This window comes from Lactuca sativa, chromosome 1 (assembly GCF_002870075.4).
Source record: "Lactuca sativa cultivar Salinas chromosome 1, Lsat_Salinas_v11, whole genome shotgun sequence".
In the NCBI taxonomy this organism is placed as follows: domain Eukaryota; kingdom Viridiplantae; phylum Streptophyta; class Magnoliopsida; order Asterales; family Asteraceae; genus Lactuca; species Lactuca sativa.
The window spans coordinates 40,459,326-40,531,414 of record NC_056623.2 but is presented as its reverse complement, the minus strand read 5'-3'; the positions used below and the strand labels follow the sequence as shown (position 1 = coordinate 40,531,414).

The 72,089-nt window shown below is 36.9% G+C and overlaps 3 protein-coding genes and 1 long non-coding RNA gene across 10 annotated transcripts; 2 read left to right on the top strand and 2 right to left on the bottom strand.

Moving 5' to 3' along the window:
• The first annotated feature begins 13,196 nt into the window (after positions 1–13,196).
• LOC111909763 (uncharacterized) lies at positions 13,197–15,272 on the top strand. The gene is made up of 2 exons (XR_006189277.2): positions 13,197–14,136; positions 14,234–15,272. It is a non-coding gene; the product is annotated as an uncharacterized LOC111909763 (long non-coding RNA).
• A 14,500-nt stretch (positions 15,273–29,772) lies between these two features.
• Positions 29,773–33,222, bottom strand: LOC111909780 (protein FAR1-RELATED SEQUENCE 8). Its single transcript, XM_023905557.3, has 2 exons — positions 33,074–33,222; positions 29,773–32,136 (listed from the first exon to the last, which is right to left on the bottom strand). The coding sequence occupies exon 2, from the start codon at positions 32,117–32,119 to the stop codon at positions 29,957–29,959; it is 2,163 nt and encodes a 720-aa protein (XP_023761325.1). The 5' UTR covers positions 32,120–32,136; positions 33,074–33,222; the 3' UTR covers positions 29,773–29,956.
• Positions 33,223–35,614: 2,392 nt separating this feature from the next.
• LOC111909816 (uncharacterized) lies at positions 35,615–38,947 on the top strand. Its single transcript, XM_023905590.3, has 11 exons — positions 35,615–35,967; positions 36,412–36,487; positions 36,584–36,678; positions 36,802–36,895; positions 37,011–37,087; positions 37,197–37,324; positions 37,467–37,538; positions 37,654–37,724; positions 37,846–37,921; positions 38,032–38,175; positions 38,264–38,947. Exons 1-11 carry the CDS (start codon positions 35,689–35,691, stop codon positions 38,301–38,303), a joined length of 1,152 nt encoding a protein of 383 aa, XP_023761358.1. The 5' UTR covers positions 35,615–35,688; the 3' UTR covers positions 38,304–38,947.
• Positions 38,743–41,711, bottom strand: LOC111909793 (formamidopyrimidine-DNA glycosylase). 7 transcript variants are annotated; one of them, XM_023905586.3, is made up of 11 exons: positions 41,361–41,696; positions 40,981–41,032; positions 40,710–40,767; positions 40,530–40,598; positions 40,300–40,425; positions 40,168–40,218; positions 40,012–40,089; positions 39,843–39,942; positions 39,680–39,772; positions 39,549–39,583; positions 38,743–39,458 (listed from the first exon to the last, which is right to left on the bottom strand). In XM_023905586.3, the coding sequence occupies exons 1-11, from the start codon at positions 41,587–41,589 to the stop codon at positions 38,976–38,978; spliced, it is 1,374 nt and encodes a 457-aa protein (XP_023761354.1). In that variant the 5' UTR covers positions 41,590–41,696; the 3' UTR covers positions 38,743–38,975. The 7 variants fall into 7 exon arrangements, 5 of the variants coding, with proteins under 5 accessions (XP_023761354.1, XP_042756153.1, XP_023761340.1 ...); XM_042900219.2 differs by lacking the exon at positions 39,680–39,772 and having other exon boundaries at positions 41,361–41,695; XM_023905572.3 differs by lacking the exon at positions 39,843–39,942 and having other exon boundaries at positions 39,680–39,782; positions 41,361–41,695.
• Between the last annotated feature and the right edge of the window lie 30,378 nt (positions 41,712–72,089).

Below are 72,089 nucleotides of genomic sequence, written 5' to 3'. Positions count from 1 at the left end.
AGTTGCTTGAAGCGATCATTGGAGATGTGGAACCAGTTGGATTCATGGAGCCTGAAGCCTTGGATTGCTTCTTTGATGCACCTGATTTCGCCATTGAGAGATGAGAAATTGGAGTTCTTGAGAGCTTAAGGGAGTTTGGGAGAGTTGAGAGTATAATCGACTAAACAGAGAGCGTAAATGATTGTAGAGAAGAAGATGGGTTTATAAAGGAGGTAAAAGGATTTTAACCCTAGGTAAAAGATAGAAGGGGGTAAGAAGTTGAATGGGGTTTTTTTTGGGGGGAATCAATGATTCTGGGATTGAATCTCAGCCACACGAAGATGAAACGGGTTTTGTAAAGATTTTGAAAGATCTTAAGGGGTTTGCATTTAATGGCGGATTAGACGCATGGTAAAACGTCAGATAAACGTGGGGTGATGAGAGAGAAAGTTGTAACTAATGGGACGTGGTTGCGAGAGGAAAAGACAAGTTGAGGATGGATTTATTTAGGAATCGTTCTTTTTGTCATCATCCCTAAAATAGGTCTGATATGGGGTTTATTCAGAAAGGGAATGTGACAGTTTCTAAAGGGAATGTTTGTATTTTATTTAATGAAGGATCGTTAAATAGCACACAAATATTCGAGAGTTAATGGATCTGTTGGAATTTATTTAAGACGATTGTGGATGAAATCATCATTGCGGTTGAGAAACTTCATCACGGATGAATAAAGAAGGATTTCAGAGAGAATCTGTGAGAAAACACTTGTACAAAGGTTAGAAATAAAAGATCATTAAAACCCATGAGAGATGCGTATGACATATCGTTGCGGTACCTAGATTGCGGTACCAAAACCATCTATCATATATACTTCTCAGTTAGAACCACAATGGAGACCAATGATGGTCTGCGGTAGCTAACACTTCATAAAGAATTGCGGGTCCGGATTCATCATTCCCAACATTTGTAAGAATGCATTGAGTTTTGTAGAGTCAAGAGCTTTTGTGAAAACATCAGCAATCTCTTCATGAGTAGGAACAAAGATGAGTTCAATATTACCTTTCAGAATATGATCTTTGATGAAATGATACCGTAACTCAATATGTTTTATCTTGGAGTGCTGAATAGGATTATGACAGATCGCTATAGCACTTTCAGAGTCACAGTAAATTGGTATCCGCAGCATTCTGTATCCGTAGTCTAGTAATTGTGTCTTCATCCAAAGAACTTAGGAATAGCAGCTGGCTGCGGCTACATATTCTGCTTCTGCAGTAGATAGGGATACACACGTTTGTTTTCTTGAAGACCAGCTTACAAGTCTTCCTCCTAGGAATTGGCATCCACCTGATGTACTTTTTCTATCGAGCTTGCAACCTGCATGATCCGCATCGGTGAAGGCTTGAAGACTGAAGTCATTGCCTGCGGGATACCATAAACCCATTGATTTGCTTCCTTTAAGATACCAAAGAATTTGTTTGGCTGCGGTTATGTGGGAAACTTTTGGATCAACCTGGTATTTTGCACATACACCAGTTGCGAAGACAATGTCCGGTCTGCTTGCGGTGAGGTACATTTGTGAAACAATGATACCTCTATAAGTCTTGTGATCCATAGATTCTCCAGAGGGATCAGTAGAGATCTTATAACCGAAGGCCATAGGGACCTTAGCAGAAGAGCAATTGTCCATTGAATATTTCTTCAGAAGTTCGGTGGTGTATTTTTCTTGATGAATGAAAATTCCTTGCTGAATTTTTTTTGACTTGAAGACCTAAAAAGAAATTAATCTCTCTATTCATGCTCATTTTGAATTTGTTGGTCATGAGCTTAGCAAATTCATCTACCATGCCTTGATCAGTAGACCCGAAAATGATATCATCCACATATATTTGTACCAACATAAGGTGGTCACCATTTGCTTTTCTGAATAATGTGGGATCAATCACTCCTCTTTTGTACCTGGATGAGACAAGAAATTCAGAGAGTGTCTCATACCAAGCTCTTGGGGCTTGTTTCAGGCCATAGACTGCTTTTTCAAGCTTGTAGCAGTGGTCTGGAAATTCACTATTTTCAAATCCTGGAGGTTGCTGAAGATAAACCTCTTCTTTTAGTTCACCATTTAGAAAAGCACTCTTAATGTCCATTTGGTGTACCTTGACATTTTGTGGGCTGCGTATGTTAGAAAGATCCGGATGGCTTCCATGCGTGCTACTGGAGCATACGTTTCATCGTAGTCAATGCCTTCTAGTTGACTATAGCCCTTGGCAACAAGTCTTGCCTTGTTTCTGATGACAGAGCCATATTCGTCTAGCTTATTCTTGAAAACCCATCTTGTACCAACAATAGTATGACCTTGTGGAAGAGGAACAAGTTGCCATACTTTGTTTTTTTTCCAATTCTTCTTGCATTGCGGCAATCCAGTCTGGTTCAAGCAAAGCTTCTTTGATCGTTCTAGGTTCAACCGTAGACATAAATGCTGCGTAATGGCAGTGATCAGATAAGTCCTTGGAAGACCGAGTCTGGATACCTGCGGATAGGTTGCCAATAATTTGACCTGGTGGGTGGTCTTTTGTCCATACATGAAGACGTGGCATTAGATGATCAGCAACTGCGGTAGAAGGGGTATCTTGGACGTCAGAGGAATCTTCGGTTGGAGATGGCAGTTCCCCCTGGACTTGAGAACATCCTGCTGAATCATCTTGATCTATTGGAGTAGAATTTACTTGAGGAATCGGCAGAGGTTGAGGTTCCCCCTGGAATGTGGATGGGAGTTCTTCTGGAACCTGAGAAGGTTCCCCCTGGAATGCAGATGGGAGAGTGACAATTCTAGGATCGGATCTAGTGTCAATATTCTCTATGAATTCGTCATCTGAGTCCTCCGAATGTTCGTTTGATGGTGAAGCTTCACTTTGGGCAGGAATGTAAACAACATCAGGTACTGGAACCTCAACGGTTGCTACAAGATCCGGAGTTGAGCTTTCCCCCTCAACCGGAGAGGTGGAATTATTGAGCGATACTACTTCAGATAGAGATGGTCCAGATACATCGGCATGTTGTTGTTGAGCTGCGGGTGACACTAGAACTTCGGATAGTTTCGCCGTATAAATGGGATCAAAAAGATCATCATAGTTGATTTCAACTAGATTCAGAGGTCCGGAAGCGGCTGGAATGTCACTTTCCATGATTGCAATGGTTTCAGTGGACGGAGGTGCAATGCGGATGTGAGAGTCATCAAATTTCACATCAAAGCTTTCAATGATCAACCTTGTTCTTGTGATGAGCACTCGATATGCAACCTTGTTAGTAGAATAACCAAGGAAGATACCTTCGTCAAACTTTGGTGCAAACATGTTGAGTTGGTCTTTATTGTTGATCACGAAGCATCTACATCCAAAGATATGAAAGAAACGAACATTGAGTTTACGATTGTTGAGACCTTCATATGGTGTTTTATTGAGAAGCTTGCACACGATACTTCGGTTTTGAACAAAGCATGCGGTTGCTACTGCTTCGGCCCAGAAGTAGAGAGGAAGTTGGGCGAAGTTAAGCATGGATCTGGCTGCTTCAACGAGTGTGCAGTTCCTTCTTTCTACTACACCATTTTGTTGCGGTGTATAGGGTGCTGAAAAGTTGTGAGAGATGCCTTTGGAAACTAGGAAACTATTCAGAAGATGATTAGTGAACTCAGTTCCATTATCACTGCGGATGCGTCTGACTGGAAGCTTGATCAGAAGTTCGATTTCTTTGATGAAGTTAATGAAGATTTGTGGTGTCTCTGATTTGAGTCTGAGAAAGAAGACCCATGTGAAGCGTGTGTAGTCATCAACAATAACCAATATATACTTTTGTGGTGAAGACTGGCTACGGTTGAGGGACCGCAGAGATCAATGTGTAATAGCTCCATCGGTTCAGAGATTGAAGAACCCATTATCAGTGGATGGCTTGCTTTTGATTTTTTACCGCATTCACACGCTGGACAAAGGGTATCGTTGCTGAATTTGAGAATGGGGAGACCACAGACTAGTTTTCCAGTGACGAGGTTGTTGATGTACCGAAAGTTGAGATGAGCTAGCTTGCGATGCCATAGCCAACAGACTTCAGATACAGCTTTGGACAGAAAACACAACTACGGTTTACCAATGATGAGAGAAACATCCAGATGATACATCTTGCCTTCTGAGCGAGATTTGATTAAGCAAGTGCTTCGATCACTCGTCATTATGTAACAGAATTGATCGTCAAATTCAACACGATGTCCTGCTTTACATAGTTGGCCAACACTGATAAGATTGTGTTTAAGGCTTTCTACATAAGCAACCTTCTGAATGGAAAAGTTCCCCGTAGTGAGAACACTGTAACCTCGGATGACACCGTTTGCATTGTTGCCAAACGTGACATTTCCACCATTGCATATAGGCCTGAAATCCCGAAGGTACTCTAACCTTCCGGTCATGTGCAAGGAGCAGGCACTGTCAATTAACCATTCTTCTTCTTGTTCCTCCTTGCACAAAGCCTAAGAATTACACGGTTAGTTTAGGAATCCAAACAAGTTTGGAGCCAGGTACGATTGATATATTCTTAAATGATGCATGGTCTGAGGTTGCATGGACAGGTCTTTTGTCATTTTTTAGACCTAATCCTGGGTGTTTGTTCAGGTTTGGATTATTACGAGGTTCCTGAAAAGTACAAGATTTCTGACTTTGATTTGACTTGACGTGAGATAAAAACTTTTGACAGCTGCACTGACATTTACAAAAAGAGGGTTTGTCGTTGAATCTGACATTGTGCTTGGTTAGCAGTTTATAGGATGAATTGAACTTGGTATTGGTCCGAGATGGGTAACTTCTGAAAGATTTGACATTTGATTTCGGAAAAGTTTGTTTTGAACGAGGTTTAGCACGTTTAAATCTTTGAGTCCCTTTAGGTAGATTTGGCAAAATTCCTTACCACTTGTTTTGATGTGATTTTAAAATTGTGGGAGTGGGTAAAATTCCTTTCCAATTAGGGTCATTTTGGGAATAGACCTGAAAAACGTAGTTTCTTACAAGTTTGACACCTTTTTGGGTTGTGTCAAAAGTAGTAGGAATGACTTTTGAAACTGAACTTCCCTTTTTGTTTGTTTTCATGAATGAAGAGTTTTTTGAAATGTAATTTGTGAAAACAAATTTTTTTGGACTCCTGGATTTTGGAATTCTCACGTGTTTCTTATTTTTTGAAAAACTTTGTCTGCTTTTGTTTCGAGATCTAATTTCTTCTTTGAAAGCTCTTTTTGCCAAAGATTTTGGTGAACCGCAGTCATTGTTATTCAACTGCAGTTTCCTAAGATTTTTTGAACGATTTTGAAAATGTGGACTAGAATCATCAGAACTTGAAGATTCTGGAATTTGAGAGCATTTGCCTACTTCAAAATTTTCTATAGGTAACTCATGAAAAATTTGCTGAAGTGTTGTAGTTCCTTGAACTGACGATTTTTGCAAAGATGATTTGACTACTGCATAGTAGGTTTTAGAAGAGACTGCGGTGGGACACTTCTGGGACAATTGACTATAATGTGGAATACTGTGGTCCGAGGACAAAGATAGAAAGTCCTTTGAGACTTCAGGGTTTTCAACAACAATTTGTTCATCAACTACGATGAAGTTTGAGAATTTGAAAGAGTGGTGCCACTTATGGCAGTTTGATCACATGTGTGACTAGAATCCTCGAGCACAATTTCCTTAATGACACAATTATTGCTCAAATTGTGTAATCTACCGAAGTGAGTTTTGATATCTTCGGGAAAAGTCTTGTCATTGACAGGGAAATGAAATTCTCTATCAGGAGGGACATACATTCTGTCTTTGTTGAACCGGGGTGAGGAATCCATTGCGGTAGGATACCCATTTGACCAACCCCAATTATATGTATTATCCACGGTTCCATTGTTTACCAAATTTTCAATAGCCTCACTTTCATTAAACAATTTTTCAATTAAGAGATTTAAGCGTACAATTTCTCTCTGAGTTAAATCTCTTTGGTTCAAGGCTATCTCTAATTGGGTTTCACTTAACATTCTAGCATCTTTCTCTAACTCTAGATCCTTCTCTAACATTGCCATCTTAAGTCTCTTGTTATCCAGTCTTCCTCTCACATGGAACATCTCTTGGGACGCAATGTTCTTCTCATCTAGGGCTTTGTTATAGTCTGTAAGGACGGCAACACAAGTGTCATTAAGATCATCTATCTAGGGTTGACAGTCATGCATGCTATAATTTAAATTTTGGATCATAAGTTTTACCTGTTCAACGATGCTTAGAGTCCCATCCTTTGCCATGTAGCAGTAGTTTTTGTTCAACATTGCTGACCCATCATCATCCGCAGTGGCCAGCATGCAGATTTTCCCTTTTCCTAACACTGCTGATGGTCTCTTCTTCATCTCCTGATGACCAAACTTGATGGTCTCTTTTAACTTGAGCCACATATGCCCTTGCCTTTTCTTTTTCTTCCAACTCTTGAGCCATTCTAAGATAGAATGCTCTGTCCTTGACTACATTGGCCTTACAGTCTTTTGCGAAGTGATTTTCTTTATTGCATTTGTGAAAAATCACAACATCTGTCTTGTCTTCTGATTGAGTACCAGAGTCATTGTTCTGAGGAGACTGCGGTACCTCCTTTGGTTGATTGTTGTGAGAGCCTTTAGGATATCGAGAATGGTTGTTTTGAGGACCGAAGTTACAGTTGAATGGAGGTTTGTTGAATTGTTGATTCTTGTTAGGAGCAACACCACAAGAAATTTCATAAAAAGCAACAACATCATTTTCCATTTTATCTAGATCATCCTTGGTAGGACGGCTCATGGTTGGTTGACCTCCTCCTAGCCTGGTTTCCGCGCCATCAATTTGAACTGGTGTGAGGACTGGAACGTGTGGTCCTTCTTCCACGGATCGCCATACATCTCTACCCAGTCTTCTTAAGTACCTCTCCATTCTTTGTGACCAGTGATGATATTCATTTGCTACCAGTATTGGAGCTCGGTTAGAACCACCAACACTATTGGAGACATTCAAAGATAACGATTGTGCCATTTTGTTTTTTTGTTTTTTTTAGAAATGAGCTTTAGTGGTATAGAAGGCTTAATGAGAAAATCAGAGTTCCGATATTCAAAAAGCAACCACTTTGGCTCTGATACCAATTGTTGAGAGAAAAACTTGGAGACACACTTGAACAAACGTTAGAACAAGTATATTGTGGAATAGTTAATCTCAAAGGATCTAAAAGCTCAACAATAATATAGTTAGACTGTTAGATAGTTAGTTGCGGAAAGTAAAGAAATATAAATGACAACAATTGTTATATCAAGAATACACTTAAACTGATTCATAACAAGGAATGCATTCACTCCGAGTTAGTAAGGAAGATCAAGTTTAGTGATTAAGTCCAGAAGACTTGCTCCGAAGAGAGGTTATGTTTCAGTAGCAGTTTAGAGTGTGAGGAGTTATAAGATAGAGAAGTGAAGAAGATAACTTGGAGAAATATATTCAGAATAATTCACAAGTCATCGAGAGAAAATAGTTGAGGAAGAAATTATGTGTATTAAGAAGTTAAGAGTTGTAGTAGTTTTTTAAATACATTAGAAGGAGTCTCTATTTATAGAGTCTCAAAAATAAACTACTCTATAAGCAGTCGTGCAAGGCATGCTGGATAATAGAGTACATTACATAAAGATAAGTAAAGGAAATAACAAAGACTACGGATGCTGAAGACTTGTAGACTCCGGATGCTGAGATGATTGCTGATGGTGAACGGCTGCGGTTGATAGATGATTGCGGTACCTTAGTTCAAGAGGGTCATTTTTATGTTTCAACAGTATGTGTATTGTTGTATGGAGTATTTTGGAGGAACTCACTTTCACCAGATAACAAAAGAGCGGTCTTGTGTTTTTCATCTTCTTCTCCCCATTCCATTTTGTTCAATTTCTCTATACACGCATCAACAACCTTATCCATTTCAATTTTTTCAATTCTTTCATTTTTTTCCACTAACGACCTTGCAGTCTTGACAATCTCCTCTTCAACTTCTAATGCCCTTGCATCTCTCTTTTTTCCACCAACTCTTTTGTTTCCACCAACTTCCGTATTTTTTGAACGCCCCGAAGATTCTTCACTTGAACCTACGTGTTGTATTGATGTTTCCATTGGAACATCATCATCAAAATCATGGGCACTAAACTCTTCTACAGGACGAGGGAGTATAGAAGATGGCCCCCAACTTTGAAAGCCGATTGAGGTCGACCCTTCAAATAGTTGGGTGCAAAGATCAGGGAACAGCAGGGGTTTAGATTTCAATGACAACACGAACTTGTTCAACTGTTTACAATTTTTATAAATATTAGTATTTTTTATAAAAATAATTGTAATAATATTTGTTATAAAAATATTACCTACCCCTCTTCCTTCCATTGTTCATCTGTCAGGTTAAATTTATTTTTTATAGTGTCATATATATTGCCGGTTTTGTTTTTCAGTTTCACCCAAGCAACATACTTTGATTTGTAGTAGTCAAAGTGGTTTCTCATTTGTTTCTGATCAACCTCTTTATCGTGTTCGTTCATCAATTTTTCGCGTACTATCTTCCATGAACTAGCCTTAAGCCCAGAACTCTCACGACCATTAGTGGTTAGTTAATGGATACATGCATCAAGAAAAGTTTTGTCCTCACTTTCGTTCCAAACCAACATCCTAAAACATTAATATTTAAAGTAATTTATCATAAGTTTTATTAAGATCAAGAACAATCTTAACATTAAAATAATTTTCTACCAATGAATCAACATCATCTTAAATAATAATAAAACAATTAAGGTCAACATAACTTATAAACAAAAAAAATTTCAGCTTTCATAGCTTATAAACAAAAAAAAAATCACAGCATTACCAACATAGCTTGAACACAAAAAAGCTTTCAAATTTTGTTCCAAACCAATATTGTCATCATAGCTTTCGTATTCCATAGCTTATAAACAAAAAAAATCTGATTTTTGATTTTATAGCTTACACACAACCAAGTTTCAGATTTCATAAATTTGAGCAAAGAATGATTCTAATTTCATAACATTTAAACAAATAGTTTCAGATTTCATAACATTACATAACATTACAACATGTGAAAGAGTCAATATTTGACCTTTTAGAATCAAATGAATTGCTTTTGAAGTCAAAGTTGAGGGAAATTTGTCATTGTAACATTAAACCATTGTAAAAGAAATGTAGAAATGAATTTATGTAGGGATTGTAAAACAATTGTTTGGGATGAAATTTGATTCTAAAATTAATTAGTTAGAACTTTGACAATTTATTGAAGAGTTTAATGTTAAACAAACACAAAGAACAAATAAATTAATGTTGAACAACAAGCAGAACCTTCCAGCGTATTCTATTCAGCAAAGAAGCAACATTCTCGTTTTAAAGATTGATTGATTCGACATAAAAAGGTAAAAACATCCAGAAATTAAACACATTTAACACAACAAACACAAAAATCCCCTAAAAACACCATGTGGATAATCCCTTCAATCACATTCTATGCATACCAACAAGAATAATCACATTCTACGCATATCACAGGAAAAAACCGAGAATCGAACCTGTTTTGATGTGTTTCTTGTCGGAGCTGGAACGAAGGGAAGTCTTTTGGCCGATAGTCGGACTGGGAGGGACGGCGACGATCTCCTAATTTGTGCGATGGCAGCCAATTTGTGCGATGGAAGCCAATTTCTTTGCTGTCTCTCTGTTAGGTCACGATGGGAATAAAGAAACGAGAGGGCATGGAGGTAATTTTTTGAGTCAGCAACGCCTCAAGGTCTCACCGAGAATCATTTGAGCCAACTGTTTCTGAATGAGAAAGCTACCTTATCAAACGCATATTGTCTGACCGAGTCAGCCCAAATCGCTGACTCGGTCCCGGTCAGACATAAACAAACGGGCCCTAAGTTAAAATTATTCATCCTAAGTAATCTTTTATCTTCGAAGAGTATTTTAATTTAATTTAATTTATTATTAAATACTCTTATAATTTACACATACTATCCTATAAAACATGTAAACATATAAATATATGAAGAATCCTTTTTATTCATTCATATAAAGATTACAATGGTTGACCAAAGTGATTACAGAATATGGCTTAATCTAGTAGGAAACATGGACGTTACACATATGATGTTTGGTCGGCAAAAAATGGAATTGAAATTAATTTAAGATTCTATTTGGTTCGTAAGAAATTGAATTGGAATTCATGTAAAATGACAGAATTATCATTCTTGTCTGTTTTGCTTAATTTTACTTTGTTCATTAATTCTTTCATTGTGAGGAGCATCGAGCGTAATAAACGATCTAATGTGAGTTAAACAATATGAAAAAGATGATATACTTCTTTTACATCAAATAAAGTAATAAAAAACCGTACAACGTATATTCAAGCTTCTATGGTAAATGGGTATTGAATTAACCGACGTTCAATACAAAATCACAGATTTTCTACTTTCAGTGATCATAAAAACTCAAAACAAAAATGAATGAAAATGAAAGTTGGGTATCAGCGAACAAGCATCATTGATTTGGGTTTCACAACAAATAAAAATTATACTTTCCATGTCCAAGGTCTCCATGTTCATTACAATAACATCGATATTACAATAGGTATATGGGCTTCTGATTTACAAGTTCGATTCACACCGCAAACACACACACATACAAAGACAAACACACACACACACATATAGAGAGAGAGAGAGAGACTAACCTCGGTGTTGGAGGAACCTGGCTGCCAACGATGTGAAGAAATGTAGAAGACAATCATGGTGTGTGTCGGCTTATAAATGAGGAACATATGTGTTGGAAGAGATGAGGGGCAGAGATGCACTCTGCACCAACGATGATGCGATTCTTAAGTGTGTAATCGAACCATCAAAGTTGTTCCTCCACCTTCTTCTTCAACATCCCAACCCATCATCTTCCATCTCCTTCTTCAATTAAAATAGTTGATGAATAATTTCGATGAAGGCTCCGTCCACATCAACCCATCGTGGAATTCTAGGGTTCAACCCACCGATAATGAATTTGGTGATAGCACATGGATATTCTGATTAAGCTTTGTAAAATCATATAAACAATCATGAAGCATCCACTAGGCCGCCAACCAATAAATCAGGTATTTAATCCTATCTATTTGATCTAATTGAATTTTGTTTTGATTTCTTCCTCATGCAAGTACTGATTTCTTCCTCGTGCAAGAACAGCTTTTTATTGTTGTCGCCATTTTTTTATTTTTATTACTCTACTCATTAGATCTTGAAACTTCATTGAAAACTAAAATCACTCGGCAAATCCTAAATTTCTTATTGCCTTTTGGTTTGTGTTATGGAAAATATGGTTCATTTTGACATTTAAAATCATGATTAGACCATAATTTTAAAACAGAGGCATATTCTTATTCAATTTAAAAATTAATTTCGTTGGATTTAAAGCAATTTGAAAATTGCTTTGTTGTTGCTTATTTTGTGATAATGAATTTAATGCTATTAGATTTTGATATATTTTTTTCTTTTTAGTTTTTAAAGAAGCCGACATTAATGTGGAACAGAAAGAAAAACATGCATACTGAGAGTGTATTCAAACCTACAAATTCTTTCAGAATGAGAAGCACAATATTCTTTTAGAATGAGCTTAGTAACACTCATCGATTTGATGCCTATTATTCGCAAAAGAACGTTATTTAAGTGCATTATGTAATGTATTTTGTCAGAATTTAATTATATAAATGCATTATCTTAAAATGTCTTTGAGATTGTTTGTTAACAACAAGTATATTTGTTTAACAGGTAATACTGCAATGTATTCTGTCATAATTTATTTATATAAATACATTCTGTCAGAATGTCTTTGAGAATGTTTGTTAACAATAAATATATTTGCTTAATGGGTAATACTAACGAGTAGTGTATCTTATTTTTTCAGAATTGCATGGAAAATGAATTTAATATTGATCATACAAGAGAAATATTTGGAATCGAGTTCAACAACAAGTATATATGCAAAGATCAAGTGGATTATATGGACCACTAAAGAAGATCAAGTGTACTTGTTCAATAATTGTATATTCAATAATGCTATTTTTTAAGAATTTTATTCATTTTTGATGACATTCTGTTAGAATATGTATAATTATATTAAAATGTATAAGGATATTAGACTGCAAGAATATATATGAATTTATATTTTATTTCAGATACGTATTAAGAATAAAATCGTAGACCCAACTTGGATGTATATGAATAATATCTACAATTCTTAAATCAGGTTAATTATCAAAAATATCTGCATTGGAAATATATTCTGCAATAATACATTCGAAAATATATTTACTAGTTTATGGTTGACATTCTGTCATTCTGACAAAATTAAATCAGATTTTTAAATTTGAATTAATTTAAAATATTCATATTTTTGAAAATAAATGAATTAATTATCCCTAAAAATCCAAAAAATTCATTTTTAATATAGGTTAATTGACTAAAATGTATTTATGTTAAAATTTATATGATTATATGGTAAATGTTACCGTATTGTAATATACTTCATATCATAACTAATGATTCAATTCAATCCGGTGGTCAATATCTATGCATTCTGACACACTATATATATATATATATATATATATATATATATATATATATATATATATATATATATATATATATATATATATATATATATATATATATATATATATATATATGGAAATGATCAAATGAGAACAACTAAAAGGTTGGGAATGCGAGAACAGTTATTCATTTATGATTCCATATATTCATTTGTGGAGAAATGATAAATCTTTACGCACAATCAACATGAATACACTTTTTTTCTTCAATTGAAATTAAATGCGTAAAATTTTATCATTTCACTATAAATGAATACATGGAATCACAAATGAATATACTTTGTTCTTGGGTTTTCAATTTTTTTTCCTGTTCTCATTTGATCATATATATATATATATATATATATATATATATATATATATATATATATATATATATATATATATATATATATATATATATATATATATATATATATATATATATATATATATATATATATATATATATATATATATATATATATATATATATATATATATATATATATATATTCTTTTGATGCACCTGATGAAGATAGTAGATAATATGCAGAGTATACAAGTCCTTGCCATGTTTTTCCACAGCTTTCTTGAACTTTTCAATCTACGTACATATGTACTCGAGCACTTCCGATCTATTTCTTGTGCGATGCTATTAGAAAGCTCAAGAAAGCTGTGGGAGGACATGTCGATTTCTGGACTTAATGCTTCAAATTTCATGCTAATCAGTGGATTTGTAGCTAGATACATGATGGAATTTCACTAACCACGTCACAACTCTTCAAATTAGCTCTTCAGTTCCTATAATATTTCCAGAAATGGCGGAAGAAGTGTTGCTCCCGAGATGCTGTATGCTTGTCTGAATGACTATATTTCTGTAAGTTTTTTTTTTACTAGAGCACACTCAATAACGCTGAGTATGCTTATTTTTCCGAATCTGTTACGTGTTTTATCATGTCGTTGGGAGTTTGAAGACTAATTAGGAGCAATGGAGCATCGAATGAGTGGAAGACGGTTGAGGCAGCGGAGTGGAACCACTGGCCGAACAAACGGAGCTGACTAAGCGAATTACTAGGGTTTCGAATGAGAATAGTGCTTAGAAGTATAATTCGATCAGATCTAGCTCGTCGTTAGATCTGTAAGTTTTAATTGTCTCGGCCATTTTTAATGATAAATTCGATTCATCTCACTAGTGGCGGAGCACCGGAGGACGGTCTAGTAGAAGACGGTTGTAACGGCAGAGCGTAACCACCAGACGAGGCGGAGCAGACTATGGAAATTACTAGGGTTTTGACTTTGGAAGTTGGACTGCGTTTAACATTCTGTAATTAGATCTCTCGTAGCTTGATTTGTTGAATTTGATATTACTTTGAATCATCTCGCTGATTTTTAATGGTATATCTTCATCCGATTCATTTTAGTATGAGCGGACTACGGCGGCTCCGGCAATTCTGCTCGCCACCTGAACGACTAGATGTATTGATTTTGATATTATACTTTCATTATTAATCATTAAAATTCTTTAATAATCACTAATTAATTAACTCGTTTCTCTGAATGCCATTTCTGTAAGCCGAAGTGTTGAAGACTGTGGACCACCATTGATTGATACACTATCAGCCATTTAGCATCATCCTGGTTTTAAGCTTATCTTTTAAAATGGTAAACGTGACACTCATTATACCCTTGAATTCCTCTTACTTTTTTTTTTACAAAAGAAAAAAAAAAGCAGTTTTATGGGGTGTTTGAGATTACTAGTTTATTGTGGTTTAATAATGTTAATAAGTAGTAAAAAGTGTTTAAAAATGGTAAATTGTATCATCTAATTAATTAAAGATTTAGGATTTGAACCCTAGACCTTAACTACTAGGTTCCTATTGCCAGAAACAGTAAAAAGTGTTTACATGTGAAAACAAATTCATCTTTTTACTACTATTTTAATGAAAAAAAAAACATATAGATTGTAGCCTCATCTTTGTTTATTCAGTCTACCGATTTTCCTTTTTACCCGTATCTTCTTAGGTGATTTAAACAACTTCTTGTATTTTTTACCACATAACTTGATACAAACATTTTTTTTCTAGGCTCATATAAACTAATATTTTTTTTTTTCTTGACTCATATAAACTAAACACACTTTGAAGGAAAAAGCATAAACATGAGGTATGTATGTTTGAGAAATTACTATAGAGTATGTGTGATTGTAATGTGTATTGTGTAATTGTGTATAGATATTAGATACTAATAGATAGGGCCGGGGGAGCCCATATAAGCCAGAAAGCAGGCAGAAGTGGAAGAAGGGAATCACGAGGCGTCAATAAAGATGGGAAGTTTGTAAGTTAAGGGACAGACAGAAGCATAACATGTTATGGAGGGTACTAAGGTACAACCTTAGAATGCACACAAACTTTTACCACAATATACGTCTGCATGCATGTACTTCCACTCAATCCATGTTCTTTCCCACACCACTTTTTAAGGTTGTAAAATATTATATACTTTTTCATTTTATTTTTTATATTTTCATTTATAAATTATTTACAGAGTGAGTTTAACTGTGAATGAAATTTAACTATGAAGTTTAACATATATATTATATATAATTCAATGTATGTTAGCAATGCACTGTTTTTTCTTTAAGACATTATTGTTTAAACTTATTTGTCATCAATCAATACAAAATATGTTGTCGTTTTACAAGAGATGGAGACATAGCAATATATGTACTGATACATGCATCCCATAGGAAAAAAAACATGTGTGGTGATGTAAATTTGAAGTTGAATAAAGGGTGTGACTTTTATTCATAATTTTTTGAATTTAAATTTAATTTAAAACCTGACATAATGTAAATAAGAAACACATGCTTAATCCACTTGTAACAAATAAAACAACAATAATTTCGGTTAAATATTGACTAAGGAGATTAAAAAGTATAAAGAAAATGTTACATAAATCAATAATGTTTGATGAGTTTATATCAATTTTGTATTATTCATTTTATGACTCTAATTTGACACATGAAATGAAATAGAAAAAATATAAAGCAATATAATTAGAAAGTTGATTTGTAAATAAGAGTTATTTGACATACATAAAATTTTATGTTTTAAAAAGGTTGTGCAACATAATTAAAAAGAAAAAAAAAAGGCATGTCATTTGTTTATGTCAAAAAATTATTTTATTATGTATGAATAAACTCTTATATAATTATGTGTAATTCCTCAATAGTTATACCATGTATTTATGTAAACATATTTTTATTTATATATTATGGTGATTATGAGATATCAAATATGATTATTGATTAGACATAAAACATATAATAACCTTTAGAGAGTGGTTTTAATAGATATTAGTTTATAACCCGTGGGAACCAAGTCACAAAATTAATTAAACTTTTATAGTAAAAATTTAAAATTATTAATCAATTATTTTAAATAAATTATTAATTAAGAGATATTTTTTTAGTTATATAAAATTATAATCGTTGATTTTAATAAATACGTGAAGTTATATCACCTTATAATCTGTATTAATAGTATTTTAATTTTTATTCTAATGATATTAATTTAATATACTTATAGTAGAAAATTTAAAATTTAAAATGGAGAATCAATAGTTGACAACTGACATGACATTAATTAGAAGACCTGATATGGTGATAACAAAAAGAGAATAAACATATATTTACTTTTTAATACTTATAATTTCTATTTAATTTTTCCGTTTTGATTTAATATTTTTAATTTACTTAATTCATATAAAAAAACCATATATTTACTTTTTGTTTATCCATTTATTAATATTTTATTTTCTTTTCATACATTTCATTCTTAAACATCAAAATATCATATTTATTCAACTTATTTCTTAATATCATATTTAACCTTTATAAACCTTTAAAATAACCTATTTGTCAAAATATAGTGTCTTTAATAGTTTATAATCATTTTCTATATCTAAGAACTATTATAATAATTAAAAATGTATGTATATATGTCCAAATCTTTTTTACAGTGTTTTTAATAGTTTATAATCCTCTCCATGAAATGTATGCATTAATTGCTTAATTTTTGTTGTTGTTGAATATTGTCATATATATATATATATATATATATATATATATATATATATATATATATAGTGAGAGAGAGAGAGAGAGAGCTAGGTTCAAATGTGGATTGACATCTATTGTGTGGATGTGTAGACATTGTTATTCTGTGAGAATGACAAAGAAAATATGTTGTTTGATAATATGAATACGTTCAATCTTACATAACTATTGTCATTATCACACATTTTTACTAATTAAATCGTTTATAAGGTTATTATAGATGTTTTATAATTATTCTCATTCTGTCAGAATATTTATTGATTCGTATTATGTAAGAATTAAAATGAGTGAAAGACGATATGTGAAAACAAAAATAAATAAAAATTAACGATAATGCATGAAAGTGACGATATTTATGTGAGGTTGAACGTATTCGCTTACTAAACGACTTATTCTCTTAGTCATTCTCATAGATTAGCACTGTCCACACAATAGTTGTCCATCCAGATTATAACCTAGCCACATATATTGTAACGTCCCGGTTATTTAAATAAAATAACAAATGAAAGTCCCGGACTAAATTGTGAAGAATTTTAAAAGTCAGGGGTCTAAAGTGAAACTTCGAGACTTAAATTGAAAATAAGTGAAGGCTTAAGGGTTTATTGATAAATTAAAGATTCAAATTGAGAATAAATTATGGAGGAGGGGCTGTTTAGTAATTTTGGGCCTTATTATGAAAAGAATTTTAGAAGTCGGTGTAAAAAGGGTAATTATTGGATTAAATTTGAAAAGATTCTAAGGGGAGGGACTAGAAATGTAAATATGGGAAAGATGTATGTGAAGCCGGGTATAAAGCGTGACATCCGGCCAAACCCTAACCCTACGGACCATCTATGAAGCCGCCGTCTCTCTACCTTACGCCTCCCTCTTCGTTTTCTGGCACCGCACCACCACCTTTGTTATGGTCGTCAGCAACCGGACTTCCTCTCGTCCTCCGACAAGTCGAGGCGCTGATCAACTGTCGTCTTCAGTCGAAGTCCTAGCCGACACGTGAGCCTCTCAGCCGCTACCTCTCCATCTCCTCTCCTTCAATGTTCTTGGTGAATCAACGTGGTGTACGTCAGGTGCTGCCGCCAGCAACCCTATGGTCGCCGGTTTGGGCTGCCGTCGTTGTTGGTCGCCATCTCCAGGGTTCCGGTTGTTGCCTGCCACCCGTAGTGGCTGAGTTGGAGATGTCTCGACCTTCAGACCATGTTTTCGAGTGTGCACATGGGTTTGCTTGATTGGGAATCAAGATAAACCGCCGATTGTTGATGCAGACCACCGCCTGCCGCCGTTTCTACTTCCTTCTACCGTGTTATGTCACCACCAGCCGCTGTGGTGGTGGCTATGAGATTGTATGAGTGTGTGTTTTCGTTTTATTATGTGTTATCTCATGTGGTGTGTGTGCTAGATTATGTATGGGGCGTTTTGTCTAGCTGGAAAGTCGAGAATAGCACCGCCACCAACGTGAGGTGGTGGCTGCCGCCAAGCACCGCCGTTGGCCACCATGGTGTGGTTATGTATGTATTAGTTAGTTAGTATGTGTTTATCCTTGAGTAAAGCATTGTAATTGTAATTTTCAAAAGATTAATGAAAAGAAACTCAGACCACCACCGTAAGGTTGCCACCGCCGCCGTGAGCCGCCATTGACCACCACTACCCGAGGTGGTAGTGGGTGGTGCCCCGCTAGCAGACCCTAATGGGCTTAGAGATTAGTTTTGGGCTTATTGGGCCATGTTTGGGTGGAAAACCCTAATTATGAGTATTTAGGCCTTGAACTTATTTGGACTTACTTTTGGGCCATTGGGATTGGATTGTGAATTAAGCCCAAACTATTTCATGTCATTTATCTTGTAGAATAAAGGACTTAATGGACTAAGTCCTTAATGGGCTAATTGAGAAAATACTAATATTTGAGAAATTATCAGGACACACACGAGAATTATTTAACAAGTGAAATATTAAATAATAATAATTGGCAGAAATTAATCTAAGCAATAATGGACTTAATGAATTAAGTCCTTAGTGGGTTAAGCCCTTAATGGGTTAAGTGAGAGACACTTAACCCTAATTGTCATTTTATGTCAAACCCTAATGTCACATGGGCCTTGAGTTGGGCTTTTCAATTGGGTAATTGGTAATTGGGCCAATAATGGGCCATCCAAGAATGATTATGGACTAGAATATTTAGTTGCGCTTTAGGGTAAGGCCCTAATGAAGGATTGGGCCCAATTTTCCATAGATGAGACATAGTTTGGGCCTAGAGAGTTGTATGATATTGGGCCCTTAGAATGGGACATGTTGGATTGGACTGGACAATTGGGTCTTAAGGGAAGCCCATGTAGAGGTTTGGGCCCAATTTAGAAAAGTGGGCCACATGTTGGGCTTTGATCCCTAGTTGACTTTGGGCTTATGGTTTGGACCTTGGGCTTGGGTAAGCCAAGCTTGGGGTAATGTAGTAATTATCCAAAGTATGTAATTATAGTTATGTAGTGGAACCCAATTATTAATTGGGTGTTATTTTGATGTTGACAGATCGGGAATCTGTCATCTAGCAGTTGGGGTCGAGTCTGCGGGACTTCAGCAGTGTGGGACTGATTCTGCGGGACTTCAATAGTGTGAGGTGAGTTTCCTTCCAGTAGGAACGGGTCTACAGCCACAATGACGGCCCGTTTAGTTAGCAGTAGTTCCGGACTACAGTCCGATGCAGTAGTTCATTATGTTTGGTGTCTTTGTGATACAGATGAATTATGTGTTCCGGACTATGGTCCGATACAGTATGAAGTATATGTGTTTATATTATATGCTATGATTATGTTATGCTATGTTCAGTTAGTTCCGAACCTTGGTCTGATGTAGTGGTTAGAGTGCTTGATGTCTTTGTGATTCAAGCATGTTTTGTGTTATGTGTTTCGGACTCTGTTCCGATGCAGTATACAGTATATGTCTTCATGCTAGTTGATATGTTACGATATGCTATGTTCAGTCAGTTTCCGGACTTCGGTTCGATGCAGGGGACGGGGTCCCAGTCAGTTCCGGACTTCGGTCCGATGAAGTTAGTTCCGGACTTTGGTCCGATGCAGGGGACGGGGTCCCAATTAGTTTCGGACTTCGGTCCGATGCAGTTTTCGGACTTCGGCCTGATGCAGTGAGCTAGGCCCAATATGTGGTTATATGTTATTGTATGGTATGTGGTAGTTTGGGGGAGCTCACTAAGCTTCGTGCTTACGGTTTTCAGTTTTGGTTTCAGGTACTCAGTTTTCAAAAGAGGAGCTCGGGAAGATTGCAGTGCACACACCATTTGTTCAGCCTGGGATGTTTATACTTAGATATATTTGACAGTTGTTAAGATATTTTGAGATAAATTGTTTATGATTCTTATATGATGTTTGATGAATATGGTTTTATTACTAATTTAAAACGAAAATTTCAGATTGTATTTTTGGGATGTTACAAGTTGGTATCAGAGCCTTGGTTTGAGGGATTCGGGCACACTTTCGGGTGTGTCTGAACTCAAACTAAGGGATTGGTATAGAAATTTTCAAAAGGAAAATCAGTTTTTGTAAAAAGGGAGTTTTGAGAAAAGAAAAGAGTTTTAGAGAAAGCGAAAAGAATTTTTAGAAAGAAAAGAAATTTGAAAATAGAAAAGGGCATGCAATCAGCCGAGCTCAAGTAAGTACTCCCAAATTACCCATACAAGATTTATGATATGTATATCAGTTCCAGTTTCAGTAGAACAGTATGCTAGAATAAGACTAAGGATCTAGGAGGATGCCTTATGTGCCTACTATATGTGTTTCAGCTTTATGGGAATTGCATGCTAGCATTGAGTAGATAACAGTAGGATAGCCTGTTTAGGTTATGCCTGATAGTATGAGCTTAGCATTGTATGCTAGTACAGTTTCTTATTATGAGGATAGAGTTGCTTGAGTAGTCTCTTGTGTCTGAATGCTGCTTGTTTTGTGCTTTGTGGGACTAGGAGTGATGGGAGTTAGCAATTAGGTGAATACGTCACGTCACATGTGATCAGGGTTGAATAATCTCAGAGTGCTAGATTTGGCCCTATTGCGCAGCTCTTGTTTGAGTCTAACCGTTGTAGGGACGAGTCTTTTACTCGAAGGATTATCTGAGCATCACCACATGTGATGGTATTCAGGTGGTGGCGAATTGGCATTACAAGGAGGCCTTCAGCAACTGAGGACTGGAGTGGGTAGAGTCAGAGATTTCCCTAGGGCAAGCCTAGGATGAGAGTAGTAGAGATCAGTAGTAGTAGAAGTGACGTGGTGGAGTTGAGGCAGTTCTTGAGGAAAGTACGGATAGATGTGGAAGGTAGTATGGGCCCGTACTACTGAAAGCAGAGGATCCGTACTTGAATCAAGGAAGGCTGAGATAAGACCAAGGAACTTGTAGTGTGTGAGATCCCTCGAGTTTTGATGAGTATTTTGATGTTAGTGGGCGTATGTTGTCGAGTATAGTGGCGTTACGTGGTAGACAAGATGGTAGTTTTGGTGTCGACGAGGGATCAGGCTCGGACTCTGAAGCCGGGCAGATTGATGATCAGATGAGGGAGTTCATCCCATCCGATAATTACATGCAGTATCATTGACCAGACTTCTATGATCCTCAGTGTGATCAAGGAGGGCATTATAGAGATTTGTGATGAGAGGCCGAGTGCATTCTGCACTGAGATAACAATCATGATAAAGACCCATACGTTGATGTTTCGGGAATTCAGAGTTTGTGAGGCTTCAGATTGACATGGGGGTTAGGGACCCCATTGTTAGCAGTAGATGGTTGGCAGATGTTGCCAACACTTTTAGTACCAGACGTTGTCTCGAAAGGAGGCAAGATCTGACCTACTTCATGTCTTTTGAGGGATAGAGCACAAGATTGATAGGAAGAGGTTGATAGTGAGTTGAGTGATGATGCGGTTGATGCTATGTCATGGGATGACTTTTAGACCAGATTCTGGGCAGAGTGTGCCTAGGCGATTGAGGCGCAGCAGTTGGCGCAAGAGTTGTTAGATCTCCACCAAACGACTGTGTCTGTGGCAAAGATCACTGCCAAGCCTCAGGAAAGAGCTTATAAGGTACCACAATATGCAGTAGATGAGGAAATGAAGAAGGTAAGTTATCAAAACATACTGTAGAGTGATAGCAGGGAGATCGTGATTATCTCGGGGTGCAAGACCCTGAATGATATGACTTCTAGAGCTTGAGAACGAGATATGACTTGGAACACATTGGTAAGAGAGAATCAGATCAGTTGCTTATGTTGAGGGGTCTCGGGAGGGGACTCTAGATTTTGGATCAGCTTTTGAGAGACCAGCAGGGTTAGATACAGTACAACATGTGCGGGAAACTGCACGATAGAGTCTTTCATTCCATGGGTTGAGTAAGTGTGACTCTGGGTTATCCTCCGTCTGTGTTTTAAATATACTTCCAAGAAATGGCATATGTCAATTGCATACTGAGAATTATTAGCGGATAGCAAAAGATCATTTCCCAGATTGCAGGATTGGGATAGTACATCGTTATCTTGGTTTATTCCAAGACTGAGGAGCAGCACGAGAAGCACCGGAGGGAGGTGCTAGAGACTTTGATGAGGGAGGGACCTTTTTGCAAGGTACTCCAAATGTGAGCTCTGGTTGCACGAGGTGCATATTCTTGGGCACCTTGTCAATCAGAAGGGTATTCTAGTCGTTCTGGCCGAGATAGAGGCTGTGATGCAGTGGGAGATTCCGAGGTCTCCAATTGAGATTCGGAGCTTCCTGGGTCTAGCTGGTTATTACCGGAAATTTATTCGGGTTCTTGGAGGTAGTTTGATCTTTTGGATTGGCTAGTATTGAATCACTAGCAACGGTAAGCGTGGTTTTCAGCAGATTGGGCATAGAAGGGTAAGAAGGATTGAGAATTCTTTTAGCTTTGTGTGTTGTAAGGCATTAGCTGAATCAAAGTGGGGGAGAATCGCCCAAGGATTCAGAAGCAGGAGCAGTTTTGATACTAAGATAAGTTTCGCATCCTTGTCAGGAAGGAAGACAGCCCAGGCAGTTGTATGGTATGAGGATAGTGTGAGATGGAAGTTCAGAAAAACTTACCAATAAGGAGATCACGTCCCCGTAATGTTTGCTAGCAAGCCTTGGGAAATCAGGTTGGGGATTCCAGTCAGGACATGAATACAGTTGAGTGCGGGTCAAGCGCGTGTTCGATCCAGTGTTAGAGTGTTGTAAGTCTGCGGGTGTAGCCGTAGCATCCACTAGTAGCCATATAGTGTTAGAGTGTTGTAAGTCTGTGGGGGTAGCCGTAGCATTCACTAGGTTGGTAGATAGCGTGAGTGCGTAATTAGGACGCGAAAGGAACAATAATACCCACCAGTTCGGGTGTAGCAGTAAGGATATGGAAATCTACGGATTGGATTTCGGAATTATCTGGATGGATTATATCTGGTTGAGCCAGTGATAAGGCTGTAGGAATGCCACTGCAGTTCTGAGATCGAGGAAGCAATGGATTGCTTCAGGTTGTTTGTTATATAAGGCTATTGTTGGTCATGTAACAATCACTTTTATCATTGGATTTGGTGATGTCAGGATTTGGGTGCATAGGCCCATTCAGTTAGATCAGAAGGTTATTAGAACTACAGTGGCAGGATAGCTAGTGGCAACAAGTGCCAGAAGAGGATTTCGTTCAGAAGTCGTGTAGAGCAACTGTGTGTGAGCCTTTGGCTCCGTAGTCGGGTTGGAACCCGATATTTCAGATGATGGGTGAACGAATTGAGACCAGGAAGGTCTTGATAGATTTTGGGAAGCAGCAATGTAGCAGCATGCTGCTTCAGGCAGTTCAGTGTTTCAGAAATTTCAATGCTTCAGACAGTCAGTGTCTTAAGCAGTAATGGTATTTGGGGATTTCATGTATGGTTAGAGTCACAAATAACTTGGGTTATGCTAAGTCACTTACAACATGATTATATGAGTTTTGGCTATATATAAGTGAATCGCAGGGATAAGGGGGTCTGTGATTCTGTTTTCTAGTGGGAGCCTTGAGTTTTTAGGAGATGAGCAGGCAGCTGAGAGTCGAGTGGATTGGATTCAATAATAGTGATTCGGTAAACGTGGTCTATCGAGGATTCAGACCATCCCGAGACAGTAGTATTCAGATGAAGGAGGTGTGAGCTTGTCGTGAGGAATTAGTTTGCCTGCAAATATTAGGGCTTTGCGATGGCTAGTCACAGCTACCCTGAGAAGGCTAGGGTGTAACCAGGATCGTGACCATATTACTTGAAAAGTGAGCGGGCAGGGAATAGTAAGGAATGATTTCGAGGACGAAATCTAATTTAAGTGGGGGAGAGTTGTAACGCCCCGGTTATTTAAATAAAATAACAAATGAAAGTCCCAGACTAAATTGTGAAGAATTTTAAAAGTCAGGGGTCTAAAGTGAAACTTCAGGACTTAAATTGAAAAGAAGTGAAGGCTTAAGGGTTTATTGATAAATTAAAGATTCAAACTGAGAATAAATTATGGAGGAGGGGCTGTTTAGTAATTTTGGGCCTTATTATGAAAAGAATTTCAGAAGCCGGGGTAAAAAGGGTAATTATTGGATTAGATTTAAAAAGATTCTAAGGGGAGGGACTAGAACTGTAAATATGGGAAAGATGCATGTGAAACCAGGTATAAAGCCTGACATCCGGCCAAACCCTAACCCTACGGACCATCTATGCAGCCGCCATCTCTCTACCTTACGCTTCCCACTTCGTTTTCTGGCGCCGCACCACCACCTTTGTTATGGTCGTCAGCAACCGGACTTCCTCTCGTCCTTTGACGAGTCGAGGTGTTGATCAACTGCCGTCTTCAGTCGAAGTCCTAGCCGTCATGTGAGCCTCTCAGCCGCTACCTCTCCCTCTCCTCTCCTTCAATGTTCTTGGTGAATCGATGTGGTGTACGTTAGGTGCTGCCGCCAGCAACCCTATGGTCGCCGTTTGGGCTGCCGTTGCTGTTTGTCGCTATCTCCAGGGTTCCGATTGTTGCCTGCCACCCGTAGTGGCTGAGTTAGAGATGTCTTGACCTTCATACCATGTTCTCGAGTGTGCACATGGGTTTGCTTGATTGGGAATCAAGATAAACCGCCGACTGTTGATGCAAACCACCGCCTGCCGCCGCTTCTACTTCCTCCTACCGTGTTATGTCACCACCAGCCGCTGTGGTGGTGGCTGTGAGATTGTGTGAGTGTGTGTTTCCATTTTATTGTGTGTTATCTCATGTGGGGTATGTGTGCTAGATTATGTATGGGGCGTTTTGTCAAGCCGGAAAGTCGAGAGTAGCCACCGCCACCACCGTGAGGTGGTGGCTGCCGCCAAGCACCGCCGCCGGCCACCATGGTGTGGTTGTGTGTGTATTAGTTAGTTAGTGTGTGTTTATCCTTGAGTAAAGCATTGTAATTGTAATTTTCAAAAGATTAATGAAAAGAAACTCAAACCACCACCGTAAGGTTGCCGCCGCCGCCGTGAGCCGCCATTGACCACCACTACCCGAGGTGGTAGTGGGTGGTGCCCCGTTAGCAGACCATAATGGGCTTAGAGATTATTTTTGGGCCTATTGGGCCATGTTTGGGTGGAAAACCCTAATTATGAGTATTTGGGCCTTGAACTTATTTGGACTTACTTTTGGGCCATTGGGATTGGATTGTGAATTAAGCCCAAACTATTTCATGTCATTTATCTTGTAGAATAAAGGACTTAATGGACTAAGTCCTTAATGGGCTAATTGAGAAAATACTAATATTTGAGAAATTATCAGGACACACACGAGAATTATTTAACAAGTGAAATATTAAATAATAATCATTGGCAGAAATTAACCTAAGCAATAATGGACTTAATGAATTAAGTCCTTAGTGGGTTAAGCCCTTAATGGGTTAAGTGAGAGACACTTAACCCTAATTGTAATTTTATGTGAAACCCTAATGTCACATGGGCCTTGAGTTGGGCTTTTCAATTGGGTAATTGGTAATTGGGCCAATAATGGGCCATCCAAGAATGATTATAGATTAGAATATTTGGTTGCGCTTTAGGGTAAGGCCCTAATGAAGGATTGGGCCCAATTTGGAAAATTGGGCCATAGTTTGGGCCTAGAGAGTTGTATGATATTGGGCCCTTATAATGGGACATGTTAGACTGGACTGGATAATTGGGTCTTAAGGGAAGCCCATGTAGAGGTTTGGGCCCAATTTAGAAAATTGGGCCATATGTTGGGCTTTGATCCCTAGTTGACTTTGGGCTTATGGTTTGGACCTTAGGCTTGAGTAAGCCAAGCTTGGGGTAATGTAGTAATTATCCAAAGTATGTAATTATAGTTATGTAGTGGAACCCAATTATTAATTGGGTGTTATTTTGATGTTAACAGATTGGGAATCTGTCATCTAGCAGTTGGGGTCGAGTCTGCGGGACTTCAGCAGTGTGGGACTGAGTCTACGGGACTTCAGCAGTGTGAGGTGAGTTTCCTTCCAGTAGGAACGGGTCTATGGCCACAATGCCGGCCCGTTTAGTTAGCAGTAGTTCCGGACTACAGTCTGATGCAGTAGTTCATTATGCTTGGTGTCTGTGTGATACAGATGAATTATGTGTTCCGGACTATGGTCCGATACGGTATGCATTATATGTGTTTATATTATATGCTATGATTATGTTATGTTATGTTTAGTTAGTTCCGGACCTCGGTCCGATGCAGTAGTTAGAGTGCTTGATGTCTTTGTGATTCAAGCATGTTTTGTGTTATGTGTTCCGGACTCTGTTCCGATGCAGTATGCAATATATGTATTCATGCTAGTTGATATGTTATGATATGCTATGTTCAGTCAGTTTCCGGACTTCGGTTCGATGCAGGGGACGGGGTCCCAGTCAGTTATGGACTTTGGTCCGATGCAGTCAGTTCCAGACTTCGGTCCGATGAAGTTAGTTCCGGACTTTGGTCTGATGCAAGGGACGGGGTCCCAGTTAGTTTCGGACTTCGGTCCGATGCAGTTTTCGGACTTCGGTCCGATGCAGTGGGCAAGGCCCAATATGTGTTTATATGTTATTGTATGGTAAGTGGTAGTTTAGGGGAGCTCACTAAGCTTCGTGCTTACGGTTTTCAGTTTTGGTTTCTGGTACTCAGTTTTCGAAAGAGGAGCTCGGGAAGATTACAATGCACACACCATTTGTTCAGCCTGGGATGTTTATACTCTGATATATTTGACAGTTATTAAGATATTTTGAGATACATTGTTTATGATTCTTATACGACGTTTGATGAATATGGTTTTATTACTAATTTAAAACGAAAATTTCAGACTGTATTTTTGGGATGTTATATATATATATATATATATATATATATATATATATATATATATATATATATATATATATATATATATATGGCTTAGGGAATATGTGGTTGTCATATACCTAAGCTTATATATAGAACCCTACAAACAATGTAGTTTTGATCCATTTATATCCAAACTAATCATGATATCTCTTTTACTATTCTTCATTAATAATGTGACTTACTAAATCGATCAAATTTATGTTATTTTTCTTCATTGTGTCTAAGAACTTAAATCATTAAAAGTCGTGACCATTTAATCGAACCTACTAAATTCTAAATAAAAACTAATAAAATAAAAGATAAAAGAAGAACATGTCATAACTCAAGCTTTTCAAAAAATCATTAAGTATAGTTTTTCAATTGAAAGACAAAACGTTTGAATTATATTCGTTAAAAAATATTGGTTTTTTATTTTCTTTATAAACTTCAATAATTATTTGCAATAAGAATATATATAATTGATCTTTTTCATTCCGTAATTGAACTTAATTCAATGGTATTTTATTAAAACAAAACTAAGAGAAAATGAAATGGGATTTGTTTTGTTTAAAACTACCTCATTTAATAGGTTTTATACCTAAGCTTAGGTACATAACAGTCACATATTCACTTTATATATATATATATATATATATATATATATATATATATATATATATATATATATATATATATATATATATATATATATATAGGTTTTGGTTATTTTGTTTTACTAACTGTTGTGTAGCATAATGCACAGATCTGGATCACAGATGGAATAGAATCAATGATCATGATTTAAGAGACCATGATAATACAATATGGTAATATAATAATCACATAAATTTCAGCATAAGGGTATTTTGGACAATTAACTATATTTAAAAATGAAATTTTCGGATTGTTAGGGATAATTAATACTTCTAGTTTTAAAATTTTAATTTTTCAGATTAATTCAATTTATTCTAAACATAATTTGTAAACATAACCGATTTTATTCCGTCAGAATGTTTTTTTTTGTTAAAATGATGTTCTTTCAAAGTTTTATTCTATTAGAATATTAATGAAGAATAACATAATTCTTGAACCCCCGGTTGAAGAATAACAACATTTTAATATTTTCATATAAATATTCTTACATACTAATAGCCTTATACATTTTAATATATTTATACATATTCTAAAAGAATATCATAAAAAATTAGCATTCTTGATTATACAATTAATGAATAAATACAAGTGCAATTCTTAAAAAGTAAGAACATTCTTAAACTGTGAGTGTGATCAATCTTTGATTCATTCTTCAAGTCATTCTTATAAGGTCTTCAAGTCATTCTTCCGACCATTCCTATCACAAATGAAACAAAAACTAATAATGGTTAAAAGCATGTTACTTGCAATTCCTATAAATTTATACATTCTGGCATAATACATTTTGGCAGAATACATACAATACATTCTGGTAGAATAGATAGAACACAATCTTGCATAATAGATAGAAGACATTCTCGCAGAATACATAAAATAAACTCTGCTAGTTATAACTTTACATGCCCCTATAAAGAATTAAAAGCATGTGTTTTGCCATTTGCAATATATATATATATATATATATATATATATATATATATATATATATATATATATATATATATATATATATATATATATATATATATATATATATATATATATATATATAAACATTCTAACACATAGAATGTATAAATGCATTATGTCAGAATTACTAGAATGTTACTTGTCCGTAAACTTTGGTTTATGTCTTTTTGGAAAAAAGTTCAGACATTTTGAGGTTTGTAATTTTATAAAATAAAACAAAATGTCAGTAAGAAAATGCTTACTAATGTCCTCCCAGCCACAAATATAAATAGTCCCTACAAAGTTACATAAATGGCCTAAATTTAATTATTTTTTTTGATAAATGAATTAGTCAATCAGTTTAACTTTTAGTTAGACAAAATAATCCTTAAACTACATAAAAATATTTAACATTGACTCATTTTTTTTTTCAAAAATAGTCGTTATATAAATCATAGTTACTGTAACAGTTGCTACGTAAGAGAAAATTATACTAATCGTCCTTTTTTTAACTGGAAAATATAATATATAATTCACTTCTAAACTAACATTTATGTCCACTTACGTCCATGCCGAAACTTGAACCCTCGACCTCAATAAAGAAGAGCAACACCAGCTACCGCTAAGCTAAAAGCTCTTTGGTTATGCAAGAGAATTTCAATTTAAGAAGACGGCCTCTAAACTAAATATGTATTCCAAAAATGATTCCTCTTTAATAGTAAATTTACAGAAATGACCCACTTATTTACTGGATTAATAAACCATCGCAACGCATACAGAAATCCCCACTAGTTATAAGCATAAAACGATTTCTCATCCTTTCCATCCTTTCCATCTCTAGAGGGATCTCTTGTTTGTCGCATCATTCCTGTCATTTCTCTAAATATATGTCTAGCATAGTGTTGTTGATTTTACTTTCATCTTGATTCTGGGGTTTGAAAGCATTGACAAAATCATCCTTATACAATAAATACATCTTCTTTGGTCGTGGTTTACATGGTTTTTTCTTCAACTCTAGTGTCTTCTTGAAGCATTCCCTATCCACCAGTTCTAAATGGCATAAAAACAAACATACAAAGAAACAGGCGTTACTCTTCCATTATAAATGGCATCATGGCCAAGCCTCAATTGTACAACCATCGCAAAAACATCCCTAAAAGGAAGCCTTGCACTCTAAAAAAACACATGAAATTAAGACTAGATATATACACACACATATATATGACATATGCATAGAATTATAAATGCACCTCTCGTTAACTTTGACCACTTTGACCATTCTTATCAGCCACTAACCTAACCTTATTCAATGATTCCTTAAACGATTGCCAAGCAGCCATATAATGTTCTTGTGACGTCATCCCTTCCTCAACCACTTGTAAAGCCCGTTTATGCAACTGCACAAACCACTGAACCAGGTTACCCGTATCCACACTATCCGACCCAAGATCCGGCACATAAACCCGTTTAAAATCTTTCCTCCATCTTGACAAAACATATTGACCCGGTATTTCCTCTATCCCATTATGATTTAAAACCAATAACGCGTGTCGACATAAATAACCCTTAAAATTAAAACAGCTACATATGCATCGAACCTCCACTCCTATCTTATCATACATCACCTCCATATTCCTTACCGTGTTCCCCTCCGCACCAGATTCTTGCTCCGTGATCATATACGTCACGATTGACCCGTTCGTGTTGACTTGCGCTACGCTAAAACAATTCGACATCATTTCAACTTCAAATTGAAATCGCGAAAATAGTTCCTTCGTGTATATTTTTGCGAGCTGTGACTCGTATCTACATATTGTTTTTAATTTTGGGGTGGACTGAGTCGACTCGCGATCATCAAACGCTTCCTTTTGGATCTTGTTTTGGATGACTAAATCATGCATCTCGAAAAATTCTTTCAAAGAAGTTTCTTGGTGGACGTACCCATGAAAAAATGGGACGGTTGACTCGGTTGACTCGACCGGTTGAAAAGTCAACATGCCTGCGAGGAACGTGTCTTTTAAGTAAACTGGGACCCACCGTTCTCGATCATCAAACAACTTTCGTAGCATGTCGTTGTCACGGACCGCAAAGCGGTCGATCATATCCTCCCATGCTAATTCAAACTCATCCACTTTTATTGAATTGTAGATTATGTTACTCAACACCGTTTGAAACAACTCTAAGTTTCCAAAATTTTCGAGAATGGATTCGATGACAAGTGGCAAAAAAAGGCGATGGTGGGCCCTGGGGAAAATTTCGGTGATCACCGTTTGTAACGTTGTACTTTGGTCGGTGATTATGGTTTGTGGAGGGCGTCCCGCCATACAAGTCAACCAGGTGCGTAACAACCAAGTGTAAGTTTGTTGACTTTCGTCTGCGAGTAAAGCAAAACCAAGAGGAATTGTTTGACCATGGTGGTTTGACCCGACAAACACCACAAGAGGGACATTATATTTGTTCTTCAAGCATGTTGTATCAAGGGCAATTACGTCTCCAAAGTAGTTGTAAGAAGCTCTTGCTCTTGAATCAATCCAAAACACGTTTTTTAAAAACCCATCATCACTAAAATCCATAATGTAAAAGAAATTAGGGTTTATTAACTGAACCCTACAAAAATAATCTTGGATTATTTTCGTGTCCCCTTTATTTAAATTTAACCTTTTGGCTTTCCCAAATTCGTTATCAAAGTCTCTTTCGTTTGAGCTCCCGTAACATACTGTATCCATGGTTGGTGTTCGATAGAGCTTGATTGTTCGGACTTCCACCTCAGCTATTGGCTCTGATTTTCGTTTTACCGATTCTGCCCTTTTGTGGGACTTTGAGTTTTGGGCTCTTTCGGGGTCGAATAAGTGATTGTGTTCGAGTTTGACTTCATCTACCCTCCATCTATTTGATTCGATTAATCTCAATCTTATCATTGCCATACAACCTGTTCTTGTTTCTTTTCTTCTTGTACTTGCTTCTTTCAAAGTCTTGAACCCTTCACAATTGCAACATAAAACAGCGCCTCGTTTCTCTTTGCTGTTACGTTTTGTCCATGACGATTTTACCCTTATTCCGAATCCGAGTTCCTTAGCGTAGCAGTTGTAGTACTTGTAAGCATCTTCATATGACTCGAATTCCATTCCCACGATTGGAGGAATGGAATTGTGCTCGGGTACGTTTTCCTGATCATGGTTGCCATTTTCAAGATCATTTCTTTCAAACTCGAGGATTTGTTCATTTCCGTTTTCGTGTTCATTGGTTTCGATGTCGAGAACTAACTCATTGTCGTTTTCCATGTCATCACCTTCGATTCCAAATAAGGATTCCGTTTCCACATCGTTGTTTCCGATTCCAAATACTTGATTACTGTCAATGTCAAGATCACCACCATCATCCTCGATAAGTTCTTCACTTTTATCAGAATTGTTTTCCATTTCAAATGATAATTAACCTACACAAGAAAAAGTTAGTTGTTTCTTTGTATAAACTAAAAACTTTTATATAGCATACAAAAATGGGTTGTTTATGTCTTCGCTGTTCAGTAAGTGTGAGTGAATATAATGTAGATCTTTGGAACTAACTTTTAATCTCCCAATTCACTCAGGGTTTTATTGTCAGTGAAAGGTATAGCGACTAGCGTATAAGAAGGGTTTTGTGTTATATGAATTATATAGGATCATTTTAAGTAGAAACAACAGTAAAGAATGAATTAGAAGGTTAAATTTTAAGTTAAGAAGCAAAGCCACCTGGATGGATGGATCACTTCATTGTCCTATGAAAATCATAGAACTATCATGTATTAAGTATCTATTTATAGTTCTTTAATTGGGATCTGTTCTTACTGATGAATAGTTTCATGTCATCTGCAAGAGCTGAATTTACAAAGCTTACTAAGAGCATATCCCTAAAAGTTGACTCATTAACGCTCTCTTAGTCTCTTACATAATCAAATTCACATTCTAGTAACAGCTGGCCAAAAACAATAGATACTTTCACGTTATAAACACAAAAAAACAAACCAGTGGATGCAAACATAATGTAAAATGCGTATAGTATGCTCTCAGTTATACACTTATACTTCCCAAATTTTATCAACAATATACTTAAAGTCGGGTAATATGGGCGTTTTCGATTGGTAGGTCGCAATCATCAATTTTTGAACTTCATACCGGAGAAATCAACAAACACAAATTCTGCATCAACAACTAATTAATCAGACAAATTAAGCAGAAATACGAGGGGACTCGCCACCAGAGGTTTAACATCAGTGAGAATGCGAAATTACCAGAGCTAATTGTACATAAGCACTGACGAACTCAACTAACTCAAAACATAAAGCATAATTTAGAGCAGGAAGGCAATAAAAGATGTGAATTGGAGAAACATACTTTTATTACGGAGATCTTGGCTCAGCGAAAGGATGTCGCCGATCGTAGGAGGAAGGGTACACCGGCGGAATCGGGGGAGAGGCGAGAGAAGTCGCGAGGGTGGTTTGTGTCAAAATCAGATTCGTTACTTTTACCCTAACAAACACTCTTCTGCCTGATTTTTCCAAGGTTGTCGAGATCGGGATCCTACCTAGGATTGATTTTGTGTTTGCAAGATTGGAATCGTAAGATCAGGATCGAAATCTTAAAATCCCACAAAATAGAATATAATTTTAATTTATAATATTTAATCATGAAAACTATTTCAAACATTTAGTTTTTCATTCAAAAGTTATAAAAACTTCAAAATATTAGTCATAAATCACAATAAAAAATCAAAAGCCAATATAATAAAAAGTGGGCAGTTTATATAAACCTGGCAATGGACAGGTTAAGGATAACGTTTTTAAATAAACAAACTCATATCCCATCCAAGGAATCAACAGATACCCAACCTATTAATTATTCTTATTTATAATATTATAAATTACATAATTGTTATATATGTCATAAAGTCTAATCCATTAATTCATAAAATATTACCACATAAAACTTAAATACATTCTCAAAAGCCAATATAATAAAAAGTAACAAGAGAATAATGAAGCTTATTTTGTACTTGAATCAAATACAACAACAAATCGATCAATCTTTACAAATCGATCAATCTTTACAAAGCTTTCAGTACCATCAATTTGCACATATTTGGCATCCATCTTGTGATTTACGATATTGTTAATATAATTAGAAAAGAAAAGTAGATTTAACATGTGCTCGTCTGCTCGAAAAGAGAGTAAGATCCATCTATTTCACTTAAGAATGATACAAGTCTTTTACCAAATTCATAAAAAAGATTTACATATACTTTGCGGGTAAACGAACAACAAGCTGTGCCGCAACCTCTTTTTGGATGGCAAAACTAATTCTTTTAAAAACATCTATAGATTTTGGAGTCATAACATTACCATGCATGATCCTTTTGGACTCTATTGAGTAGCTCCACAGCTTCTAGCGCAAGGAAATTGAAAGTATCAAATGCAAAAGGTATAAACGCGTGTTGATTTTCCATGCACGTTTTCTCATGTTTTGTCACTTTGTTTGATGCAACTTTTAAAACAGCTTGCCCCACAGTGAAAACTCCACTCCCTAAGCCCACAAGAGGGGAACCCCCTGTTAGATCCACATATGCATGTTTTCCTCCAGCTCATCCAAATACTAAAACATCAGCTGGTCTAAGTGTTGATCTTACTTCCAATGGATCAGTCAGAAAGTTCACAAAGTGATAAAGGACCTAGTTATTTTTGGTTCTTGAAAGTAATGGTAGGGAAATCAACGAAGCACAACTAAAATGTATGATATAGTGAAACTAATAAGGACCTAAATGTTTATGGTCTAGTGGTATCAAGTGTTTGGTGAAAAAATAAGGTTTAAGTTTTGTTAAAGACAAATTGAATAATTTAGGAATATGATTTATAATAAGGAGTGTGTGTATTTGTTCTAAAAAAATCTAAGGATAGGAAAAATCAAACAGTCATAATTTTATTTATTTAAATAAAAGACACTTATATATAATTTACATAGATAGACTAAATGGGACATGTGAAAAATGGAGCAAATCATTAATGATAATACTCAATCAACATAATAAAAGTGTTTAATATGTATAGGTCGAAAATGGGTAAACAAATAAAATATTAAGATCCAAACAGCAGTTTATTACGGATTTGTACCGGATCATAATAATAATCTATTCCACTATAAGGCCTAAGTGTGTACTAGGAAATGATATTTTTTTTTAAAAAAAAAATTATCATAAATTAGTTAATGATTTGTACAATAAGTCTTATGAAAAAAGTATATTTTATGATAATTTTTTTATCTATAGTTTTATTACAAAATCAATTTCTTTTGAAAAAAATGCTTGTATAATATAGATAATTATTTTACAGAATTTGTTTTCACAAATATAAAGTAATTAATTCCCAATATATGAATAACTTCATAAATTAATGGTTTAGTTTGTGGTAATGTTCATAAAATCAATGTATTTTTTGTGATAGTTTAAAAAAAAATGTTTTGTAACAGGACCTATATTTTAATTATATTAGTGATTATATTCTAAAATAGATATATCGGATTATATAGAGCAGTCAACTATATATAATACGATATAACTGTTTTGGGATATAATCATTATCATGATTAAAATATAAGTTATTGTATTATGAAATGTTTTTTTTAGAGTCTCACAAAACATCATTAATTTTTTTTAAAAAAAATCGCTCAATAATTTATACGACAAAGTTGTATGTTGTTACTTGGATTCATTTATGCAGTTAGTTGTAATTTATGCATTAATAATGTTTTTTTATATCCTGATTATCAAGTTGTTTAATATTTGATTGATAAATGAGAACTCTAATATAATAAAAATATACCGAAATTTGTTTTAGAATGGATTTAAAGATTTTAAAAGAAATTGAAATTCTACGAAGTATGTACGTAGGCGCGCGTGATCAGTTAGCTTCACAGAAGCAGAAGCTGCTAAAAGTATCAGCTGGTGGTATCGGGTGGTTATGGCTTTCTCTCTCCCCTCTCCTCCGCTCAAACTTCCGACCTCATACGCTTCATCCACGGTCAACAATCACACCCTCTCCGCCTCCGCAACAAGCATAAGAAACACTAGGAAAGGACTATCACTCAGACGAACATTTGTCGTAAAAGCTTCAGAAAAGGACGATGAAAATCCGTCGTTTAATCCTTTTGGTTTCGTCACTGATAATCCGTCAAGCCGAAGCGCAATTCAACTTCCTGAGAATCCGGCCGAGGACGGCAACGTCGGTCAGATGCTCTACGTAAGTGTTTCCAATTACTTACGTTTATTTCCACATATGTTCTTTCAATTATTCGGAAATCAGACTTCAATTCTTACTATTTTAGGGTTGATTGAATTACTTTTTAGTTGTTGTTGTTGAGTAAATGCTCTTTACATTGCGAGTTTAGGTCAATTTTAAGTAAATAATGGGATTGAGTTATCAAATCATCTTACTCTGACGTTGCATATAAACTAGATTAGGATATTGTTTTTATTGAGGATTTAAAGAAATCCTTGGAAGAATATACAAGTATACTCCAGTGCAATCGCAAAAGCCCAGATGATTTGTAACAAATGTTAGTGGTTAATTCAATCAACATAATTAGTATTGAGTTGCTTCCATTCACAATTGATATGTTACAATTGAAGTTTTTCGTCAACAATGCTGCAAATTCTGTTAAACATCTGTGATTTGAATGCATAGAGAATAGAAGATAAGGGAAGGGAATATGGTTCTTACATCAAATCTGGAGGCTTTAGATGGTTTGTCAGAGAAACAGGTACAAAAACTTCAACAAACACACACACACACACACTCAAAAACTAACATCTGTTAGCTCTTACTTTTCATGGAATTTCAATTTTGGACCTTGCAGGATCATCTGATGCCAGGCTTGGTCCACGTGGAACTGTTGTTTTCCTCCATGGTGCTCCAACACAGTCTTACAGCTATCGAGTTGTGATGTCTCAGGTTTTTTATCATCATTTTTCTACATGAATCATGTTTTGAACATAATTCCTGAATCAATGAGTAATATGAATTGCATAAACCTGTTTTTTAGTTATTTTTAATCTTCTTCATACTTATGCTTAGTTGGCAGAGGCTGGGTTCCACTGTTTCGCGCCTGATTGGATAGGATTTGGTTTCAGTGACAAGCCACAACCAGGATATGGCTTTGACTACACTGGTTTGTAATATCAATGGTGGAAAATGAATATATGAACTTATATTTACTCAATTTTTTGTCAGGCTATATAAAGTTAAGTTCCCTAAAACAATCTAACCAAAGTTACTGTCGACAGAAAAAGAGTACCATGAACAACTGGATAAATTGCTTGATGTCTTGGAGGTCAAATCTCCTTTCTCGCTAGTGGTTCAGGTTTGACCTAATTCCCAATTTTATTTATTTGTATAATAATTAGACTCCTTATGTGTGTATTAGTTTATATGAAAATCATATATCTAAGGTTTGTTGATTTTTATTGTAGGGATTTCTTGTAGGTTCTTATGGATTAACTTGGGCTTTAAAAAATCCAAGCAGAATATCCAAACTTGTAATAATGAACACTCCTTTGACAGCTTCATCTCCTGTCCCAGGGCTATTTCAACAGCTCAGGTTCAAATCCTTCAACAAATATTTGATTTTTTGTTACCATAAATATAACAAGCATGAGATTCACATTTTTAATGTCATTTATTCCCTGTAAATAATATAAAAGAAATTAATTTGTTTATGATCTCTCCTCCTTTATTAACAGAATTCCACTGCTTGGTGAATTCACTTGCCAAAATGCTATAATGGCTGAGCGCTTTATTGAAGCAGGTAGCGCGTACGTATCGAATTGTGCATTAATTTACTGTGAATATGATTTACATCTCCCATAATACTTTGATCACTATTTCCTAAATGCTGTGTTCTTATGAATACTGATGTAATGACAACAGCTATGTCCTGAAGGTGGAAAAGGCTGATGTTTATCGACTGCCATATCTGAAAAGCAGTGGACCTGGATTTGGTTTGTAAAATTTCTCTTCTCTATGTTCTTTCATTAATCCAATGACTAAAAGTATATCATTGTTTCTGTATTGAGTCAAAATGAAGATGCGAGACTGAGTATGTGTATTTGAAATATATAGCTTTGCTTGAAGCTACTAAAAGAGCAAACTTTAAAGGGACTTCAGGCCAAATAGCTGATGGGTTTGCATCCGGGAGGTATAAATGTTTTTTACAAAATTATGGTTATTTTTAATTTGAAAATGGATATTAGAATCATGTATTTTGAAATTAATAAAATTTGGATACGTGTTGTGGCGTGGTGTCAGGTGGGATACACCAATATTAGTTGCATGGGGGATATCGGACAAGTATCTTCCTCAGTCAATTGCAGAGGAGTTTCAAAAAGGAAACCCATCTGCAGTGACTGTGAAGTTAATAGAAGGGGCTGGTCATATGCCTCAAGAAGACTGGTACCTTGTTCTGTTTCATCATAAACTCATAATAATAAATTAATAATAATTCTAATTCACATCTCACAATTTATTTACTTTGTTTCAGGCCTGAGAAAGTGATTGATGCTCTGAGATACTTCCTTTGATTATGATACCGTTGTAAGTTTACCATCATTCACACCTCATAGTTACTCAATATATGTAATTATAAACCTTCTTTCACTGCCATGGAAACACTCATCTGTGTTGTATATACATTTTGTCATATAATGTAATGTCTGATTGCAAAGCAGACAAGTGTCTCGAAACTTATATGACAATACAACTAGTCAGAATGCAATGAAACTAGAAACCCCTTGAATGATTAATCAAGTTAATAATCGATATACGATATAAGATTCCTAAAAATCTCTTAAACATCAATCCTTTCATTATATGAAGAATTTTAAAAAATCTTTTGAAACTAAGGAAATTTTTTTTTTTTCTGAAACATACCAAAATACCATTCTTTTTCGTTTTCTTTCCATCAATACATTAAAATTTTAAACAGCCCCAGTGCATTTTAAGTTTTTTGAACTATTTGGGTTTTGCTAAACTCAGTTCATAATTTCAAATTCCATTCGAGTTTAAACAACGATGAAAGAGATGCATTTCTACCTACATATCCAAATCAGAGATTAGTACAGCAACAACCTCTTTCAACAAACAGCCAGAGATACACAAAAGAAGGTTACAAGTGGTTAGTTGGCTGCAAAAAACAATGGTTACAAAAACACAGGTTCTTCAAAAACTAGAAACCCAAGCTGTCAGTCAAAAGACTATTTTACCCTCTTCTTGGCCTGCCTACCTGTCGGCACTTTCTTAGCTACCCCCTTTTTTCCCTTCACTTGAACCTTTTTCTCTTCTTCTTCCTCCTCAAACTCATCACCACTATCATCTCCACTCTCTGGTGACTTTTTCTTTGCAGGAGGTTTCTTATTTCCAGCCTTTCTCCCCTTTTGCTTCTTTTCCTTAGCACGTTTATCATCATTTGTTTCCTCCACTTCATCTTTCTCCTTCTCCTCCTCCCCATCATCATCATCATCATTATCACTACTGTTGGACTTGCGTTTCACAGGAGTCTTCTTCTTACCTCCACTTTCACTTCTTTTCTTCCCACCTTTCCCTTTCACATTCTTCACATTTTCTTCATCCTCACTTTCATCTCTGCTCTTTTTACTAGACTTCTTCTTTCCTTGAACCACTTCTTTACCTGCTTGCTCTCCACTTAGCTTTTGCAACTCAGGTACATATGCACTAGTCTAACACACAAAAAAAAAACCCAAACATATCCTCCTAAAAAACTCAACCATAACAACATTAAATAAAACACCAAAACTATAAAAACATACCCTGCCTCCAGCATTAATAAACTCAATCTTCTTTCCTGCCATAAATTATGTAAAACATATAAGCTTTCAGTATGGCAACAGGCAATAAATAAATAAATAAATAAAAACAGTAAAACAGCCAATGGCCAAACCATCAACAAAAGCCTTCTCAGGCTTCTTTTCTCGGTTATGGAAAATCCAGTTACTAGGAAACTGACTACTATCAGCCCCAACTTCAACAGCTACTTCAATCACCTGTATATGTATAACAAGTTTTTGTCAAAAATTGTTACATTAATGAAAAAACCATCATACCATTTAGATTCCCAGGTTTTTTGCCCCATCTAGAATGAAACAACCAATCAACAGGAAAACGACTGCTATCGGCATTGACTTTGACCGAATGCCGAATAACCTACACAAGTATTATTCTCCAAGATCGGTTCACACATTTGATATAAAGTGAAAACTCATGTTTACACACCTCTTTGAGGAATTTGTGCAATGCTCCACACTGTTCTTTTGAAATGGTGGCAGCACTCTGTAGTGGATGGATTCTCGCCTGAAAAATAAACCGATTATCATGAAAACAGTATATATTTTGCTCAATATACAGATTGTAAAGAGCAAATAGTGAAACCTGGTATAGCACTTCATCTGCAATCCAATTACCAACACCCGAGATAAAGCTCTGCCATTATGCATACATAGCTTCAATCAGTGAATACATGAATACAAGAAATACATGATTTAATTGATGACAACTATCAACCTGATCAAGTATGAGAGCCTTGATGCCAATCTTCTTCTTGCTTAGTGATTTAAAGAGCTCCTCTTCTGTCATTGGCTCCAATAGTGCATCGGGACCAAGTTCAGATATTGGGGGTGCAGAAGCAGGCTGTTATGTAAAATATCATCACAACCATGTTTGATAATCTCTCCCATAATTCATAAAAGTAAAAAAGAAGCATAGAATGTGTTGTGTGACTAGTATCGCCATACATTTTGAAGTAAGCGGACTTTTGCAAATCTCCTCTTGTCAGTGAAAGATAGCTCCAAACCATCATCTAGCTGGTTTTATAAATTAAAACAAGAGTAGAAGAGGAGCAAAGATCAACATCATGAATTAAATATGCATGTAATGTAACATGTTCATATAAAGAGGTAGTACTGGATCTTTACTTCTATAAATAACTTGGAATATTTTGAAGGCCATTCATCATCTTCATTGACTGCAGACCTGTAGACAATAAACCAAATTAGGTATCAACAATGGCGTCAAGCATTATACTTGGAACAAAATCTCAGTCATCTAGCAAAAAGTTATTTTGCTGATTTGTATTTAGTAGAGATTGTAATTGTTCCAAAACATCATATCATTTACATGTTTTTGTTCAGAGAATCTTTTAAGTCTTTAAGAACTGCTAGTTTCTAAAAAAAAGATTTTGCTTACCTTTTATACTTTGTAACAGCAACACCTTTGATATATATGGCACCAGCCATTCCTGAAACACAATACCGATGAATATGAATTGTAGAACAACAAAAATGTAAGCATTAAACACTCTAATGGTGCTTATCATGTCTGATAGATATGCATTGTGTATTAGTGTATAAGAGCATAATGCCGGAAATCGGTAATATTTTTTGTATTGACAGCCGTCAATTCACACCGGCGGCTCACTGAGTGCTTACAATTTGTTAATATGAATCTTCGTTATCAACAAAGAAACCAATGCTCTTATGATAGTATCAGTTAAATGTTAAGAAATGAAACAAAAAATTAGTTATCATTTCTAGGGTTCGTAAATTAGGTAGATGAAATATACTTACCAAATTGGAAGGACGGAAAAGGAGGAGAATCGAGCTGGATCCACATATTCTTCCCTTTACGGTGTGCGGCGACGATTGTCTTTCCGGTGAGAGAGGCTTCAAAGTCAGAAGGTGAAATGCCGTCGATGACTTTGGCATCATCGGCAACAACCGACCGTTTAATCTTCTTTCCGAGACAGTTTTCTTCAATGGCTCTTCGAGCAGCTTCCACCTCTGGAAGCTCCGGCATCGTTAGTGGAGTTTCGCGCTCTTTTGCCGCAGGGGTTTGCGAGAAGCAGGAGACGTAATCAGATGCACACGTTATGCACACACAACGGCTCCATTTCAATCAGAAGATACCACGACGACATCACTCATCAGTCGTCAGTATCTATTTACAAGTGTGGACTGAATCGGCCCATACCGCCGTAGCAGGCCCTAACCGACCACAGACTAGCCCAATAACAACAATTAGCTCCGCTCCTAAAAGCAATTTTTTAAAGATAAATATATTAGCAAAAAAGAAGACAACTTTAGGAAGACGTAGACCTGACAATTCCTGACACGAATATACGAATTTGTGAGAAACACGACACAACATGAATACACGACACGAATACATCTTAAAATTTGAGATAAATATTATTTCTCATCGTGTAATCGTATCGTGAGTAAAACGTAAGTTTGAATTAGGAGACATAGACCAAACAGACCAATTTAAATTATAAAATTTGGACCTAAGTTTTATCCAATTAAAGGTGTTCACATAAATGTCATCCGCAATGACCATGACCGCTCGTCATTCATTTCTCAAAACAACTCCATTATGTGCCTTCCAAATAAACCAAAGAATGATGTAGGCAAGAGACAAAACAAAATTGTGAAGATTTCTCCCCCTATTCACACAATTGATCATATCTTTTGAGTCTGAACAAAAAGAAGGAGTAATGAAAACCGAAGACCACTTCACAAGCTAGTGCCATAATTTACTAGAAAACCTACGGGAAAAGAAAATGTGATCAACACTTTTACCCATGGACTCGCATAACAGGCATAAACTAGAAGAGATATTAATCCCTCTCGAAGCCAAGTTCCGAAAAACTGGAATTCTGTTTTGAAATAGGCGTCGAACAAATGAATTAATCTTAAGAGGAATCCACTTCACCCAATGAAATCAAGAGACCGTCACCCTACTCGATCTACTAATGAACTCACGCACATCTTTTACCGAAAAAGCCCCTTTGAGTCTCCTATCCAGATCCAAGTATCGTAACCATTAGAGAAATGAACATCCTTTAGCAAATTAGCCAAAGCTGATAGTTGAGAGCTTTCCTTGCCACGTCTAAATTGTCTAGACCAATCCCACCTCCACATCGAATCAAAATCCACCCCAACATCACTGATTTGCCTCCTATCGAGAATTAAGCAATCTTTTCTAGATTCAAGAGCATAGTGATTTGGGAAAATCTCTTTAAGAGGTAAAACACTGCACCATAAACCTTTTCAAAAAAAAAAAAATTATCACCATTACCCACCTTCCTCTTGATGAGGTTATTCAACAAACACCTCTCTCTTCCAATTTTGCACCAACTTGTTGGATTTTAAACCGAACACCTTTGATAGAATTCATCGTTAACGACTTTCCATCCATGAGATTGAGATTGTGAAAAGATTTGATGCACAAGACCCAAAAAGAACCATACCCATTCTTTAACCTCCACCGTCATTAAATCAAGGTTAGCGGAATCAAGACAACCCACTCCAAGACCTCCTTTCTCCTTAGGTTTGATAACAATTGTAACGTCCCATTTTCATATCAAAAATTTTCATTTTTAATTAAGGTAGATTTCTCATATTCAGAATCCAAGTTAAGAAAACCATTTGTTCCAAAGTACATTGTTTAAAATCAAAGTAATATAGTAAACGTGAAATCTTCATTACTGTTGATGAATGTGCACAGTCATGCCTTCGTCTTCCCACGACAATCAATGGTACCTCAAAAACAATAACAATTGGGTAAGCACGAAGCTTAGTGAGTTCCCTCCAAAATACCCCACACAACAAAACATACAAGCATGCATATTGGGTCTACATTCATCGGACTAGATTACCCCGGGTATGTTGGCCTGTTGCCTTAACCCAACCGCTCCTCCCGAGTCTCCATGCCTATGACTTACAACTGGCCCGCACCTGATATCTTTGCCTACATCACAAAACAGGACCGCCTCAACCTAACACACTACCATAGGTCGACATATAAACAAACAAAAAATCAAGTAGACACATTAGCACAAGCAACTATAAATCTACATGTTGAATAATTCGCTACTACCTACCAGGACCCTTACGACACACTACTCCACTACTGTCGAATCTTTGAGGAATGCATAACCATATGTAACCAGATGTGAGATGGACACCCGAACAGATGATCCTACTCTAAAGCCACAACCAAACAAAGAACATGTAACAAAGCCTAGATCAAGAGTTCTCAGGCTATTCTATATGACTACATACAACCCCAAGGACACTCCACTAGACGATAACCAGTCTACTGGTACTCTAACCAGCATACCGCTACTCCTACATCCTACCATACTAGGATATTATATATATATATATATATATATATATATATATATATATATATATATATATATATCCTAGTATGGTTATTGTGAGAACTAAAAAAACGTGTGAACTTGCGAACTCATAATCAACTCATCATTTTTTCAATACCAAAAACACCAATCTTCTCCAAATGGTGCGTTTAAGCCATATCTAAGCTAAAAAAAGATTTGATATTTTTTTTTAATTTATTTTTGAAATTTGCATGTATGCACAATCAGCAATCCATATGACTGTTGATTCTGCTCATCAGCAGGCCTAGATATGGCTTAGACGCATAATTTGGAGAAGATTGATGTTTTTGGTGTTGAAAAATGATAGTTGATTATAAGTTCGTAAGTTCTCACAAATCTTTTGGTTCTCAAAAGAACCTGGCCCTCTCTCTCTCTCTCTCTCTCTATATATATATATATATATATATATATATATATATATATATATATATATATATATATATAAAACAGATCACTACAGCACAACAACATCTGATACACAAGGATACATAACTTAATCTAGTGGGTCTGTATTGGTGCGTTCGACCCACGGGTACAATGAGGAAAACTCACCTGAATCGGAGAACCTAGAAACACTGCGGCATGCTCCCTTTTTGCACTGATTTCTCCCACGAACCTACTAGCACCAAAACATGATTGAACCTTAATCAACACTATAAAACCTTCAAGTTTGACCCTAAATCAAACTGGTCAAAAAAGTCAACTTAGTCAAAGTCAATACGATGTCGTGGGCCCTCCTTGGTCACGTCGTGGGAATCCAAAGTCAAATGGTCAACATGCAGGACATTGCCACATCGTGGGCCCTCCTTAGCCACGTCGTGGCAATTCCAGGACAAGACAATCATGATTCTAAACTTCGTCACGTCGTGGCTAAACTTCGTCATTAAGAGCTTAATCCTTTCAGATCAAAGTTCACATTGTTGGTTATTTTTATATCCAAAAGATAAACGTGGAAACATAAACTTTTGGTTTTTAATCTTGAATCTGATTAAAAGAAAGCTTAAACATGAAAGAACTATTTCATACTTTGTTTTATTGAGATTTTTGGATTTGAAGACTAGGGTTGAGTTTCCCAGTTGATCTCAAGACTCTCTCTAAAATCCCCTAGCATAGAGACCCACAAATTTCTTAGTGTATTTTTGTATATCTTGATCTACTCCTCATCACATGTATATATAGATGGAGATATACCCTAACGTGAGAGATGAAAGGGATCTCGAGTCAAACCGGGAACTCAACCCCTAAGGTAAGTAATATTTTATAAATCGGTCCATCAACAATTTATATTCTTACCACAATAACTGGATTTAATGATAACATTACATATATATGAAGTGGTCCCATAATTATCTAACAATCCCCTACTGGACCACAAATATATAAATCTACGTATAACCATATAAGCACTTTAATGAATGTCATCATAATATTGGTACCCTTAAACAATTTCGTCCATTAATCATAATAATATAATATCAAAGCGGTCTTCATTACAATTTACGTAACTAAACCCATCAATTGTCACATATAAATATATAACTAACGACATGGATTAAACATGATGTGTGGTTTTAAAAGTCTAAATAGGTTTCCAACGAGTTTCTCTTTAGACTGAAGTGAGATTAAACTTCAAGTAAGTGCAACTAATAATGAAGTTAACCGAATTCTTAGTTATGTACATAAAAATATAATTGTTCTTAAACAAAACGTAAAGCACCATAAAACTCTCACTAAAACCAAATATCACACTGACGTGTGTAGTATACTCATGAAAGACCTAAGGAGGTAATTCTTTTATGAGCGGATCCGCTTTCATGCAGTTTGTTCATATGTGCTATATATATTTCCATTTTTCACTATTGTGTTAACAGAAGGGAACTTGATGTCAATATGCTTTGACTTAATAGAACTTTTGTTGTTGGAATATAACATTTCTGACTTATTATCACAACTTTAATGGTCTTTCAATACCGATAATGTGTAGTCTCGTGACAAATTTCTACAACCATATTTCATGCTACAAATTATGTTGCCATTATGGAAGAAGCTGCCGAAGTCTATTTCATGAAATAGCTCATCATGCTAAAATGTAAAAGTATCCCGATATGGACCGGTAACCATTTTGGCATCTAATATAATCAGATTCTTAATAAAATTGATCTTCAAAACATCTTATTTCCTATAGTTGAGCTTATAGCCTTTTGTTATATATAAATATCTCAAAATCCATTTGGCTGCTTTCTTATGATCCAAACTTGGATTGCGTAGATATCTGTCCAAAACCAGAAATATAAATTTACTCTCACTTAATTTGTGATATATAAAATCATCTATTGTTTTACCTCAAAACCAAAAAAGATAATAAATTGATGAAAAATGTGGTACCACGCATAGGATATCCAAAGTTGAGGTTGTTGAGTTTGTGTATTCATAATAGGAGATTGAATAAAATTGTATGCATACCATCGAAAGCAATAATAGAAATCAAGATTGATTCCTCCTTAAGGACAATGTTTTTAACCTTGCTCCTCCCTCAAACTCAACATCCTCAAATAATGTTGCTTTATCCAAAATGCAAGGTCAATATCCATATAATTGAGAACTAACATAATGTCCTTATTCCATTCCTTAAAGTTAACCTGATTGAGTACATGAATCATAATTGTGATCAATGTTAGCAGATATAATACCATAATTCAAAATTTTTTTGACAACATAAGAAAATCTATTTTTATGCTCATTAATCCATAAACCGTAATCAATAAGTTCAATTTATTACATCTTTACAAGGTATCAACACAACAATAATATCAAGTCTTTCGACATTAATACTAACTTGCAAGAGATGTTCTTGTTTTGGTGATAAAATTGACAATAAATCATGTCAATTAACAAGCCCTCTTTGGATTGACTTATTAATTACATGTAACCAAAAAAAATTGCCACATGTTTATCACCACATATATGTTTATTTGACCAAATATCAGTCTACCTTTGGGTTACACATTAATAAACACATAAACTATAAATTTTGATAATAAGAATTGACAATAAATTATGTCAATCAATAAGCCCTTTATTTGGATTGACTTATTAATAACATGTAACATAAACATATCATGTGTTTTATTATCATATATGTGTTTATTCGGCCGAATATCAACCTACATGTGTAAATAAATTTTGCAAAATAAATAAATGAATAATGTTATAACTGAATTTATTGACTAACTCAAATAATAATAATAATAATAATAATAATAATAATAATAATAATAATAATAATCTCATATATCATTAACTATGCTTATTAAATCAAAAATCGGCTATTTACTTAAATTGCATACACATTATCATAATTACATTATAGACACATGATAGCAGTAAGTTGCATATAAAGGTACAACTCAAAACAAAAGTTGCTATAATATAAACACACAAGGGTTGTAGTCATTTATTTATTTATTTTAACGAGTGCGTGAGTATCTAGTGTTATGATCCCACATCGGCCGAAAGTACTATAAGTTGGTGGCTTATAAGTCTAGGTGTCCCCTCCTCCTACAAGTTGACTTTTGGGAGTGAGTTGTAATTGTGTTCTTTTATTTACAATGTTTGAAGAAATAGAATAATTGGCTTTGAAGAAATAGAATAATTTAAAAGCCAATTATTCTATTTCTTCAAATATTGTAAATAAAGAACATAATTACAAATGCATGGTTGAAAGTTTAAAACATATATACACACAATCTTGCTTCGTACAATGCTTCCATTAAAATAACATTGAAGGAAGACACTTTTAATTATGAAATAATAAAACATTTGAAGCTCTAATTTAGATTCTTTTGAAGAACAGTTTCAGTGTGTTCACAACAACAACAACAACAACAACAATAATAATAATAATAATAATAATAATAATAATAATAATAATAATAAAACTATGGAAATTTTAAACAAGTTGGTTTTCATTCTTGATTCAACAGGTATGTTGTAGTTCAAGAAATTTAGAGATCTCAAAGTTTTCAAAAAAACTATTTTAAACTTAAGAAAAGATTTCTGATATCATATTCGAGTAGGCTATGATACCCATTGTTAGTTATTTTGATATCTAAAACATAAACGTGGAAACATAAACTTTGGATATTTAATATCGAATTTGATTAAAAGAAAACTTCAACATGAAAGAACGATTACATACCTTGTTCTATTGAGATTTTCGGATCTAAAGACTAGGATTGGGTTTTCCAGTTGATCTCAAGACTCACTCTAAAATCCCCTAGCATAGAGACCCACGAATTTCTTAGTGTATTTTCATATATACTGATATGCTCCTTATATATATATATATATATATATATATATATATATATATATATATATATATATATATATATATATATATATAGAGAGAGATGAAGATATACCCTAATGTGAGAGATGGAAGGGATCTTGAGGATCCTGAGTCAAATCGGGAACTCAACCCATAAGGTAAGTAATATTTTATAAATTAGTCTATCAACAATTTATATTCTTACCATAATAATTGGATGTAATGATAACATTATATATATATATATATATATATATATATATATATATATATATATATATATATATATATATATATATAAAGTGGTCCCATAATTATCTAACACATATTTCCAGATCTACTCTTCCACAATGACTTAATGAATAAAGTTTCCAACTTTATCCACTAGGACTCCATACCAATGCTAGATCTAGCATTCTAAGTCCGTTAAGTCCTTAATGAGGCTATAACTTAAGCTTGGACACAAAATACACCAAACATGGCCCTTTTTCTAAATCAACAGAAGTCTAAGGACCTAGGAAACCACCACAAGTTATGGAGTTCTTCAAACTCCAATAACTTCCAAGAAAAGGACCAAAACCACCCAAATATGACCTAGAACTTGAATCTAGAAAAAAAGGTGTCAAGGTATGAGCTTTAAACCTTTAACAACTCAGAAAATTGAAAAGAATGTTAGATCCAAACTTGCTTCTTGTTTCCTTGCTTCCTTGTGAACTTCCCCCTTTCAAAGATCCACAAAAAACCAAAGAACAAGGATCAAAATCAAGGAAATAGACTCTTAAACATGCATGGAGGCTAGGGTTTCGAGATAGGGAGGTGGAGGCTGAAGAAGATGACTTAAAATGAGAGTTAAGGTGTTTATATATGAGGGAAATATTGGTGATTTTAGTGCCACCATGCCATTTTATGTAACTTGAACTAACATATGTGAGCTAAGGGGCTCCATAATTTGTACTCTAATATATGTACGAGTTTGTGCGGAGTGCACATATGTATAAGATCGAAATAAAAGTCTGTTCAACGACAAGTCGGGGGTCTGGGGGCAGCGCCTCTGGGTCTGGGGTTTCCAAAGGGGTGGCGCCCTTTTGGCTGGGTCTAGGGGTAGCACCCCTAGCGGGGTCCAAGGTGCAGAACCCCTGGCTAGAGCGCCCCCGCGGGGTTTAGGGCAACGCCTCAAAACCTCTCTCAATTTTACATATGGGAACATAGTGGAAAATTCAGATTCTTAAGGGTGATTATGGTAAAACTAACGAAACTTGTTAGTTTTTGGAAACCCTAAATCCTCATTAAAATCTGGATTATCCTGACTTGCTTCCAAAGGAACTCATGACGGCCCAACCCTAATTAAACCCTAATCTCGTTTATTATATATAAACGACTCTTCCTTTTAGAAGAGACACACGAAAAATAGCTCTTGTTTTCTTTAAACAAGAAATTTGGCTTATGATTTCTGTGCCTAGAATCGTGTCACACCCCAAAACCGGAACGGCGGAAACGTTCTGGGGCGGAGGACGTCATGTAATGTTGTAACGCTCGGGTTTCAGGGCTAAGCATTTTTGTCAATGTAATAGTCTAGGTCAACTCTTGTAACTCTTTATGAAGTAATAAAGATGAAATATTTGAGTATTATGTGAATTATGTGTGTTTATGTGTTTATTATTTAATTAAAAAAATGTATAATTAATAAAGAATAAAAATGAGCGTCAAAATTAAAGTGTGAGATAATCCCGATATCTCTACATAAAGTTGTAGAATATGTCTCAAGGTTTCCGTGCATATAAGGAACGCCGAAAGTCGTAGAATATGTTAAACTAAGAACATCGATAAAAAGAACGCCCAAATCTGACTTCGTATGAAGAAGTTATGATTTTTCGAAGTTTCGGAATAGTAGTGTACAGTCCGAAATTCGAATATTAGATCGAGCGGTTTTTAGCCGACACGACCTAAACAAGAATCGAAGATCTCGTTGAAAGTAGCGTAACGAGAAAAAGATGGGCGAAAACGGATGTCGGATGAAGAAGTTATGAGGATTTAACGGACCAATCGTGTCCCGGTCCGTTAATAATATAAAATTTAAAATCCAGCCAAAATTAGCCGACGAAGTCTAAACGAAAGTTGTAGAGTATGTTCCCACCTTCGCGTGGATATAAAGAACGTCAAAAACGAAGTTCGTATGAGAAAGTTACGAATTTTTAAAGTTGAAGCATGAATCTACGAAGTCTGTTGCGAGGTTGATGACGTGGCTGCATCTGGGCCGCCCATCGCTGATGAAGGAACGTGCTTCGGATCATGCCACGAAGCCTTCGCATTACGCCCTGCGTACGAGGTTCGGTACGCCCTGCGTACCTTCGGTCTTATCCGGGTCCGTCCGAGTGCGAGCCAGCTGGAACGCGCCTGTCTACCTTATCCGAAGCTACGCCCCGCGTAGAGCTTCTGAACGCCCAGCGTAGCAAGGCCCTCGCGGCTATAAAAGGAGGCCGAGGCTGCCCTCATTTTTCACACCAAAATCCTTTCTCTCTCTAATTTCTTTCTCTCTCTACAACCCCAAACCCTCCCCTAAGCCCTAGTTAAACCCCTAGCACCCTAAGGAAGCCCCGAGGCTCCCGGAGGCCCGAGAAAAAGGAGTTTTTCGGTTTCGAAACGCTGCTCCAATTAAATTCCGGTTTTCGATAAAATTCGCTGTAAGTATGCTACGCTTACGCAATTTTTAATATAGCTTCCAAATAATCATAGGAATGTTATTAGGTCCTTAAAATAATTATTTGGGCTATTATTATGAGTTATATCGAGTATTATTAACGCTTAATAATACTCGGACTAATTAATTTGTCGCGGTTATCGTTAAACTAAACCCTAGTGGTATCGATACTAGGTTTTATCGAAGGAATATCGTTTTGAGAGTATCGAAGCACTGTCCGAGTGCTGAGTCACCACCTAATCAGGTGAGTGCATAGTTACTTTTAGCTTACACATAGATATGAAGTATCTTATATAAATTACATGCTATGTGTGCATATTATCTGAATACTTGCTATTTATGCCGGGTGAACGTTTTATACATGTTTTCAATGATTTAAACTGTATATGTATTTTATATCTACAAAATGTGTTGGGTAAAACATGGGTAGATGTAATAGTTGCTGTGTGACAAAATAAAATAATGAGAGGCCTCGTTATAGATGTTATTGATGATCCATTCATCTAGCGGAGTATAGATGACGACCACAGACTATTCTAGACAGTCCAGTGGAACACTAGCAGGCTCGTAACCTGTAGGTGTTTATTCGAACTGTGTGTTTATTTGAACTGTGTGCTCACCAGATGTACTCCATCCCCCACATGGTTGCCTTTAGGACATCTATTGCTGAGGAATCCCCTTAGCAGTAGTGTCTGTCCCGATAATGATCCTTAGGCTAGGTCCTTTATGATAGGTGTTTAGGGACGTAAAGTGAGGATAACGGGAACGGGTAATCGGGTTATTGTTGATTGATGAAATTAATAAAGTTATTTATTGTGGGTTGAAAACCCTATGTGCTCACCAGGCTCCCAAGCCTGACCCACTCAGTTTTATGTATTACAGGTAGTGGCGCATGAGCATAGATGTGATGTTTTGGACGAGGGATTACGGATATAGGCCTGTAGATATGAAATAATGTAGTAAGGCTTATATTGTACTGTTTATGCTTTTGATCTGTACGAACATGACATCCCAAGTCTTTTAATGAAATACATTTCTATGGAAATGCTTTTGATAAATCTTTATCATATTTTTGTTTTGGGACAAATTCCGCAACACTTTCATTTAAAATATAGCTCTGATTTTTAAACAAAGCATAAACAAACCGGTCTTTTCTGGCCGTGATTTTGGGGATGTCACAGTTGGTATCAGAGCATTAGTTTAAGCGAACTAGGAATTTGTAGGATTTCTATACTTAAACTTAGAATGCTAAGCGATGATTGTGAGGTGTGAGCACTAGCTTATTTTAGGGATTGTGCCTAAAATGCTTTTATGTGTTAAATGCTTTGTGCTTGACATGCTATTATTTGTTCTGATCTATGGTCTGTTGCCGACCGGATCTGGAAACCTTATGTGTTTAGGATTCTAAACGTACGACTACGATATTAGAACTAGTATGTAAACGTTTCGGAGTGATAAGGATGATCTAACCGTCTATCCTAAATAAAGATCTAAATTCACCTTATTCGGTGTATAGATCAAGATGGCAAGGACCCGTAGCGGAAACGTGAATGCAAATAGGAACAGAAACCAACCCCCAGTGATTGAGCAAATACCGGTGATGGAAGCCGCTGTTGAGCCAGTCACCATGGCCGGAGTGCAAGCGATGATCCAAGCGATGTTGGATCGTCAAATGGAAGAAACTAGACGTTTGCTCCAGCAAAATCGAGAGGAAGCGACTATTCAGATCGAACAGCCCGAGTTGAACGAAGGGCAGACTGAGGAAGGAGACTACAATGGAACTGTTGGTCAAGTCAACCCACCAATAGTCCCACAAAACAACCAAGATGACGGAGTCGAGGGAAATGGATGCAAGTACAAGGACTTTCTGACTTGCAAGCCACCGACTTTCACGGGAAAGGAAGTTCCAATCGGAGTCATGGATTGGATCTCGGAGATGGAGTTAGCCTTCATGACATGCGGTTGCAGAGGGAAACTACAGACCACGTTTGCAGTGCGTCGGTTTCGAGGAGGCACTATACGTTGGTGGAATACCTTGGGGAAGACTTTAAGCCCCAACAAGCCCCTGCAACTATCATGGGCAGAATTTCTGGTGCAATTCAAACGAAAGTACTGCTCAGCTCAAAACCAGTTTCTAACCCTGAAGAAGGGAAGCATGTCAATTGATGAATATACAAACAACTTCACAGAAAAGATGGAATTTGCCTTGCGTCTTGTTCGGATGAGCTGACGAAAATTGACAAGTACGCAAAGGGACTTCCATGGGAGTACGCGGTGCCAGTGCGTCAGGCGCCTACTCTGGAGGCGGCTATCTGGGCTGCCAAGTCTGTGGAGGACATGATTAACGGAAGAGCTGCCAGCAAAGTTGAGGTTGGCGAGAAGAGGAAATTTGAAGGGTCTGCTAAACCCAACAAAAAGAAGAGCAAGTTCGGTTCAAAGAAGTTCGGGGGAGGAAATGAATTTAAATGGTGCGAGAAGTGCAAGAAGAAGCACTCGGGAAAATGTGGTGAGGAAGTAACCTGCTACAAGTGTGGGAAAACGGGGCACTATGCCAATGAGTGCACCACCAACAAGAGAATGTGCTACGAGTGCCGTGAAGAAGGGCATATTGCTAAGGATTTCCCAAAGAAGAAAGATGCGGGAAGGCCCAACATACCACCGAAGCCGAAGGCGAGAGCCTTCCAGATGACGCTCGAGGCTACGAAGGAGGCAACAGACGTCGCTTCAGGTACCTTTCTTGTAAATGGTTTTCCTGCAAATATACTATTCGATTCCGGAGCCAACGACTCCTTTGTGTCACATAAATTTGGTGGGAAATTAGCATTGCCTGTAGAAAAACTTGATAATGCCCTGATTGTAAAAGTTACCAGTGGCAAATTCGTACCTGTTAGTAATCGTATTAGGAACATCGTCATTGACCTAAACGGAAACGAATTCCACAAGGAGCTATTACCCATAGAGTTAAACGGTTTCGACATCGTTTTGGGTATGGATTGGCTTAGCGCCAACGATGCTGAGATTCAATGCCGAAAGAAAATAGTAAGGATAAACCCACCCGGAAAGGAATCATTTATGGTGTACGGGGACAAACGCAGAGTGAATTCTGGAATCATCTCCCTGATGAAAGCCAGGAAATGTTTGTCAAAGGGATGTGCATCATACTTGGCATTCGTAATCGATGCCAAGAAAGAGAAGAAAGAGGTGCAGAATATACCGGTTGTGTGTGATTATCCGGAAGTCTTTCCCGAAGATCTTCCCGGATTACCACTTGATAGGAAAGTGGAGTTTCGTATAGACTTGTTACCAGGAACAACACCGATAGCAAAGGCACCCTACCGATTAGCACCAACGGAGATGAAGGAGCTCATGACGCAACTTCAGGAGCTGTTGGACAACGGTTTTATTCGACCTAGTTCATCACCCTGGGGAGCTTCGGTGTTATTCGTGAAGAAGAAGGACGGAAGTATGAGAATGTGTATAGACTACCAAGAGCTGAATAAGGCAACGGTGAAGAACAAGTATCCATTGCCGAGGATTGATGACCTATTCGATCAACTGCAGGGTTCGAGCTACTTCTCAAACATCGATCTTAGGTCAGGATATCATCAGCTGAAGGTGAGAGAGCAGGATATTGAGAAGACTGCATTCAAAACAAGATATGGACACTACGAGTTCTTGGTTATGTCATTCGGACTAACCAATGCTCCTGCAACATTCATGGATTTGATGAACAGGGTTTGTAAACCATTCCTCGATAAACCCGTAATAGTGTTCATCGACGACATTCTCATCTACTCGAAAATCCAAGAGGAGCATGGCAAGCATCTACGGGAAGTATTAGAAGTGTTGAAGAAGGAGAAGCTTTTTGCGAAGTTCTCCAAATGCGAATTTTGGATACGGGAAGTCCAATTCTTGGGTCATGTTGTTAACCAGGAGGGAATAATGGTTAACCCCGCAAAGATCGAGGCTGTAATGAAGTGGGAACGTCCGAAGAGTCCCACAGAGATTCGAAGCTTTCTAGGATTAGCCGGATATTATCGACGATTTATCCAAGGCTTTTCTTCGATAGCTGCTCCATTAACAGCGTTGACCCATAAAGGAGCTACGTATACATGGAGTGAGAAACACGATGAGGCATTCGAGAAGCTAAAGAAGAAGTTATGTGAAGCGCCGATACTTTCTCTACCCGATGGAGTTGAAGACTTTGCGGTTTATAGTGATGCATCTAGAGTCGGGTTGGGTTGTGTTCTGACCCAAAGAGAAAAGGTGATAGCATTCGCATCTCGACAATTGAAAGAGCACGAAAAGAACTACCCCACTCATGATCTGGAGTTGGCAGCGGTAGTATTTGCCTTAAAGATATGGAGGCATTACCTCTATGACACGAAGTGCAAACTCTTCACTGATCATAAGAGTCTCCAGTATCTCTTTAATCAGAAAGAGTTGAACATGAGGCAACGATGCTGGCTAGAACTTCTCAAGGACTATGACTGTGAGATACTTTACCACCCGGCTAAAGCAAATATTGTCGCTGATGCTCTCAGTCGGAAAGTCAATCTTGAAAGGAAAAGGCCAAGAGCGTTAAGAATTGAAGTCATCTCGACGATTGTGGAAAGTATCAGGAAAGCTCAAGAAGAAGCTTTAGGGAAGAATGACCGAAAGGAAGAACGTTTGGGCAAAACGTTAGTATTCGGAACAAACAGTCAAGGACTGAAGGTATTCCAAGATCGAATATGGGTACCTAAGACGGGAGGAATAAGAGATCTTCTAATGGAAGAAGCACACAATACCATGTACTCGATTCATCCCGGTAGCACTAAAATGTATAGGGACCTAAAACCCTACTACTGGTGGCCGATGATGAAGCTCGATGTTGCGAAGTATGTGGCCGAGTACGTAACATGTGCAAGAGTTAAGGCACAACATCAAAAACCATATGGGAGTTTAGAACCTTTACCTGTACCCATGGGTAAATGGGAAGACATCACCATGGATTTTGTGACTAAACTGCCCAGGACGAAGAATGGTCACGACATGATTTGGGTAGTCGTGGATCGTTTCACCAAGAGTGCACACTTCATAGCAACCAACGAGAAGTGGTCTATGGATAAGCTCGTAAATGCTTACGTGAAGGAAATCGTAAGACTTCACGGTGTCCCTCTTACGATTGTGTCAGATCGTGATAGTCGTTTCACATCACGGTTTTGGAGGAGTCTACAAGAGGAGTTTGGTACAAAGTTGTGTTTGAGTACTACTTACCATCCGCAAACTGATGGTCAGAGCGAAAGAATGATTCAGACGTTGCAAGACATGCTGAGAGCATGTACCCTCAAATTCCAAGGGAATTGGGACGAGCACTTACCTCTGGTAGAATTCTCCTACAACAATAGTTTTCACTCGAGCATCAAGATGGCACCTTATCAAGCCTTGTATGGATAGAAGTGTCGTACGCCGTCTTGTTGGCTTGAAGCCGGAGAGAAGCAGTTTATGGACCCCGAGATAGTCCATGAGACTGCTGAGAAATTGAAAGTGATTAGGGAAAGAATGTTAGCAGCTCAGGATCGTCAGAAGAGCTATGCTAACAAGAAAAGACGACCGATAACCTTCGAAGTTGGGGATTCCGTTTTGCTTAAAGTCTCACCATGGAAGGGACTTATACGATTTGGGAAACGAGGAAAGTTGAGTCCAAGGTTTATTGGACCGTTCAAAGTTCTTTAGAAGATTGGGAACCAAGCTTACAAGCTGGAATTGCCCGAAGAACTCGATGGCATTCATAACACCTTCCACGTGTGTTATTTGAGGAAATTCACGGGAGATGTTCCCGACATAATTCCAATCTCAGAGTTAAGGATGGATGAGAACAAAAGGCTGATCGAAGAGCCCGAGGCAATTGTTGACCGTAAGACTAAGAAGTTATGAAGCAAGATGGTCATCTTGGTGCTAGTCTGATGGAAACATTCGAATGGGCCGAATCTCACTTGGGAAACAGAGGATGACATTATGAGTCGCTATCCACATCTGTTTGCTGATGCATGATTTTGGGACGGAATCATCCTAAGGGGGAAAGAATTGTAACGCCCGGGTTTCAGGGCTAAGCATTTTTGTCAATGTAACAGTCTAGGTCAACTCTTGTAACTCTTTATGAAGTAATAAAGATGAAATATTTGAGTATTATGTGAATTATGTGTGTTTATGTGTTTATTATTTAATTAAAAAAATGTATAATTAATAAAGAATAAAAATGAGCGTCAAAATTAAAGTGTGAGATAATCCCGATATCTCTACATAAAGTTGTAGAATATGTCTCAAGGTTTCCGTGCATATAAGGAACGCCGAAATCCGAGTTATAACGAAGAAGTTATGACCCGTCGAAGTTTCACGACAGAACTGGAACGATACCGGGAAGCATGAATAGTGAATTTATGATAGAGCGAGATTTAGCCTTAGCGATCTAAACGAAAGTCGTAGAATATGTTAAACTAAGAACATCGATAAAAAGAACGCCCAAATATGACTTCGTATGAAGAAGTTATGATTTTCGAAGTTTCGGAATAGCAGTGTACACCCCAAAATTCGAATATTAGATCGAGTGGTTTTTAGCCGACACGACCTAAATGAGAATCGACGATCTCGTTGAGAGTAGCGTAACGAGAAAAAGATGGGCGAAAACGGATGTCGGATGAAGAAGTTATGAGGATTTAACGGACCAATCGTGTCCCGGCCCGTTAATAATATAAAATTTAAAATCCAGCCAAAATTAGCCGACGGAGTCTAAACGAAAGTTGTAGAGTACGTTCCCACCTTCGCGTGGGTATAAAGAACGTCAAAAACGGAGTTCGTATGAGAAAGTTACGAATTTTTAAAGTTGAAGCATGAATCTACGAAGTCTGTTGCGAGGTTGATGACGTGGCTGCATCTGGGCCGCCCATCGCTGATAAAGGAACGTGCTTCGGATCATGCCACGAAGCCTTCGCATTACGCCCTTCGTACAAGGTTCGGTACGCCTGCGTACCTTCGGTCTTATCCGGGTCCGTCCGAGTGCGAGCCAGCTGGAACGCGCCCATCTACCTTATCCGAAGCTACGCCCCGCGTAGAGCTTCTGAATGCCCCTCGTAGCGAGGCCCTCGCGGCTATAAAAGGAGGCCGAGGCTGCCCTTATTTTTCACACCAAAATCCATTCTCTCTCTAATTTCTTTCTCTCTCTACAACCCCAAACCCTCCCCTAAGCCCTAGTTAAACCCCTAGCACCCTAAGGAAGCCCCGAGGCTCCCGAAGTCCCGAGAAAAAGGAGTTTTTCGGTTTCGAAACGCTGCTCCAATTAAATTCCGGTTTTCGATAAAATTCACTGTAAGTATGCTACACTTACGCAATTTTTAATATAGCTTCCAAATAATTATAGGAATGTTATTAGGTCCTTAAAATAATTATTTGGGCTATTATTATGAGTTATATCGAGTATTATTAACGCTTAATAATACTCGGACTAATTAATTTGTCGCGGTTATCGTTAAACTAAACCCTAGTGGTATCGATACTAGGTTTTATCGAAGGAATATCGTTTTGAGAGTATCGAAGCGCTGTCCGAGTGCTGAGTCACCACCTAATCAGGTGAGTGCATAGTTACTTTCAGCTTACACATAGATATGAAGTATCTTATATAAATTACGTGCTATGTGTGCATATTATCTGAATACTTGCTATCTATGTCGGATGAACGTTTTATACATGTTTTCAATGATTTAAACTGTATATGTATTTTATATCTACAAAATGTGTTGGGTAAAACATGGGTAGATGTAATAGTTGCTGTGTGACAAAATAAAATAATGAGAGGCCTCGTTATAGATGTTATTGATGATCCAGTCATCTAGCGGAGTATAGATGACGACCACAGACTATTCTAGACAGTCCAGTGGAACACTAGCAGGCTCGCAACCTATAGGTGTTTATTCGAACTGTGTGTTTATTTGAACTGTGTGCTCACCAGATGTACTCCATCCCCCACATGGTTGCCTTTAGGACATCTATTGCTGAGGAATCCCCTTAGCAGTAGTGTCCGTCCCGATGATGATCCTTAGGCTAGGTCCCTTATGATAGGTGTTTAGGGACGTAAAGTGAGGATAACGGGAACGGGTAATCGGGTTATTATTGATTGATGAAATTAATAAAGTTATTTATTGTGGGTTGAAAACCCTATGTGCTCACCAGGCTCCCAAGCCTGACCCACTTAGTTTTATGTATTACAGGTAGTGGCGCATGAGCATAGATGTGATGTTTTGGACGAGGGATTACGGATATAGGCCTGTAGATATGAAATAATGTAGTAAGGCTTATATTGTACTGTTTATGCTTTTGATCTGTACGAACATGACATCCCAAGTCTTTTAATGAAATACATTTATATGGAAATGCTTTTGATAAATCTTTATCATATTTTTGTTTTGGGACAAATTCCGCAACACTTTCATTTAAAATATAACTCTGATTTTTAAACAAAGCATAAACAAACCGGTCTTTTCTGGCCGTGATTTTGGGGATGTCGCAAATGTATCACAACAATGTAAAGTAGTAAACAAGCAACAACATCATCCATTGCATTAATAGTATAATTTTACTTACAAGTGTATTCTTTCATGGTAATAACAACATAATGAATACTCAAAATAAAAGATGAGTCTTTACTGCTCCGTCTTCTCTAAACCTTGCATCGGTACTTGTCTATTTGCGACCTGAGAATACAAGTTATTTTGAAAGCGAGTATCAACTTTAAAGCTGCTGAATTCATAAGTATTTAATGTTGTTATTTATATAAGTATTAATGAAAAGTCTTATAAGTAAAAGTGGTAAACATTTGAATTTCCTAAAAAATCCCATATTTCCTACTAGTATAAAAAGGTAGTCTTCTACCAAAACTAGACTGTTTTGAAAGTAGTCTTCTACCAAGACTTAAGTGAAAGAAAGTAAGCAAGTAAGTAGTCTTCTCACGAGACCCGTTGTTAGTAAGTAGTCTTCTCATGAGACCCGCTGTAAGCAAGTAGTCTTCTCACGAGACCCACTGTAAGTAAGTAATAATATGTTTGGTAGTCCCTATTCAACCTTTTGGAACATTTTCACGGATGGATGTGTGTTAAAACACTAGATTAGGTGATATACTAACTTGAAAGGGCTAGAAACACTTACTAGATTGAAGATCTCGAAGAAAACTGGGATGATACTTCAGAGAGTTTGGGGGTTTACTCTTGGAAAGGTGGAAATGTGATTTAAAAGACTAAGTGTCACTTATATACCCCCTTCCTTGGGGTTTGCGGCCGTAAACACCATTGTTTAGGCCGTAAACTCCAATTTTCTGATGTGTCGGGACTTTATTGTTGCACAATAAACCCTAGGGCATCCTCTCTCCTGATATCTCCTAAAGTGTTAATCCTAAAATACTCAAACTTAATCCAAAAAGTTTGAAAATTAGCAGTACTGTTCTGAATTCTATTGACTTGATATGTTTGAACAGAATGGAAATTTCGAGTTGTCACATCATCCCCTCCTTAGAAGGAATTTCGTCCCGAAATTAGCTTTCTTAGTATCACTATTGGGGTTGCACTCTACTAACTGGCAGAATACCCACTCGTAGACTTGGCAACTTTTCCCTTCTGTTCCTGATAGGATTCATACTTGGTCCATCTATCATTGCCTCGTGTATACAAGCCGTATATAATTAGGGTTAGTAAGACGTTCGGATGTGCGACTCTCCCCCAGATCCACAACCCAACGAGGAATAGGAGAAAGGGCGGAAACACACATACTAAGTCTGCGTAATCATAATCATACACCACCCTTGCGTATACACTAAATAGTAATAGGTGGGCTGTATTCATCCATAACTTCTGTGCTCGAACTTGGTCTGCTGGACGAGTGGTATTTCGTGGAGGTTTACTGAGGTTCCATCAGAAAGGATTAGAAACTTGAGGTATTCTACGCATGAGTACTTCAGAGTTCTGAAACAACGGGTTTACTAGAAAGACGGTTTCGGAGAGAGAGATTTACGCACGAAACTGGTATGGTGAGGATCGAATGGGATCTATCCGTATGATGAAATCGGAGTCATATGGAACTAAGGGCATTAGATTTGAACATAAGGCGTTTACAGACAAAACACAACAGTGCAACCTTTAACAGAGCTACAGTACTTTAATATTACCACAAGACTATTGCTGCGAACAAGGTATACTACAAAAGACAAGTATACGCAGCACGAGGGTCCCTTAACTGACGGGATCTCACAAAAGATAAGATCCGAGTTGCACTAGTTTTTAAACAGTTTAAGAGTCTGTTACAACGAATGTCGTAGATACTTTAACGTGGGTCCTGAGTAGTCTCTCCTGTGGCGGTGATCGTTAGCATCCTTCCGTCTGTGCCAGCATTCGCTGCCTCTGGGCAGTTTCTTTTGTAGTGACCCACCTTGCTACAACCGTAGCAAGCCTGGCTCATACCAGCGTTGGGTACTTGGTTGATCGGTCTTGCTGGACTCTTGCAGTAATGTATTGTGTGTCCCTTTTTGTTGCAGTTTAAGCACTGCATCTCCCGACAAGGTCCATGGTGGTGATAGTTGCATTTGTTGCACTTTGGGAGATTACCCGCATATGGCTTTACTGGTAATGGGTTAGTAGAGACTATTGTAGGTACTGTAACAGCATTGACCGTAACTTGTTGTTGTTTCCTTGAGGATCCTTGTGAGGACTCGTCTTTCCTCTTGTTCTTGTTGTTGTTTCCTTCTTGTTGATCTTGTACAGAAATTTTTGCGTTCCGATGGTTTCCATGGTCAATCAGAGATGTGCTAGTTCTTTGGCACTATCGAAAGTATCGGGCCTTGATGCTAACACATTTGACTGAATTTGGGGTGACAACCCCCAAATATACCTCTCTAATTTCTTGCTCTCAAGAGCAATTGTAACACCAAGAATTTTAAAAATAATTTTTCGCATTTAATAAAGACAACTTCATTTAATATTCATAAAAACATCATGTTTGTAATTCATTTCATAACATATATAAAATCCCCAAGATCACATAATATAAAAATCCCGCGTGTGTGCACCGATCAGGCCGGCGCCTTCCCGCGATCCTCACTAGTACCTGAAACAAATAACACCAACACTGTAAGCATAAAGCTTAGTGAGTTCCCCAAAATACCATATAACACATATTAGCCACTCGAGGCTATAACTCTGTGGGTCCGTGCACCCATACTCTGTGAACCCTCAGGTTCTAACTCTGTAAACAAGCATAGCATAAATCACATAGAAGAATGCAGTGCAACACATAACATACATAGCATACAAATACTCTATCATATAACTCTGGTTACCTACTCAAGGTAAAGTATAGTGAGAAGACTCACCTCGCGTGTCTCGATATCTCACAACCTGGGAATCCCTCGTGCCCGATTCTCCGAGCTCTAATCCTCCTATAACATCATAATGTCCCTAGTTAACACTTCATATCTCTAATGTTGACTATCCCTAAGAAGTCAACATAGGTCCACTCTGGTCAACGGTCAACGGTCAACGGTCAACTTTGACCGGACTCGGCGAGTGCTAGGGCGACTCGGCGAGTCTAGACGTCCTCACCAATTCTCTAAGATTCCCTTTCTACTCGTCGAGTATCCTCCTTGACTCGACGAGTTCCTTCTGGAAGAATCGCGGGGCCACCCCGACTCAACTCGCCAAGTCTGAAGAACAACTCGACGAGTCCCAGTTAATCTTCAAGCTACTCGCCGAGTCTGTTCATCGGACTCGGCGAGTCCATGCCATGCAACCGCTCAAACTGCTTTCTAAGGTCAGAACTGCTCCGACCATTCATAGATCTGGCCTTCCTAGACTGATTCATCACGTAAGGTCCTCATTTCGGTGCTCATAATACACCCCATGACTCATAATTTACATTTTGACCTAAGGCATAAGGATTCCAATCCAAAACCTCCATTGATTTCCGAAATGCTCAGGCATGGGACATTCTGGACTTCCAAAGATCCCAATACAGGGTTCCAATCATTTGGGGGACTAAGGTAACATTCAATCTAGCCACAAAAGGGTTCAATAAACCCTAAATCCATATACACATCAACATAGAAGAATGCAACTCGAAATATTACCTGAATAACGTGCTCTCTGTGTCCCCAATCCTCAGAACGTGGCTTCTCTTGTTGTTCCCTTAACCAAGCCTCCTCTTCCTTGCAAGACAATACTTCCAAAATCAACAATGGTCTTCTACCTTGCTTCAGATGCTCACAAACGAATTAGGGTTTCTCTCAGAGGGCTAGGGTGAACAATGACGGCCATAAGGTCCCTCATATACGTCCCAAACCTGAACGGTTAGGGTTTTCGCTAAACAGCGCAGACTCGCCGAGTCCATATCCGGACTCGTCGAGTCCAATCGCGAACCCGCGACCAGATCCGCGATCCTACTCGGCGAGTCTAGGCTCCAACTCGCCGAGTCCCCTCTTAAAACACCCAAAATCATAAATATAACAATACCTGAAATTCCGGGCTGTTACAGCAACCATATCCGGGCACAGGTTTTCTAGATCACAGAATCTACCCGTATAGGTTGATATATCGGTACCAACCATCTCCAGACTCCAAAGTTCCTGTACGAGCTTTTGAATTTCCCCTCGAGGACAGTACTCTCTCATCAGCATGATCTTCAAGTTTTCCCAACTTATCGAATTTTCCACTACTAGAGTCAGTACCTTAACATGACCATTCCACCATGTTAAAGCTCTTTCTGAAAAGGTACAAGCAGCAAACTTGACCTTTTTGTTCTCCAGGCAGGCGCAGATCTCAAAGACTGCTTCCGTCTTTTCTATCCATTGTCTTAAAATCATAACCCCTCCAGTTCCATTAAAATCTCGGGGTTTGGCGTTCGTAAAATCCTTGTAGGTGCATTCCCTGGGATGCCCATGGCTCTCGCCATAGTGAGAAGGAGGTGCACCCGTTCCCGATCCATTAGGGACAGGAGTATTGATGGCTGACACAGCAGCTGCTACTCCGGCCGTGAAGGCTGCTCGGAACATGGCAATGTCAAAAGGAGGAGGTGGTTGATTTGTTGGAGGAGGTGGTGGTATAGGCGTTTCGTTATTAGGGTTACGCCTTGGATTCCTGCGAGGCGACATCTTTTGACAATACGATTAAAAGATGACAACACGGTAAGAATAAATGAATAAGGAAAGTGACTCATAAACTAACTCTCCATAGTCCAACAACACAATTGAATAGTACGTTTGAATGTGGGTTTAGTACTGAAAGGTGAAAGCATTCGGATAATAATTTCCATAAGATTAGGTATCTATCAAAAATACTGGAATTATAGATGTAACATGTTCTGGAAAAGTGGCATAGGAGTAGGCCTTACATCAACCACTGATGGGAAAGTTTTGACAGGACTACGACCTAATCAAGACCTAATAGACCTAAGATTTATAACGATAGGAAATTAGACCAGAGTTTTACATAAACTAGGTTATATCCGAAGGAGAGGTCGATGAGATTCTATCGGCGTCGAGAACTACTAGAAAAGTCTTCAATTAAGCGATCATTCGAAGGGATTGGGTGATCATTCTCTGGCTCTTCTCTGAGCCATCCAGCATTGTCGTGGTTAGGGTAGTATAGGTTGTCGTGGGGATGGAATCCAACCATGATATCTATGCGAGAAAAGGGATAGTGAGAACTAACTAAATAGACGAACTAACTTATATAATTATAAGATGATCTTTATCAGTTGCTTCAATACCTGTTTAGTGCATACCAGTTATATGTATTTAGGATAGGATAGACCTTCGAATAAGTGATCCTAACCCTAAGCCCCCAACCCAACGAGGACAGGACATAAAGCAAAGATTCACAGATTCTAAGTCTATGACATCCTAGTACATATAACTTTAGTGTATCCACTAAACGACTATTGACATACTAATAAAATCTATTTAGTTCTCAGATAAGTAATTATAGTAACACCGAATACCCCTATGGTATTTCTTTGTGGTTGTGTTGGTAAGTTTTTAGACTTGTTGCCACATCACAACCATTCTCGGGCACATGCTAATCACTCCTCGGACCAGCATAGTTGATCCCATATTTCCTACTAGTAAACATTTGAATTTCCTAGAAAATCCCATATTTCCTACTAGTATAAATGTTGGATTAGTGTCTAAGTCCATAACTATTTTGGTATGTACTTGACCCGATTGTGCATGGTCCTTTTGGGTTGCCTTCACCAAAGCAACTTGATTGGAGAAATATATAGAAAGAGAGGTTATTATGATTTATTGTAACGCCTGTGTTTCCGGGCTTGCCATTTTTAGCAGTGTAATAGTCTAGGTTAACCTTTGTAACCCATTTTGAAATAATAAGAATGTATTATTTGAGTATTATGTGTTTTGTGCTTAATTGCTTAATTATGTGGTCTGATTAATTAAGAATAAAAATAAGCGTCAAAATTTAAGTGTAAGATAAACTTAATATCTTTGGTTAATGTTGTAGTAGTTGAAACGAGGTTTTCGTATATATATAGAACGCCCAAATCTGACTTCGTATGAGGAAGTTATGATTTATCAAAGTTCGACTTAGCGTTGTGCAGCCTGAAATACTCGATTTGAGATCGAGCGGTTTTTAGCCGAAGAAATCTAAATGAGAATCGAAGATCTCATTGTTGGTATCGAAGCGATAAAAAGTTAGGCGAGAACGGACGTCAAACAAAGAAGTTATGAATTTATAACGAAGTTTTTCTGTCGCGGCCTATTAAAAATAAATAATAAAAATAAAGTCAAAATTAGCCGACGAAGTCTAAACGAAAGTTGTAGAGCGTAGTCTCACCTTTCCGTGGATATAAAGAACGTCGAAAACGGAGTTCATATGAAGAAGATATGAATTTCCGAAGTTTGATAAATAAATTGTATTTATTTTTAAATCAAAAATCCGGCATTATCCGAAGGGGGAGTCACCAGTCCGATCCGACGTACGCCCCGCGTACTCCGAGAGTGTCGACACTTCGGATGACGCATGCAGTGACGATTTCGGAAGCAGTACGCGCTGTGTACTGCAGTATGCCCCGCGTACTCCGAGGCTCCAGCCTCTATAAAAGGGATCCGAAGGCAGCCGGCTATTTTGCCAATAACTTCTCTTCTCTCTCCCTTTTTGCATCGTTTTGCGTGCCAGAAATACCCCGAAGCCCCGGTATCATACTCTATCCCCGAGGCAAGTCCCGAGATCCTGAAGATCCCGATGAGTGCGGTTCCCGAGCCGAAGCTCTGCCCGCGAGAAGTTCGATTTTTTTGGAGATCTTCCAGATCTGCTGTGGATTACTACTTCTGCAAGTCGTAGTGCTGTCCGATCATCTTCTGATCAAGTGAGTGTATACTACCTTTCATAAACACTATAATAATACAAGTGCGGTTTGAGTGTATTAAGTAAATCGTGGTTTATATGTGTGAGGGTATAGTTACTTTCTTCTAACGAGTAACTATGCAGTATTTTATATGATATACTTGTTATGTGTATATTTTGTGATTGTATGCGTGAATGGATATTCACTTTATTCTATCTCATAGATCTGAATTGTTTTCTATGGAATACGTGTTATGTGGTATGCCTCATCTGTTATCTGGAATATATACTGAATGAAAATGATATACAGGTTTTAAACTATGTATGAAAATATATATTTTTGTCTACTAATATGTTGGGTAGAACATGGGTAGATAGTTGGTGTGTAATAAACAGATGAGAGGCCTCGATGTTGTTGTTGTTGTTGATCTAGTTATTCAGCGGAGTATGGATAACGACCACGGACTCCTTCTAGACAGTCCAGTGGAACGCTAGCAGGTTCATAACCTGTAGGTGTTGTGAACGATGTGTTCACCGGTGTACTCTATCCCCCTCATGGTTGCCTTTAGGATGTCTATTGTTGAGGAAACTCCTTAGCAGTGATGTCCGTCTCGATGAAAATCCTAAATTAGGTCCCTTGAGATAGATGTTGTTTTAGGGACGTAAAGTGAGGATAACGGGAATGGGTAATCGGGATAGTGATTGGTTGGTGAAATTAAATATAACTTATTTATTGTGGGTTGAAAACCCTATATGCTTACCAAGCTCCCAAGCCTGACCCACTCAGTTTTATTTGTATTACAGGAAGTGGCACAAGGGCGTAAGATGGATGGATCATATTGTTGTTTTGTTTACAAGTCTGTATATGTATATATTTGTTGAATGACTTGTAATGTTATCGTTTATGCTTTATGGTCTGTATCCGAACATGACATCCCGAGTTTTGATTATATAATGAAATGCATCTCTTGATGAAATGCTTTGATAAATATTATTTTATCATGTTTTGTTTTGGGAACAAATTCTGCAACTCTTTCGAATCAAAAGGATTTACTCTGAAATTATTTAAAAGCATAAATGAAAATCGGTCTTTTCTGGCCGAGATTTTGGGGATGTCACATTTATTAATATGTTATAAGAATAATATATTAAAGGAGAAATCATATTTGTTTAATTAATATTGGTCAATAATTAATTAAGAATTAATTTTGTGATCAAATGTAATTAATTAAACTAGAGGGGCTGAATTGTAATTATGTGATAGTTACAAAATAGGGTAAGGATTATCCTAAGTATAGGATGGACGAATTTAAGGTGATAATGCCTTAGAGTTCGACTATGATAAGGATTCAAGGATTATCTTATGGGTTGCTTGGTAAGCAAGCAACTAGATAATGATAATGACTGAAACCCTATCTGTACACCTATATAAACCCCCCTTGGCTCATGAGTTCGTCCAGACCTTCCCAATGCTTCTTAGGGACGAATTCAATACCTCCCCTCTTTCCTCATATCTTCTCCATTTGCTCTTGGTGTTTGTAAGCCATTAAAGGAGTGACACTTGTGACTCTCAGCTTTCTAAAGTCAATACAAGGAGGAATTGGATTGTTATTGCTATATAACAATCAAGGTATGTTCTTAAACCCATTTATATGTTAATATTGATTTCCATATGTTAGAATTAGGGTTTATAGTCTTGGATTCAAAGCATGTACAATAGAGAAACCTAGATCCAAGCTTTAGGGTTTGCATGAGCACATAAGATGTTGTTATGACCAGAACCCATCAGTGGTATCAGAGCCATGATTGGTTTCTACTGTATTGATGCCTTGTATGTTGAAAAAATTCGATTTTTGTGGTTCTGCTTGATGGACTCGGCGAGTCCCACTGTGGACTCGGCGAGTTGCCCCTACTCGGCGAGTCCATGGGGGTACTTGGCGAGTTCAAGCGTCAGATAGAGCTATATCCGGGATTTCTTGCTGTTTTTGCTTAAGGATAGTTACCTTATCATACTAGATCAATATAAATCCGATTTTATGATATATTTGACTATATTATTGATCTAATTAAGATATTTATCAATTAATAAAATATTTATTTCCTTATGTGATAATTGATTAATTATTTTGATTAAATTAGTAAATTGTTTTGCAAGAAATCATTTAATAAATCAAATATGGATAATTATGTGATTTAGGTTATTTTTTATTTGATCCTTGTTGTTATGAAAAGTTTCATATTTTCCCCTTTAGGTTTTATAGTTTAAATTTGAACCCAAAAGTTTTGTTGTTTTGAAATTTAAATAGTTGAAACCCTAATGTTTTGAAAAAGGTTTCAAAACTTGCCCTCAAGTTTTGGAATTTAAATTTTTGATTAATAGTTTAATTTTGATGTATATTTAAATTCTAAACCCTAATGTTTTGAAATGTTTCAAAACTTGTCCTCTAGTTTTGGAATTTAAAAGTTGATTAAAACTTTAATTTAGGAATGTTAAATTCTAAAAACTTAGTATTGTTTTGAAAAGTTCAAATCACACCCTTATGGTTTTATTAATTAATTAAGGAGTATAATTAAAAGAGGTTTAATAAATCCATAATAGTTTTGGTTTATAATTTAATTGAATCAAAAAGTATAATTGTTAAATTAGACCACCTAGTATTTTCAAAGTGTATAATACACCCTATACTATATATATATAACATTAAAAGTCTAACATTATATATATGTATGAGTAAAAGTCAGTCTTACCGTTAGTAGGCCTCATTCACGAAGCTGGTCTATAAGGGGCGTTTAAGGAAATTGCATATAAAATGGCGATTGAATGGGTATCCACTCTTACCCACCGCACTCTTGACTAGTGGAGGGTCGTTAGCCGAACGGGTAGGATAGGACGAAACCTTCCATTATAAGTATAATGAAATATAAAAGTAACTAAATGTTTTCATAAAATTCCCAATCTTAGTTACTTAGGCAAAAGTGAATTGATGCAATTCCATGAAATTACACTTTGTGCCCTTGCGAAAACGTTAGTGGAGCGTGTATGGTTTACCGGCACACTAAATAATCCTAAGCAAAGGTAGCAAAGGGTGACTCAATGTTTGTCATAGTTTGGTGGAGCGTGTGTGGTTTACCGGCACATCGAATAGGTGACTATAACATGTGAGGGCACCATGTAAGTTTGCATGGTTATTCACACCCGCTTTGTGATCCTCGGCATCCCAGTCACAAACTAGAGGGGCATATCGAGATTTAAACATGCCGTTGAAAGTTCAATGAATCTCAAAGGATCTAGGAGTTTTCATAGATTTAAAACTTAAATTTCTTTTTCGTTTTTCGTGGTGGAAATTAGTGAATCGTCATTCACTTACCTTCAAATGTTCTGCAATTAGGGTTACGACATCCCTCTCCCGAGTTGTGGAATATTGTGTTGGGTCCTAGCCTTAGTATTTCATTTGGGTGATTTACTAAGGACTCAATCTATCAACTAACTTGAATTTGTTTTCTCCCGTTTTGTAGATGTCAAAGTTCGACAACTATGGTCTTCCCAAATCCCGTGGAACAAGCATTCCACATGAAGATGGTATTCCACGATTCGTTCGAGGAACAAGAAATCATGTTTCACTTCCTCCTCCTCCTCCAATTGTTCTCCCTAACCCACAAGATCGAAGAATTGAAAGGTTCAATATCACTAAAGCCCTATTGGAAATGAAACATGAAGATGGTGAACCCGTGTGTGCCCATGTTCTAGGAATGAAATCACATATTGATAGGTTGATAATGTTGGGTGTGTCATTCCCAGATGAGTTGGCTGTGAATTGGGTTTTGCAGTCACTTCCTGAATCATATAATGAGTTCAAAAGAAAGTATTATATGATGGATCATGACGACAACCTCATTGACCTAACTTACATGCTCATTGCTGCTGAATCATAAATGATTTGGCGAAGCAATGGAGCGTATTTGTTGGGAAAGTCAACCGACCATGCTTCCGAGGACTTTCTAGGAGAACCGACATGCGTTTGCTGCCAAAAGAAAGGGCATTGGACACAAGTCTGCCAAAAGAGCCTGAAGAGTCCAGAAGATGGGAGAGTCAAAGAGTATGGCTGCGCTTCAGGTAATAAAAATCCACTATATAACTACGTTAAGTTCCTATTCATTGATTCTTAATACATGATGTGATAAGATTGCATTTGAGTGTTTTGCAGGATCGGTGAAAAGAAAGGAAGCTTGGTGAAAGAGCAAGATGAATTTAATCACAAAGAATGGATCTTGATCGCATGGACTTGAAGATTAGATTTTGAGCTTAGATAGTTATGATAGAGTTGTTAGAAATTTTCTTTTTAAAAATACATAGTTTTCAATGGATTTTGCATTGTAAGGACAAATGTTTTCCGCTGCTTTTATAAAATAAAATAAATTTTTGTTTGACTTATTTATTTATTTGTTTATTTCCTTGCAATGAAATCGTTATGAAAATTGATGTTTACATATTTCTACAACGAATGGATAAGATTCTTAATTATGTTAATAGTGGAAATAGTTTACCAAATAGGGAGAATTTCTCATCACCCAAGTTTCAATTGGACAGCAACTTGGAATCATGCAACTTGGTTGCACGATGAATGAGAAATTTCATATTTGGAAATTAGACTAATTCGTTGACAAAGTGTCAAGTGAAGGACTAGGAGATCGAGTACACAAAGTTGTGTGTTGATCAAGTCCACCACAAGGGCAACAAATATATTCGTCATGATTTACTAAAGGATTAGTAAATATGATTATACTTGTAAGATTAAGTGTAATTCTTAGTTGATTGAAAAAGTTTAAATCAATAGCAGAACGAATAAGAAGAATCAAGAAGGAAGAAAGATAAAAGTATATCCATTCTAAGAAGAAGGGAGAGTACCTTTTATGCTTTATGATAGGTCTTAATGATTAAGAGCCATATCTCAATTAATCCTCTAAGTAAGTCTTAGTACAATTGTATGTCTAAGAAGAGGAATCAAGAATTGAACAAATGGTTAAATCAAGAGGTCAATCATACTTCGTTCCAATAACAAGTCTTAAAGTTAAGATGGTGACAATGAGTGACAAGTATTAAGAAGGTTTTAACATTCATCAAATGTGGAAAGTTGTGATGTCTTGGATAAGACAAAGACCAACTAGGACCATTTTATGAAGTGTTATGATAAAAACTACACTAACTCTTGAATATTTGGTTGTCAAGAAATGTTTATTGACAAGAGAATCTTATATGTCAAGGAGTCAATGGGAGTCTTGATGGTCTTGAAAGTTTCAAGAACAAATCAAATAAACCTTATCGATCATCACTAGCACACGAGTTGAGGTTAACAACCGATCATGTTGACATTATTTTGTTTCTATGCCATTCAAATTAAGTTAATTATGCATATGAGTTCTATGAGTTCTCATTTGAACGCATAAAAGGCAGGCACCTTGATCAATGGAAAGTACATTGATAGGAAAAGGTGAGTTGCTTAACTACTTGGAAGACCTAGTGGGCAGCTGTGCTACCATAAGGCAAGAAAAAAAAATTAAGAAAGTTCGGTCCATATGAGTTTGAATTTGTCGTAAACTTTGGTTTTAACAAATTCACATGGATAGGAACACATACATCGTTTAAATCTAAGTGTCATAAGATTTTTTCCTTCATGAAAATGATTGTGAGGAAATGCTTTCACTAAG

Bases quoted from the DNA above. Each gene is read 5' to 3' on its own strand.
- LOC111909793 (XM_023905586.3), bottom strand. From the start codon at position 41,589: ATGCCGGAGCTTCCAGAGGTGGAAGCTGCTCGAAGAGCCATTGAAGAA. The intron at 41,033-41,360 runs GTAAGTATATTT...ATTGTGTTTCAG, and splicing joins TTTTCCGTCCTTCCAATTTG to GAATGGCTGGTGCCATATAT. The intron at 40,090-40,167 runs GTTTCACTATTT...TTTATTTTTCAG, and splicing joins CAGATGAAGTGCTATACCAG to GCGAGAATCCATCCACTACA.
- LOC111909816 (XM_023905590.3), top strand. From the start codon at position 35,689: ATGGCTTTCTCTCTCCCCTCTCCTCCGCTCAAACTTCCGACCTCATAC. The intron at 36,488-36,583 runs GTACAAAAACTT...TGGACCTTGCAG, and splicing joins ATGGTTTGTCAGAGAAACAG to GATCATCTGATGCCAGGCTT. The intron at 36,679-36,801 runs GTTTTTTATCAT...ACTTATGCTTAG, and splicing joins ATCGAGTTGTGATGTCTCAG to TTGGCAGAGGCTGGGTTCCA.
- LOC111909780 (XM_023905557.3), bottom strand. From the start codon at position 32,119: ATGGAAAACAATTCTGATAAAAGTGAAGAACTTATCGAGGATGATGGT.